Source organism: Pinus tabuliformis, chromosome Q (genome assembly GCF_031772625.1).
Source record: "Pinus tabuliformis cultivar Carrire ecotype Pingquan chromosome Q, CPIR1, whole genome shotgun sequence".
In the NCBI taxonomy this organism is placed as follows: domain Eukaryota; kingdom Viridiplantae; phylum Streptophyta; class Pinopsida; order Pinales; family Pinaceae; genus Pinus; species Pinus tabuliformis.
Window position 1 is genome coordinate 1361112679 of NC_142296.1, and position 72089 is coordinate 1361184767.

Consider the following 72089-nt stretch of genomic DNA (forward strand, 5'->3'; position numbering starts at 1 on the left):
GATAAGCAAAAGAACCCAGAGAAAAAACCAAAGAAACGATGATTGTTCATGGTTGCTGAGATAAATCTAAGGGATCCACCTCGATTGACATCTTGCCACCACCAGGAGCAATGTCTACGTCATATGTGAGGCCAATATGATCTTCTATCCTCTTCACGCATCAATCCAAAGTCATGTACAATTGCAACTCATCTAGCATGAGAAGAATTTCCTCCTTTGCCTCATTCCTGTCCAATAAAACTCTACCCAATAATGTCTTCATGTGACAGTATAAATCAATATTGTGCAGATATTAGTTTCATTCCCTAGGTGTGACCTATATTGGGTATCTAGACTACAACTTCCTCTATGATATCATTGTCAAGTAGACATCCTCGATCTATCTCAGTGTCACACTTTGCCCCAATGAACTCAACTTGAATTTTTTATGGCATTTAATTGTGGTAGTTCTTGGGAAAGGATTTTGCTCTCTGATAAGCACTAGATGCTCCTCTAGCTTCATAGTACCTAACCTTGTGTTGTCACCTTGCTCACAAACACTACATGGTCGACCTCCAAAATCAATGATAGAGACCATAGTGAGAGTGGCTAATAGCAGGGTGGCAAGGACACAAAGGTAGCAATAATTAGTTCCAGAGAAAATAAAGAGGACCCCTAAAACAAAACGACAAATGCTCAAGAGGCAAGGCAACAAGTTGTAAAAATTGTTTGAGGATGAGAGGGAGACAAAAGGGCAAAATTAGAGGGAAAGGGGAAATCCAAATAGAGTACTCAACACACACCTATACTCGATGCAACTAAAGAAGGAAACAACAAACTAAAATAGAAATTGAGATAGAGGGGTCTAAAGGTTGCATTAAAGATGTTGACCGCGCTGAATACCAATACGCTTTAGAGTTAAACTCCCAAAAAGTCATATAGCTTGGAGAAAATCATGGATGTCTACAAGCGTTGATCTTCCATAATTCGCTTTGGATGATGCTTAGCCTAGAGGGGTTGTCATCATAATGAAATTATAATCCAAGCATGGAGAGTCGTCGCCACCTTGTGGCTTTTAATCATCTTGTGGGGGGGGGGACGGTTATCATGTCGACCTCCACCTATCGCCTCGCTTCCCACCCCATACCAGGGGCAATCAAAGCCAACCTTTTTTCTAATAATCATTTGGCTTTTATAATGAGACCTTTTGCCATTATAGTAGCACGATTGCCATGCCAACCTCAACCTATCATCTCACTTCCCATCCCATACGAGGAGCAATCAATGCAAACCCTTTTTCTAATAATCATTTGGCTTTTATAATGAAACCTAAATATTTCAATTCATTCTCCAAATCAACGTGATTGAATGGGAATAGAGTTGAAGGAAATGTATCTTCATCAAAACTACCCTATAAAGGATTGAGGATTTACATCTGTATATCTTCATACCAGTTACAGTGCAATAAAAATGTATAATTTTCATGCGCTCTACTACATTCTTTCTTGACACATACAAAAAAAAATCAAAATACCATCTACACATAAAAAGTGAAAATTAATTTTGAGTTTTATTATTTTTAACTATATAATTTTGAATGTGATTTGATATCAAAGTGGAGAATGTACATAACTTCTACAAAATTTTAGTTTTAATTATATAATTTTGGTTGTGATTTGATATCAAAATGAAAAATGTATATAATTTCAAAATTCTAATTCTTATGTATGGGTTTCTAAGTACTCACATATTAGACATTCCTTTGTAGTTTTGCTCTGTGCCTATGCTAATTATCTTTATGATAATGTTCCAAATTCTCCCTTCACTTTTTGTCATTTCAACATCTTTAAGATTCAGCCTTCAAATGTATTTTTAACCATGTAATTTAAAATGTGATTTCATAACAAAATAAGTATTTGTATGCTTGTAAATTTGTTATGTTATGTGTCTCTTATAATGGTCGAGCCTGCTTGGGCATCCATAACAAAATAGGTATTTGTATGCTTGTAAATTTGTTATGTTATGTGTCTCTTATAAATTTGTTGTGTGTATTATTTGTTATTTGTATTCTCCACTTTTGTCATTTCAACATCTTTTAGTCTTCAAATGTATTTTTAACCATGTAATTTAAAAAGTGATTTCATAGCAAATATATTGTTAACTATGTAATTTAGAATGTGATTTGATAACATAAGTATTTGTATGCTTGTAAATTTGTTATTTTGTGTCTCTTATAAATTTGTTCTGTAGTATTTGTTGTGTGTATTCCTCAATACTCAATTTGTTCTGTAGTTCTGTAGTATTTGTTGTGTGTATTCCTCAATACTCAAATATATCTTGTTGTAAATTTGCAAACTATTGTAAATTTGTTATGTTATGTGTGTCTGATACATTTGATATGTGTATTTTGTTATGTCGTGTCTTATAAATATAAATTTGAGATGTGTGTATTATTTGTTGTGTATTCCTCAATATTCAAATATATCTCGTTGTCATGTGTATTTTGTTATGTCGTGTCTTATAAATATAGATTTAAATTTGAGATGTGTGTATTAATTGTTGTGTATTCCTCAATATTCAAATATATCTCGTTGTCAATCTGCAAACTATCCTTTAATTTTGTAGCTTCGGTATTTTCACAAATTTAATTTTGGCTGTCTTTAATTTTTTAAAATATGCTTTGAGGATGTAGTATTTAATTTTTAAGTAAGTAAATTCTGAATATGCTTTGATGGAAAAGTAAAGAATTTGCATATTTTCCTATCAAAATTTAATAATGGCCATCAGTTGTGAACACTGCAGAAAAGTTACACATTGACTTAGGCTGGGCTCAAAAGAATATAATTTGTTCTTTCATTATAAATCCGTGTAATAGAAGCATTTGAATTTGTTCGTTTATTACAGATCTGTCTAATAGAAGAATGTAGACCTAACACTAAATTTTAATTGCTTGTTTTCCAATTCATAGCTTGATTTTCATGGTACCATTTATATTCAATTTGTTATTAACGTAAAAAAAATTATAAAAAATTGCAATGAGATCCATTAAACAATCAAGAAACCAAACTTTATCATCAGATTTATTCAATTTCTCAAATTGTGAAGCATCTAAACTTTCAACAGAAGTTTGGTTGCTTGCTTAATCATTCCTTTCATTGTATTGTCACAAGCACGCCCTTCTAAGTTGCCATTTGACGGCATAGACAAACACATTCTCAATATGAATATCTCCAGTATCCATCTGTTTGTCCACGGGAGTTTGGTCTAACAACCATCAAAGAGGCATTCAAGCTTGCATTACTGCAGAGGCCTTGGTTCAAGGCACCTCAAATGAGTTCAGATGAACCCAGATGTACGACCTAGGTCATGATTCTATGGCAGAGAAAATCTCACATAGGGCAATAATATCTAAACCCAGCATGTTGTCGTTACGAACCAATGTCATAGATCCTTTCAGTTCTTTCTAGTGATCTTTTGTTTGCATTTGTTCACCTGCCAAGACAGAGTGAGGTGTAAGTGGCCAGTGCAGACCCACCAAGACATGGTATATACCAAATATAGAATTCAATTTGAATCCCGGGATTTTACCGTACAAAAGAATACCCCAATAAGTAGTGCAAAGAACTACTGAGTGTGATTCAAACTTAGGTTAAACCATTACTCAACTTTTCTAGAATTTTAGTTTGTCGCCTTCCACTTAGGTTATGAGATAGGAGTTGCCATGCCTCTATTCTACTTGCTTCTCTTGCCAAACCCCTGCACCAAATTCTCAATTCTGCACCAAGGGATTTTGTGCCCTCAAAAAACTGAGATTCAAATCATACTCAATGGTTTATGCCCAACCCGATATTTCCAATATTTTATGTTGTCACCTTCAACAATGGGGACAAGTTTTAGGTATAGTAATGGCGACTCTGCCCTACTGGTTGACCTCTTTTTGCCAGTCCTCTAATGACTTCCTCAAACATTTGCACCTACTTCTCAAATCCTGCACAAAGCGAGCGACTCATTGCCATCTTCTCAGTAAATTCTTCATCTCCCTGGCTTTTGACTCCTACAAGAATTGCAATAAAATCTTTGCAACAACTTCACAATTCCTGCACAGAGGAAGGACCCCATTACCATCTTCAGTGGACTCTCTCTCACTGATGAATGGTAATAGTAGTACCCAAAGTGTCGGAAAACTCCAAACTTGATGCGGTAAAATCCCAAAAATTCCGATGGTATATAAACATCACTTCCCCTTTGAAAACCAAAGGAAGCACGATGCTACTAAAGGCCTACTGTACTTTTCAGTATTGACAGAGAACTCTACCAAAGTAGTCCTCGTAAGAATGTTTTCGTGTGCTGCATCCGCTTTTCATCTTCCTAAAACAAATAGGAATTTAACCCCCAAGTTTCAATCTAACAAAAATGGTTCACCTCACTAGTACCATAATCCTCGTGGTATCAAGTTTTTCTGTCAATTTCAAGACCTCAAAATTAGGGGCTAGCCCAATATATAGATGACCTTTTCCCTGTAGTCTACATACTAGTGAACTGGAGAATGCAAATTAGGCACTGTGGAGCACACGATCTGGCCCCATGATTAAAAACTTCCCTGCCCTTGTAAGACTATTTCATCATGGCATCAAGTTCCTCTGTCAGAACATCAAATTTCAAGACCTCAACATGAGTAGCCTTCGCTCATTGTCAACGGACTTTCCCTGTAGTCTACAGACGTGTAATTTGGAGTAGTCTAGTTCGGTACTGGAACACAGCAAATCCCATACAAACTTTTACGCATTATCTGAACAGGGGTTCTACTCCGCACAAAGCAAATACCATACAAAAGGAAACTCGAAAGGAGGAAGAAATGCATGTAATCATCTATCCAACAAGGTCTAAATATGTTAGATCTTTTATGCAATGTACATGACTAATTTCACTCGCGATTCAACTAGAATACAACACAGAAACAAGTCACCATGATAGGTGGCCTCCATATCCAATCAAGTGATTCTAAAATCACAGAGACTGGAGGACTTCTTTCACTGTAACTCCTATAATTCTAATTAAGAATCAGCTTTTGTCTATGTCACATCCACACCATCATCTTAGACCTGGACCAACCGAGTGGCAAGGAAGACCAGCCTCTAGGGACCAGATCCTTCCAGGGTTGGCTAAGAGTTGGACCCTAACAGTCAACCCTTCTCAGGTAAGGACCTCAAAAGCCTTACTAGTTGGAAACCTTATCTGAGCAAAGCTAGCTCGGGTAAGATCAGGCCCAGTATCAACAATCAAACAAGAATGAGAATAATTCCAACACTAAACAACCTTACCATATTGGACAGAATGCCTCTGGCAATAATAATCTTGTTCATATAATTGGCACAAACATCAAAGATAGCTAATTGATTTTATTTGCACATTTCACACGGATATTATCCAGCCCATTATAGTAGCACAAACGAGTTCAAGAATGCTACATGGACAATAATCCAAACTACAGAGAAACCTTTCATGCACCATGCAGCTATTATAGCATGTGACAAGTTTCTTAGATCCTGCCAATAAAGTTTATCCCAAATGCAAAATCAAATACATATGATGCTCCAACCCAATGTCCAACATTGCTACTTTAATCTACAGCTGCAAAACTCACCATTCCAAACAACTGAGGCGAATATGTTTTGCATATGACAATACATCGAGGATTATTTAATAATAACAAAGTCATCCTTCAAAGTTATCCTTTGTGGAGTATCAAATAACAAAAGTTATATCTTTGCACACAGATTGTTCCGAGGACAAAATAATGAAAAACGCCATCTTTGTTCATGATTTTGACACCCTGTTGTCTCGTAACGGAGAAACTAGAACTGAATTGGGCCATTGAGAAGAATTACATGACCCGAGTAAGAAACTACTCATAGCAGGTTAGCTGTACCAAATAATGATATGATCGTAGTTATGGCTGAACCCACCTCTTCTAATGTTTATCGTGGGTTATTTTTTTTTTACAGAAATGGTCTTGGTCATAATCCAGGCTAATTAAATTTCTAGATTAACAAGCATCGGTCACTATATTAGTGCATGAAAAGTTTGGAGACAGCCCAAAACAAGCAAAACGGTATGGACTCCCGAACTTCCATCTGCCAACTAACTTAAATCAAAACACATTAGAGGCATATTTTAACCTGTATCAGAACGAGCATTCGCATCTAGTAACGTATGAACCTTCCCGTTTGAATCACAGGTCTCACTCTGCCTTTGTTCATTTCTTTCAGTAGAATTCGAATTGATTCCCCTAGATATATCATGAAAATGGCCATTGCCTTCAGGTTTTACCGACTGCAATGATATCTTAGTTGAACCATTTTCTTCAGTAATCGTCGTCATATCTTCCCCATGCGACTTCAGTTGCTCCTGTAACACAGAATAGTTATGTCAACACAAACGTTGTTGCTGCAATGGATACAACATCATTCTTGGGATCATCGTGTAGAAAATTAATTAAAGCTGAATGAAACAGCGAAGTATATATATAATACCATTATGGAAGCATTCTCTGCGGTTAGTTTTTTGCATTCCTCTGCCATTCGGTTTAGTTCATTTCTAAGTGCCATGTTTTCTACAGTCAAGGTCTCAACTTTTGTTGCCAATTCTTCACACTCAGCCTGCTCCACATATGTTAACATGGTCAATCAAGTTTATTGTGTCTGAAAGTCTGAAAGCAAAATAAGGCCCTTCTAATAAGTGCTCCAATCTTCAAATAACAAAAAGGCTTTACACGCATCAAAGCAGAAAATCCCTTTGACTGAAGATACATCATAAATGGGCAATCATTGCTCATCGTACCTGTTTCCGCAACCTTGAACGTCTAGCTGACTCCCTATTAGATTGCTTTCGCCTCTGTCGTTTCAGCTCCCTCTCATCCTGTAAATCGTCTTACTTAGGCATACAAATATTGCTACAGAAATTAACTTATGTCACGACATTTTTCAAATAGGTGGACCACATCGTTAGATATAAACCTGGATCCATAGCTCGGGAGGAACACCATCACGACCAGACGGCATAAGTTGAGCAGTTGCTGGAACTATTGCTGTTGAAATACCAGCTGTACTACCCCTTCCTTTTACAGTTGTTATAGCTCCAGGTGGAGTGGCATTCCAATAGTCCATACCAATATTCAAATTAGTGATAGGCCCACTGGTTGCTGGTTTTCCTGTCACTGAGCCCAGTGGAACTGCAGCAACAGCTTGACTAATGGGATTACCCATTGCATGCCCGCCAGAAGTCACATAGGGTTCTCCAGCCTGAGTATTATATGATTGAATATTGGTACTCTGAGCATTGGCTCCTGCAATTGCCAATAAAATAAATAATACTTTGTTCCTTTTGAGATCCAATAATCCATTCAAATAAGGGCCCAAAAATGGAAAGTAAAAAATATTTATAATTTAAAAAATAGGTATACCATCTACTATCATTTGATCAAAACTTCTCTTTCTCGCCACTTGTGACTCCTGGAAAACGTTCAGAAAGCATAATAAAATCAGTTAAAATAAATCTCACGGGGAAAACTGTGTTGGTATGCTTAACCAGGGACAGATACCCATCCCAAAATCAGAGAAATCTTGGCAAATATTAAAAAGGGAAAGAAAAGGGCTTGGCCTAACAGTTTGAGTGTTATCTTCCTCGCTTCCTTCGCTTGAACCGTCACTGCCACTGTCCCCACTGTGACCAATAGTCAAATTAGATAAATATTAAAACAAAAATAGCAAATAAAGAATCATGCCTTTGTTCCTACAAAAGTCTCTACACTCTGTTTGTCCAGATTCTCCAAAATATTGTATAGTAGATCACAGCCTTATAAACACAGATGGCAAAAATCCATACCTTTGTGACATGGCCTCATTTGCAGATCCCGATGTTGCCTTGCCACCTTCTCCTCCTTTGCCAGTAATCATTCCAAGGCTTCCTAAACTTCCTTTTGATCTCTTCATTGTATTCCGCTCTTTGCCTTCCGAGGACTTCGCTTCTGCTTCAGCATTTGGAAGTGCTAAAGTCTGTATTCATTCAGAAAAAGGATTTCAGTTCAAACTCTTCAACAGGTGGATAAGTCATTAGCGGCATAGTCTAGACAACTCATAAAATACTCACTGTCTAGAACAGGTAATGTAGTTACCGTTGTAACTTCAGCATTGCCAGGTGATGGCATTCCATAGTGGCCATACGGAAGTGCACCCTGTAGTGACAGCAATTTTTGAAATGATGCCATAAATTCCACACAACTGTGCCTATAAAACTAAGAATATGACCACTGTATATACAGATAACCAATGATGGGTATCAGAGGATAATTGGATTGGGAAAGAGTGGCTGTGTACACAAACTCAGACTCTGAATTTTTGCACAACCCAAAATATGACAGAAAGATGTAACTTCAGTTCCTGCATTTCAATGTACGTAGCATATATAAAAGAAAAAAACTGAAGGACAAGTGGGGAAAAGTAAATTCAGAAGGGGAAATTACCGGAGGCATGGAAGGATGTGCATAGATTCCTCCATGTGGATACATTGCAGGATATGGTAGTGGAGTCCCATAAGGTGGCATCAACGGCTGAAAAACAAGATACAATCAAATTAATTTTCAACACATTACATTCAATGCTTACTGGGAAAATATATATCTAACTACCAAATTTAACTACCTGTCCACCCCACATGTATGGATGTGGAGTTGGTGCAGATCCCACTGTTGAAGCAAAAAAGGCAGGAGGAGGTGGGGTAGCACCTGGACCATAATATGCCTGAAAAACAGGCACAGCTTAGATGACTTGTGTAATGCTTTTATTTTCTATCAGCCAGATACAGTTCGTAAGGATAAACAATTGCAAACCTGGAAAGCAGCTGCCCAATCTGGATAAACAGGTGTTGTCGGTGTCTCCTGCAAATACAAAAAGAACAGCATGAGACCCCAACTTTCTAGCAGCGTAGAGGATGGATAAATGATCCCTCCAGATAATGGCACCTGGGAGGCACACCTGGGAGGAGGAAGATGGTTTGGCAGCAGGCTTAGTTGGCGTTGCTTCTTCCCCAGTTCCCATTGTTTATATAAAATAAACCTGAATCCAACTTTGAGTCAGGATAACCAAGAAGAACAAAATATGCTTGTGTTTTCACTGGAAGCCCGCCATATCATACCAGCTGGAAAAAGTCCAAAGTTGTATTTCCATTAGATATTTTAGCAAAAGGTAATCAACTAGCAGAATAGCTTATTGCTGAAGCAACAATAAAAGGCAGAATCAATGGGAAAATATGATTTCCATTGAACATTTTGAGTTCACAAGAAGTATTTAAAATACCAAGTTTTTTATGTTTGACACTTGTGCTATCATGTTTCAGTGTTCACATTTTGAGTTCACAAGAAGTATTTAAAATACCAAGTTTTTTATGTTTGACACTTGTGCTATCATGTTTCAGTGTTCACATTCAATACATCCATTTCTTCTGGTTATTTGGTGACTTCCGAAAGATAGTTTCTATTATCACAAGGACATCCTACAACTTTTCTCCAAGTTTGTCATTAAGTTAGAATAGGTTCTAGAGTATGACGTGGGTGCTCGTTGGAGTTCGGGTATGTATGTGACAACTTTGGTCTGCATGATATAGGGATTGTCCCCTACTTCAGCAATTAGTCTACCACTTGGAATTTTGATACTTTAGATGAGCAAAGTCTGCCATTAAAGGACATAATATAATGGCTCAAGCAGCTCCTTTGATCCATATACCAGCAGTCCAGGTAGCAAAGGAGACAAATTTACCAGGATATTGATGGATACATCACATTTGTTTTTTATAAATGTATCAGCATGGCTAGATACAGAATAAATAGAAATACATACAAGTTATACATAATGCAACTCAAGAGCTTGCATTTTTGTTCATATTGAGCCATCTAGGTAAACACTAGAGCACAATACAAAATGAGTGTCTGCTCGTTTGAAAAGTCATCAATCACTGTACATATCATAAAATAGATTCATGTTTTCATCTTCATGATTATATTGTTATTACAGGGGCAGGAAAATTGGACAGTGAAGCAAACTTAAACCGCGATCCAAAATCTGCATTGTTGCAGGAATGTGTCATTTTACCCCTTCTACCAAATGGAATGTGAGATATTGCCTTCAAGGACATGTCCAAGCCTCGTAACTCTGAGTCCACATTCTACATCCTGTAACCCAGTTTTCTAGATGACAAAGAAGAAAGATTGTAATGGACAGATACAATCACCTGGGGCCTTGTTTCAAATTTGCTACCAATCTATGACACTTCAACAAATGCACGATCATCAGTACTCCAATGCCTTCGAACTGATCATAAACTAGCAACCTGCGTGACAGCAGCATAATTCCTTTGACATTTCAACAACTGCCAGAAATCATTATTACCCAATTCCTTTGAACTGATCAGAACTAGAATCCTACGTGATGGAAGCATAATTGTTAAATTTTGAAGACAATCCACGGTGCCAGTATAATAGTACCACAATTTAATTGGCCCTGTCTTCTTGTGCTCAACAGAATTCACCTCCACATTATAACACCACCCAACCGCACCCCCACCGCATCAGGTAGAAAATACAAATGGAGAAGATTCCTAGCCGACCTCCAATGCTCTTAGGATTTGTACACTTTCAGGAGGTCATATATCCAACTACAACTTCCTTATCTTGATTGGTGCTTTTCTTCCAGTAAATGACAAAAAAGTACAAAGGATTTGAGCAAACATCAATAAATATGATGGAATCATCATCTCATTCCTCTATTTGGTGACTCTTTCATAAATTTGATTATAGAATCTTTACTCCAGGTCCTGCTTTTTTTTCATTTGAAATATCCCTCACGTGTCTCAACATCCAGAATGATGGATCACATTAGTAGCTCAAAAAAAACAGAAAATATTCCGCCCTAGCCTACCAATCATCTACAAGAATCAACCTCTTAGTTGTTGGGCTCTGTCACTTTTGGGATTGTCTCCACACAAGCCTAAATATCACCGATCACTGTGCAAGTGAAGACTGATTTCACTTCCATGGGCCTGCTAGACAATAAGCCTCTTCCAAATCCATAATAATAATTTTACTAGGAATTTGTATGCAACTTCAAGGACTGCAATTTCTTGAATTATCAGTTCATGACTTGGAATATGTGATGGTTTCAAATGAACTTCGCTGTTTCTCTCACTCATTATAGACTCTTCTTACCCAACAAATTTTCCCCGTCCTTTTGAACATTACGTTAAGACAGCACACAACAGATGCAGCCCAGAATATGTAATTATATTTAGCCTCCATAATTAAACGTAATTCTTTGCAAACCCTTTGGTTATCCATGATGAACTGAAAAATGTTAGCTGGCCCCACTTATTTGATTGTAGCAGTGATGATAGTGGCAATAAATTCAACATCTTTCATCTCCCTAGTGAAATCTATAGCAATCAAAACAATAACTCCTTGTGGGCACACGACAATGACATTAGTCATTGGCTCATTCCTTGCATCCTTCCATCTATCCAAAATTGTCAATGACATGTTCCTTGCATGCTTCCATCCATCCGTATTAGAAATGTAATGTTTATTCTGTTGAAATATGTAACTAGGTTCGATCTTCATAATGACATGTAATCATGCTTTTATGTATTTGATGTAAAGAGAAATATAAATTTATTATTGTTATTCTTGGAGCATGGATTTCATGCTCAAGGAAAATTCATCTTTAGGTCAAGCACCCAATGAGTGCTTCTAGGGCTTGTCAGTGAGTCTACAAGTCAATTGAGTCATTTTCATGTATATTGTAAAGAAAATTTATTAAGTCAAAAACTTGATTCAAAGACCCTCCAAGACCTTGTCATGGTGCTACAACAAGTCAGCCTTCAATAGATGACAAGTCGGCCAACCAAGAAGAACAAGTTGGCTTCTAGACAGAGGGCTATTCGACCACCATAGAAGACTATAAATAGAAGCACTCGGCCTCATTCAAAAGACATCCATGAAGCACACAAGAATTTCAATCAACAAGATAGGAAGACCTAGAGAAGAGCAAGGAAAAGGAAGAGAAACAAGCAAAAGAAAAACGAAATTTATGTTCTGTTTTGGGCTACATCTCATCACACATGCGAGATCTAGGGCATCACTTTGTGGCAGTAAGGACGAGTTGTAGAAGAAGCCAAATTTTGTGTGACAAGAAGTCAATTTTGCAAGCCGAGTAATCAAGGAAGAGAAGGCTGCCCTAGCGAAGAAGAAAAGAAGCTAAAGTCACCATAATTCCCTCACACGTGCCACCTAGGGTTTCTGCAGCAACCGAAAATTGCAGTCAGTTGCAGGTCTGAAATCTTGGTCAAGGGAGAAGTTGTTGTTGTCATAAGGCAAGTTTGACTTGGATTGACTCCATGAGAAGTAAGTTCTTCAAAGAGGAGTTTTGACTTGGTCTTGGAGGGGTCTTGGTCAAGGGTCATAGGTTTTGGAATTCGTCATTTGAAGTTCTATAAGAAGAGAAGAGTTCTTGTGGGTTTTCCTCTCAAAAAGAGAGGTTTTGGCCTTGGCTGATAGCCTATATCTTGTGGCCTCTTGTCTCATTGTTCTTTATGGTTTGGTAGTTATTTGATAATAAATACATAATATTAATAAGTGAAAAAAGAAGTTAATCAAGTGAAGTAAAAAATACATCACAAGCAGTTACCAAAGTAAGAGAAATCATCTATTCTAGTTGCCCCTAGATTTCTCAACATATTCGTTGCTGGAGACAATTAGTGAATCTAACTATTCAATGTCTGAACCACATGTGTGGCATTCATGCAGAGTAATACGAGCAACTTATAGTCTTAGTGAAAAACCAACTACTTGTATATATAAAGTTGCTAAATCAACCAGTGTGACATAATAAATAAATCATACTAATTCATAATTAAGTGACTTTACCTATTCTCCAATATAACTCGTGGTGCCCAATGACCCACATTCATCATATTTATTTTTCATATCTCCATTCGTGTCCTCTCTTGGACTAGTTTCTTAGCTCTATGTAGCTTCGATTACTTAAATTTAGGAGCTGCCACCACAACTCCCACTTTGTATTACACGGATGATACTCTTTTTAGTCCCATTGACCGACATTCATGGCCATTCATTGGACACAAATAAAATTATTTTATTTTGTTATGGAGCCAAAATGTTGAAAATATTTTTATATCCAATGCTCATTTCCTTTTGGCACTTCATTAATGTCCCTGGCCATCTCCTATAATAAGGAAATTGCACCAAACTAAAAGTGGCACATTTGCAGAGATACAACAAGCCACAAATTGATTGACCTCCTCACAATCTATACGTCAAAATATTGTTTCAAGAGACCCAAGCAAACCTTTTTCATGATAAAATTAGCATATTATAACCATCATATAATATAGATATGTTGTACTATACAAAAGAAAGAGACTTAAGGTACTTAAAAGTTAAGTCACATACCATACCATAAGGTGAAAAATGAGAGGCACGAAATTAGTGTCTACAAGTTAACATCCTAGTCCACAAAATCCACATAGACTTCAACCATGCGCAAATCACAAATCATGGAGGACCAAAATTGCAAAAGCACTGAGGGTAAGGCTCACAAGTGCACTAGTATGTTGTGTAGCAACAAAGACATAGAGGTGACATCATGATAATGAATCATGCTGCATGCACGAAGCACATAAAGGTAAGTTGACTAAGGTTGCACACATGAATAGTACAAAAGAGGTGCCACTAGAAAATACACATACAAAAAGTGAGTGACATAAGGCAAAACTGTTACAACTTGTTAAGCTACATAGAGAGCCAGCAAAAATACATACAAGAGTTGATTAGTTTCATGAATTTCAAGGAGGTAGAAAGAGCAATCATATCCCTGAATAATTGTAACTCTAATTTTGTGTACTCTAGAATTGAAATTATTTGTCTTCCCATACAAGGTTTATTTTCTTATCTCGACATCGAAAGATTTTTTCAAAGCAAAAAAAAATTATTAAATTTGGTGTATTAGATAGTTACGTAATTGTATGTTATTGATTTTCCACAGCACTAGAGTCTAGGTTAGAATCTTGGAATCTCTGACACTACCAATCCAAATGCCACAACAAACTACTTTGCACAGGGAAATATAAACAGCAGTAAATCAACTAGTGCACAAAATAGACAACTTTTTATTTACAATTTTCAACAACCCAACTTCATTATATTAACAAATTGTAATACAATTGTCTAGGACTCCCGTACTAGGGATAATGGCCCTCAGACATCCACTTATACAAGATTACAAACTAGGGCTCGTTGTCAACAACTATGACAACCAAACCACCCTGAACAAGATACATTGATTATCTAGTTGATGTAGTGCACCATCACAGCTGCCTTCGTCATACCTTGAACACAACTGCTCGGTCGTTTGGCTCCTGATCTGTAGCATCACCTCTTTGCCTCTATCAATGATCCAGGTCTTTTAGGTCACTAAACACGGCTCCAATCAGCCCTCTAGTTGATCATTCATCCATCAATGAATCAACACCTCGGGTCTTCACATCTGCCCACTTGTTGCTCCTTGGTCCTTCAAGTCAACACACTTTGGGACTTCCTACCCACTAGCCTGCTCCTTAGTCCTTCAAGGACAACTCTTAGGGACTTTCTTCCCAGTATTGTCTTCATGTGCTGCCCAATGAAAACAAACTTAGGGCATGGAGGGTTGCCCGCTTCTACTGAAGATGTCCTCTTACAAACAATTCAAGGCTTGTCAACTAGCACTTCTAGTTTCCCTTCTTCATTTCAAGGATCAACTTCTTTGGCTCAACACATTACCCTTCTAGTAGCCTTTGTAGTCTTTCACAAGATGCTTCACTTAGGGGTTCTAATTTTGCCTCTCTGAGCAACTCATTAGTCCTTCAATGTATGCACTAAAAGCATGAAATTCCTTATGAATGGCTTTTGCTATTTTTCCCCGCAGTGTTCAAAGCGAGGAAACATCAGTGGATCAAAATACCAGGATGGCTATGGTTATAACAATCGTTGAATGATGGACTGTGGTTTAAACACCCCATCCATAGAAAACCTTTCCAGAACACCAACGATAACGCCTCCGCCAGCAAACTGCTCCATTGATCCACCCATTCCCAAGCAACAGTAGGGGCAGACAACTGAGCTCCAAGCATTCGAGGGGAGGAGTCTTGTTCTCCTTTACCAAGATCGCAACGCAATGCAATCGTAACCTCTTATAACTAGATTACTTCATGATCTAACAATTTTCACGCTCGAGCTTCCCAGAACAGGTTGAACTCTGTTTCTTCTCAATGTGATTTACAATTGATCTAGGCAACCATTAACACGACGACCAAGGCGGACAAAAGAGGAAGGGTGGTAGAAGGCTTAATCGTCGATAATCTCGATCGCGTATGTCGCTGTAAACAGAACCCAAAAGCATTCGAATCCAAAGCAGCTACATGAGGCACGATGTTTGAAAATGTTTGAAAAGAAGAACAACATTCTAACAATGAGGGTTTTCCCAGATGAGGGTTTGGGTTTGGGTTTGAGGGAGGCACGGTCCGAAGCTGGGTGGAGGAATTAGGAGTTTGGCACTACAACAGTGAAGGGGTTGGAACTTAACATATACATGCATTCAAACATGACAACGAGACAAGAAATTGCAGAACCTGTGGAAACAAATGATCTAGGACAAGTGAAAATTGCCTCATCAACCAAAGTTGGGAAGTGGATATGGGTCAATGCCAAATAGTATCGAGGCATTTTTAAAACAAAGACTAGTCCGTCTAAAATGGGAGCAGACAAGGAAAAAACAATCAGAACCCAAAAGCATTCGAATCCAAAGCAGCTACATGAGGCACGATGTTTGAAAATGTTTGAAAAGAAGAACAACATTCTAACAATGAGGGTTTTCCCAGATGAGGGTTTGGGTTTGGGTTTGAGGGAGGCACGGTCCGAAGCTGGGTGGAGGAATTAGGAGTTTGGCACTACAACAGTGAAGGGGTTGGAACTTAACATATACATGCATTCAAACATGACAACGAGACAAGAAATTGCAGAACCTGTGGAAACAAATGATCTAGGACAAGTGAAAATTGCCTCATCAACCAAAGTTGGGAAGTGGATATGGGTCAATGCCAAATAGTATCGAGGCATTTTTAAAACAAAGACTAGTCCGTCTAAAATGGGAGCAGACAAGGAAAAAACAATCTCAAAGGGAAAGTACTCGGGCCCTTCGCAATAAGCAATATTCAAACAAGTCCCCTTTGCAAGCCCAAAAGAAAAGTCAATGATGATTCTGCCTTCTAGTCCCACATCCACACCTCTCACCTGATCATCTAATCTCTACGTGAAAGAATTGTTAAGTGCAAAAAAAGAGGTGGGAAGTTTAGAAGCTAAAGAGCAAGAAAGAGATCATACAATTCATGTAATAACAGTCTAGAACCAGTCTTTAGAAGAAAGCAATAAAATTTTGAAGGAGAAAGTGGCATCGCTACAGAAAACTCTCCTGATAGGGAAGACAAAATGGCAACACATGAAGGCGAATGTGCAAAACATGAAGAAATTTGTAGTGGAGAGTACAAAGGTGGTGAATGCGAAACCATCCCAAGATAAAGGGAAAGAGGTTGCCCAAATAGACAACCATGAAGAGATAGCAAGAGAAGAAAGGAAAGGAGGTTCCACAAAAGTTCAAAAACCTTGGCTCAAGTTATTAGCAGTTCTACTAATATGGAAGGAGAAGCAAAAATTCAAGTTGGCAACATGCAAGATAGAGAAAGCAAGGAAAGGCAAGATAGAGCAGCAAACATAATTATTAAAGGGGTGAAAGACTATGGGAAAAATGAATCTACTCTTGACCTTGCAAGGGACTTCTTGAAAGACAAGCTGTTATGGCAAGGACAAATATGCCAAGCATGGAGGGTAGGAAAGTTTAACAGTGAGAGAGCCAAGCCCATAAAATTCATCATGCCTAGCTTGTGTGATAAATATATCATTCTAAGAAAGAAGCATCTTGAGGGGTTCTCTCTTTTTTCTAGAAGATGATTTAACTGTAAGACAACAAGAGGAAGGGGGGGAGGAAATGTCAAAGGTTAGGGCAGCAAGAGATGAGGGCAAGAGAGCATGGATTTATAAGGGTAAAGTTGTGTTAGCACGATTTGGGCCTCCTTCCAAAACAGCGCAACAAGATGATAATAAAGAAGAGGCAACAAACTCTTTAGCAGGAAATCAGGAAGCAAGGTCAGTATGGGCAAGCAAAAACAAAGACTCAAATGTGAGTCTTGCATGTCAAAACAAATAGCAATCAAGTCATACCCATGTTTTCGTCAGATTAGTTTGTTGAAAATGCGTTAGGGCCTATTGCGGAAGATAGAGACATAATTAGCATGAAGGGTGCAAGACACCTTTGTTTGAAGGGTATTGTAAGATGGCAGTGTGGAACATGGCAGCACGAAATGGCAAAGGACACAGGGGTATCATGGTATTAGCGAGAGAAAAAGCAGGTTGTTTCATTCAGCTAGAAAAAGATCAAAAAATGGAAATCACATCAGAATTGCAACATGCTATATTTTTCGTCACAAGTTCCAAAATCTACAAAAGTAGAGGGCTTGACCACAAAGATCCCTTTGCAACCTTCAAGGACGATATTGCAACATATTCTCAACTAGGTGGGTGATTTCAATGCTAGGACTGCAAGTGAGCAAGCTAGCTTTCTTTGTTGTAAAGAAGATTGCGACCCTATCTAGCTTATAGAAGAGAGTAATCATCAGTGGGAAAGAATTTCAGAGGACAAGGATTGCAATCTCTTTGTTGAACAATTGCTCACTCTATGTGGGGCTTTCGATTTAGTCATTTGCAATGGTTTGACTAGATGGGAAAACTCCTATGATTTCCCTTGCAATACTTACAATGGAGCAAGTGTAGTAGACTATGTAATTTGCTCACATAGTTTGTGTGAGAAAATGGAGGAAGTTTTGATTGGAGATCAGCTTTGGGACTTAAAATCAGATCACAAACCAATTTATTTAAGTTTCTCTTGGACCAAAAAGAAGCATTTAGGGTCAAAAACCTAGAGTGTTCAACAAAATCTCCCAAAGGGCAGAGTTCTTGACTCCAAAAAATTGTAATACCTTCAAAATAGCGTTACAGAGGCTCTTCGAGAAGGAGAAAATCCCATTTTATGACCTTCATAGTCACGAATTAACACATTTAATTCAAAGCGCACTTGCAGAGTGCAAAAGAGCAAAAAATAAGAAGTCTAAAACAAATTGCTTTTCGATTAATGCTTTGGTTTGACAAGGAATGCAAAAAGGCAAGGAGAATGTGGAAAGAGTCAAACAAGGATAACATAAAGCTCAAAGCTTACAAGCAGATATTAAGAAAGAAAAAGGTTGATTTGATGGTTTCGAGAGAACTAATCTTCCTTGGGAAAAATAACCCCAAATTATTTTAGAAGGAACTCCAACCGAGAAAGATGCAAACTGAAAACAATATTATAGCTTCTAAATGGTTTGACTATGCAATACAACTTTATGAGCAGGATCTCAAGGTTGACCCTCCTCCTTTGGTCAACACTGATACAAAATTCTTCACGGTGCAAGAGGTAGAGATGGGTATCAAGAAGTTGGGTGTTGGAAAAACAAAAGACTTATTTGAACTCCAAGCAGAGTATCTAAAGTGGGGCTTAAAAATTCTTGCACCTCACGTTACAAAAATTTTCAACAGCATCATACAACAAGGGTTCCCCACAGATTGGACAACTAGTCTGGCAATACCTCTTTTCAAGAGTGGTGACGTCAATAATCCCTCCAATTATAAGACCATAATGATAAACCCCTTGTTTGCAAAGTTATTTGGAAGCATGTTAGAAAATAAAATCAACAAATGGGCAGAAGAAAGAGATAAATATGCTAAAGGGCAAGCAAGTTTTAGACCTAAACATTCCACAATTGATCATGGTATAACTTTAAGGCACATCATTGAAAAAGTTTGGGAGAAAAAGGAAGAAGTCTTTTGTTGCTTTGTTGATTTCAAAAAAGCCTTTGACATGGTTCCTAGGGATAAGCTTTGGCACAGAATGGAGGAACTTGGGGTTCCCAGGCATTTGAGAGCAGTTGTGCATAGGTTTTATGAAGAGGTGAAAGTTAAAATTAGAACTTCAGCAGGCATTTTTGAAAGTTTTAGAAGCAATATCGGGGTCAAACAAGGTTGCCCATTGTCTCCTACCCTCTTTGGTTTATATATTGACAAGCTTGAAGAGTGGCTAAATTCGCAAGGGGGTGACAGTATCCATTTGGGCAAGTTTGTTATAAGGCTTCTTTTGTACACAAATGACCTTATTCTGATTGCTAAATTTGCTCTTGGTTTGCAAGACCAATTCCTCGAGCATTTTTGTATAAGAGTGGAGATGCAAGTCAATATTAGCAGAGCGAAAGTAGTGGTTTTCTCTAACAAAAGGAAACATAACCAGCATAGGTTCTACTTTGAACGCAGCATTCTGGAAGAAGTTGCGGATTACAAATACCTCGGAATTGGCTTCAACAGAAATCTACATTGGGATGGATGTAGAAAGAAAAGAACTTTGGGGGAGTTGGAAAGCATTTTATGTGAGGCAGAGTTATCAAACTGGAAAGGCAGAGTTATGGAACTGAAAAACCAGTCTAACTCTTTTTGGGATTTTAGTGATTCTAGTGATTCTCTACGATTGTGAACTATGGGCCAGCTGTACATCCGACATGCAGTGGAAACAAATTGAGAAAATTTAGAAGTGTTTGATTACAAACAAATTCAAAATTAAAAGTGCAGTTCCTTGTGCTATCTTGTTAAGTGAAACAGCAGTTGCTCCTATTGAAGCAATTGCTATGGTGCGGGTCATAAGGTATTTTAAAAAATTGAGCAAATGGAAGAGGGCAAATGGCCTAAGGTTGTGTTTAATGACATATTGAGCAAAATAAAGAAGACTTAGATGCTGCAAAATATCAAATGGTTTAGTAAATGGCGTATTTGATTGAGCATGTGTCCCACAACCAGTGAAGAGATAAAAGATTTTGTTATGGATAAGTTTCACAAACGTACTTGGGAGAAAGAGCTAGGGAGAAAGAAAAAATATTATATTCAAGAGTTTAATCCCACTCATAATCATCAACAAAAAGCGTACATAGGGGCCACTATTTCTTAGAGAGCCAAAATTCTTATTGCTCAATTAAGGACTAATTCTCATCAACTCCATTGTGAAACAAGACACTAGAAAAGGCCAAACGAAGTGTGGGAGGAAAGAGTATGTATTTTTTGCTCTTCCGAAAAAGTGGAAACAGAATAGCATTTCATTTTAGAATGTGAGGCCTTCAAAGACAGCAGGGAAAGTTATGCAGATATTTTGGCAACTGGCTCTTGGAATAATCTATTCAGTGAGGGGTTTGTCAAGAAGCTCAGAGTGTTTATTGTGAAACTTCACAGCAAAAGGGTTGAATACAAGAGCCATATAAAGAAGCAATCTGTCCCATAAGCTATCTTTAGCCTTGTGGACGTTAAAATAACTTCTTCTTCTTCTAAGGGATCCCAAGATCTACTTATTGCCCTCCTTACAGCATTAAGATGACCTTCAAATCTTTGTCCAACCTAGACTCTATCCTCTAGCAACAAATCAAACTTATACACATCAACAATATACCTCTTTCTCAATGTTCTAAGTTTGTACCTTATGCTATAGATTTCGGCCTGGTTAGGGTTGATACTAGTCCACATTAGCTCCTTTTCCTGCTCCCAAAACTCTTTCTCCAGCTGCAGCTTCCTTCCTCCTTGGCTCCTCTTCCCTTCGCTCGCTGCTAGGGTTATTTCCAGCCCACGGTTAGGCCTTTTATCTCTCACAAAACAAGTTGTTCACCTCAAGAAAGACTATGGTCCAACCAAAGGTTTGTCCACACAATCTTTCACACAAAAAATAGCCCAAAACTAGTCCAAATAAGATCAACCCTGCTCCTGATCCACTCAACCCTCAAGACCGTCACAAGAAGCACTAAATCACATCCTCCTCTCCTTCGCTTGAGCTGCTCCTGATCTACAGCCCATTTCAAATGTGTACCTTATGAATTGTTGCACACAAATGAATGAAATGATCCTCCATTCAACCTCTATTTATATGTTTTGTTAGAGTGTGCACAACTAGCCCTTGGGGGCTTACTTCATGTTGAGCCTACATGAAATACCTTTGCAAAAGCCACATAAAACATATCAAAATTAATATCTCCACTTTGACAAAGGATCTCATGGTGCTTGAAGTTGCCTCTTACTCCTTTAAGGGTGCTCTTCCATCTCCATGTGCCAAGTCATCAAATCTCCTCATGGTTTTGACTCCACACCTTTTGATACAAAACCCCCACCTTGGATTTTAAGCCCACAAAGCATTTTTGTGGTGCCCATTCCTCCAAAACTTTGAACCCTAGGGTTTGGGGTACCTCCCAAACTACCAATCTCAACACTCCCTCTTAGTGAGGGAGGTACTTCCAACACTAGGAAGTCTCCATCATCATCACCAAAGACACTAGTTCATCACTGCAGCATACTCTGTAGAATGAACCACGTTATCTTGGTAGTGTCTCTGCCTCATCTCATTTGAACCTAAATACCTCAACACTTCCATAGGTTGCTCCCTCTAAAGCTAGACTCCCTTTGAGTCTACACGATCTCCACTAAATCAACCTGTTACTCACCTCGTGTCCTACAAGATCAGTCTGAGTTGTGGTTTAACACCATCCATCATCACCGCAACCCAGTCTTGTAACCACTCATCCTCCTGGGTCAAACACAACTCATGCACATCCCTCCGATCTCGGATATGCAACATCATGATCCAATGAAGAAGCTAGCCTGCCAACATCATGTCCATCACATGAAGCAATCTCATCTATGCCAAAGCAATCCTCGAGTTGTCCCAATGATCCATGACAAGTCAAAGGAAGTCCATGATCAGCGATCCACCCTACAATAAATTGTTGTTCACTAGGTTCCCCACCAATCCACCAAAACTCTCAATCTATCTCACTGCCAAGCCAATCAAGACCACATTTCCATGTCTTCAATTGAACCGTCTACTCCATGATCTAGACAATCTCAGCTCCCTCTAAGTTGCTTCACTATGCACACTCTAATTCACAGGCCCTTCAAAGTAGCTTTGATACCATGTTAATTTTCCATGACACTGGAATCTAGGTTGGGATCTTAGAATCTATGACATTACCAATCCAAATGCCATAACAAACTACTTAATAAACAACAATAAATCAACTAGTGCACAAAATAGACAACTTTTTATTTACAATTTTCAACAACCCAATTTCGTTATATTAACAAATTGTAATACAATTATCTAGGCCTCCTGTACCAGGGATAATGGCCCTCATACATACATTGATACAAGAATACAAACTAGGGCTTGTTGTCAGCAACTATGACAAACCCAATTTCGTTATATTAACAAATTGTAATACAATTATCTAGGGCTCCTGTACCAGGGATAATGGCCCTCATACATCCATTGATACAAGAATACAAACTAGGACTTGTTGTCAACAAATATGACAATCAAACTGCCCTGAACAAGATACACTGATTGTCTAGCTGATGTAGTGCACCATCACAGCTACCTTGGCTGTACCCTAAACACATTTGCCCGGTCTTTTGGCTCTTGATATGCAGCAACACCTCTCCGCCTCTATCAATTATCCAGGTCCTTTAGGCCACTAAACACGGCTCCAATCTTCCCTCTAGCTGATCATTCGTCCATCAATGACTCAACACATCGGGACTTCTTGCCCACTAGTTGCTCCTTAATCCTTCACGAAGTCAACACATTTTGGGACTTCTTCCCCACTAGCTGCTCCTTAGTCCTTTAAGGCACAACTCTTAGGAACTTTCTTCCCACTATTGCCTTCTTGTGTTGCTCGATGAAGACAAACTTGGGGCATGGAGGGTTGCCCACTTCTATTGAAGATGTTCTTCTCTTGCACGCAATCTAGAACTTGTTAACTAGCACTTCTAGTTGCCCTTCTTCACTTCAAGGATCAGCTTCTTTGGCTCAACACATATGCCCTTCTAGTAGCCCTTGTAGTCCTTCACCAAATGTGCTTAACTTAGGGCTTCTAATTCTGCCTCTCCTAGCAACTCATTAGTCCTTCAATGTCTAAACTTAGGGCTCCCAAGATCATCTACTTGTTGCCCTCCTTACATCCTTAAGATGACCTTCAAATATTTGTCCAACCAGAACTTTATCCTCTAGCAACAAATCAAACTTATACACATCAACAACATACTTCTTTCTCACTGTTCTAGGTTTGTACCTTTTGTTATAGATTATGGCCTGGTTATGGTTGATATTAGTCCACGGTAGCTCCTTTTCCTGCACCGAAAACCCTTACTTCAACTGCAGCTTCCTTCCTCCTTGGCTCGTATTCCCTTCATTCACTGCTAGGGCTATTTCTAGCCCAAGGTTAGGCCTTTCAGCCCTTACAAAACAAGTCGTCCACCTCAGAAAAGTTTATGGCCCAAACAGAGGTATGTCCACAAAATTTTTCACACAAAACACAACCCAGAACTAGTCCAAATCAACTTGGCCCTGCTCCTGATCCACTCAGCCTTCAAGACAGTGACAAGAAGCACTAAATCACGTCCTCCTCTCCTTCACTTGAGCTGCTCCTGATCTACGACCTATTTCAGATGTGTATCTTATAAATTGTTGCACACAAATGAATGAAATGATCCTCCATTCAACCTCTATTTATATGTTTTGCTAGGGTGTGCACAACTAGCCCTTAGGGGCTTACTTCATGTTGAGCCTACATGAAATAACTTTGCAAAACCCACATAAAACATATAAAAATTAATATCTTCACTTTGACAAGGGATCTCATGGTGCTTTAATTTGCCCCTTGCTCCTTTCAGGTGTTCTTCCATCTCCATGTGCCAAGTCATCATATCTCCTCATGGTTTTGGCCCCCACACCTTTGGGTACAAAACCCCCACCTTGGGTTCTAAGCCCACAAAGCATTTTTGTGTTGCCCATTCCTCCAAAACCCTGAACCCGAGGTTTTGGAGTACCTCCCAAGCTACCAATCTCAACATATGCCACAATAATAGAGTTTGATGGTGTGATCATAGCAATAGCATTGTAAGTTATGAAAAATGTTTGAAAGCACTCTTATGTTCATGAAATTTGGCACAAAGAAATGGCCATTTGTGTTTTTTGTGTCATTTCATTCTAAGTAGGTTTGAGATGGATAATGGCCTATGTGACATAGAGAAAATAGAAGTAAGATGTAGTGCATGCTCATTTAGAAAACGACATATAGAAGTTATTGATGTGGACGCAAAGCATTGAAGCTTCTACCTGTTGAAGTTTGTGGTTTGTCAATAACGCCATCTTTAAGCAAGAGAAACGCTTTTACAAAGTGTAAGACAAAAGTAGAAGATGAATGTTGAATCTGTCACAATAGTTTGAGGATCAGCCATGGAAAACACATATTGTAGGTGTGGGCAAGGCTCTTTATAGATTACAGCAAGCTTCAAAGCCTTCGTTCATGATTTTGTGTCACTTTTGTACCTAGGCATGGAAGAGGATAGCTTCTTGAAGTTGAAATCGACTTCTACCTCTATGGTATAATAGGCTTAAATTTTCAACCAAAAATGGCACTCATTCAATAAAAGCCTCAGTGGTGGATAAGGAGGAGGATAAGGTGTTTAAATGTATCAGCGATGTCAGATACATGTCATGTAATCATCTTGAATTTCGCATTTCCTAACAACTTCAAGATATAAACTTTGGAATGCATTTGATAGGCACAATGGAGACATTTTCCACGTGTAGTCCAGATATATTTGTAATCTTGGATAAAATTTCATTTCCAATATGACCATTAAGGGAGGTTGTTAGAATTAGGATGTCACAATGGTCATATAATGAAGTTACATTGTAATTTACATAATAAAGTAACTATTGATGTTTTGGGTAGCAAGAGGAGCATTTGCACATATGGGCCAAGTGGGCTAAGTGATGGGGCTTTGCACCCATAGACCGACGGTATTCTGATAATCCATGGTTCTATCCCATAGCATTGCACTCTTTGGAAAAGTACAAGGGTGAGTGATTCATTCTTGTAGTTGGAAAGATAGCATCTCACAGAGGAGAAAGCCGAGTAGATATCTGTCTTAGGCAGGCCAAGTAAGGTTGTTGAGTATGTTGAAGCTGTGACAGCAAAAAGGAGAAGCTGAGTAGGCTTTGAAAGGCAGCAAACGGCTGAATTTTCACTTGTTTGGACGGCAGAGATGGGCAGAGTTTGCCCCTGTTTGGACAGCAGAGAAGAGCTGAGTTTGCCCCTGTTTGGACAGCAGAAAAGAGCTGAGTTTGTCATTGTTTGGACAGCAAAGAAGGATTGAGTTACAGCAATATTTGGACAGCCTGGAGGGTTGAGTTTTCCCTTGACTTCCAATGTTGGACAGCTACAAGAGCAGCCAACAATGAGCAGACTGTGGCAAGTACAGTGCGCAGAATATGGCATGGAAACCAACGAAGGTTTCAGCAGTAAAGAGAAGGGTTTTCCTGTGTAAGTTTTTCCTTGTATTTGGCATTTACTGAGCATTGTAAAAGGGTCGTTTTCCCTTGTACGAGATCCCAAGATTCTTGTTGAAGAACTAATGAAAATTCTGCTTTTGGGGGCTGAAATTGTGTGTTTAGTGTGCATGATGTGATTGTTGGTTTTATAAGTTCCATTGTGCAAAATGTGTTTTTGGTTAGGCACATTAGTGTGTTTCAGTTCATTAACTGTGTAAAGTTAATAGGATGTTACCTTATCTGGTGTGCGCTAAGCCCAATGCCCAAATTCTAACATGGTATCAAACCTTGGTCTGTGGAAACGGTAGTTGGATCTGAGATTTGCGCAGGTAACAGCTCTGAAAGGAAGCTGTAGAAACTGTTGCAGGTAGCAGCAGTGTTTTGAAGGACCATGCCAAGAGAGTCGGCCAAGTTTGGCAGACTGCTTGTATGGGTCATGAAGGCCAAGATTAGCAGGCCTACTGAGACATGGAGCAGATCGTTCACATGAAGAGTTGTGGATAGCTGCAGCCTAGTGCCACTGTTTGGACAGCAGAGAATGGTTGAATTTTCCCTTGATCAAACAACAGAGAAGGGCTGATTTACAGCAATGTTTGGACAGCCTGGAGGGCTGAGTTTTCCCTTGACTTACAGTGATTGGACAGCTACAGGAGCAGCCAACAGTGTGCAAACTGTGGCATGGAGACTAAGAGAGGTTTCAGCAGTAAAGACAAGCGTTTTGTGTGTAAGTTTTCCCTTGTATTTGGCATTTTACTGAGCATTGTAAAAGGGTCATTTTCCCTTATATGGGAGCCCTAGATTCTTGTTGAAGAACTTATGAGAATTCTGCTTTTTGAGGCTGAAATTTTGTGTTTACTGGGCATGATCTGATTGCTGGTTTTATAAGTCCCTCTGTGCAAATTTTGTTTCTGGTTTGGGGCATCAGTGTGTTTCGGTTCATTAGCTGTATAAAGTTAATAGGATGCTGTTACCAGACATGTATATGTGTGTGTGTGTGTGCACTGAGCCTAGTGCCCAAAATCTAACAGTAACTTGAGGTACTTGAATTGTGTCATAATTAATGCTAAGCCATTAATAGATTATGTGATGTTTAGTTGATAAGCTGGTTGTACAGGTTTCTGCTGCAAAAAATTATTTCCCTTGTATGTATTAACATTCAAGTCAAATTGAATGAGAATTAAAAATTTCCCTCTGATAGTGATAGCCTGCCTTGCATTTATTGTCTACATATTTCTATAGTCTTTTTGACATCGCCATTGTCAATTGTATTATCCACCTTAAAAGGCCTTGAAGTGGAGTGTCCCTTTGGTTACTTTGCAAATTGCAATGTTCCCTGAAAGGATGGAAGGACAACATCACAACAAACATTGAGGTCCCCAACATAGGGTGTTGATTTTCCAGTAGCTTGGGAGGTACTCCAAGCCCTAGGGTTAGGGGATTGGAAGGCAAAGTGGCACAAGAGTCACTTGTGGGCTTGGAACCCAAGGTTGGGGTTTTGCACCAAATCGTGTTTTGGGCATTTCCATGAGCACACATTTCTACATGTGAAAGGAGAATTCAACACTTTAAGAATCATTGAATTCTGAGTTGTAGAAATGGAGATATGAATTTTTAAATTTTATTTTGGGGTTGACACCATAAGTGTCAAGGTCGGCCCAAGTTATGTTAGGCTTATGACAGTTGGACAGCCCCTAAAATGTGACGTTTTGGAGCCCTTCTTTATGGTATTGATAGAAGGTGATATGAGGGTAATAAAGGCATCCATTTGTGCATCACACACAAGGAGGAGAGCTCATTGAAGGAGGATAATCTTCTGTGGTAGCCGCAGCAAGAAGAGACTAGGGCAGCGAGGAGTTCAGGACTGTTTTAAGGGCTAAAACAAGGCACCGAGATGCTGGAAGGAGACTGAGGTTACTTGCTGGGTAGGCCAAGTTGGAGACCTCTATTACAAATCTGTTTGGGCACTGTTTTGTGGACAGGATACTTGTATGGTGCTGGCCGTAAGCTACAGGAGTACTGTGTGCTAGGCTGCAGGCCATAGCACTACAGTTAGGGCTTGCGTAGGGTGAATTGATGGCTCAAATATGCCCAGAACAGCAGTGTGCTAGGGGAGGTGTCTCATGAAGGTGTGCCAGTCTTTGAGGACTGTTGAGTGGATATTTTAGGGCTGTTACAGTGTGCCAAAGTGCCCCAACCAGAACAGTCAAGGGCAGCAAATTACAAACAGATTTGGAGCAGCATTAGTGATGTGTGTTGGGTAATAATTTGTGACTGGTTTTGGATCAGATTGTTAGGCAGCCTGTGGGAGCCAATTTGGAGGTTTGATTGAGTTATCGAAATTCTTCATCGGTGCAGATCTTGCAGTGTAGTATTGGGCATCATTGGGCTGGTAGAGGGCAGCGTGTTGATAGCCCAAAGTAACCCTAGACAAGCTATCTTGAAGTGACGAAGAGGAGCTGAAAGTTGGGTGAAAATTGGTGCTGAAGTGCAGCACCTTGATGGACAAAGGTGAATACTAGCCTGGTAGTTTGGAGCTTGGGAATTGGCCAACCTAGAGAGCAGAATTGATGAGCCTGTGTACATGCAGCAGAAGTGACTTGCAGCAGTGTTAGGTAGCAGCCCTCTGGGAGTCTCTATGTGTTGTCCTTTGAAGGACTAAGGGGCAGCTAGTGAGCAGTAGAGAAGCGAAGGACCGGCAGGACAAGATACGACACAAAAGCTGCAGCGAAGTTTGTCATTGTATCTTGTTTACAATAGACTGTTGTATTATTCAGATTTGATTTTATATAACGTAGATTGGGTTAAACATTATTGTACAATATTTGTTAAAAATTGTGTATACTTGTGCATATGTGATTTACTGCTTTATATTTTCCACTATGCAAAGTAGTTCTGGTTGAGATTCTTGGTTTGGTAACGTCAGTGATTTTAAGACTCTAACCTAGACCCAAGATCATGGAAATTCAACATAGGGAACCCTATCCCAACTATTAAATATACAAATTTACAATTAAATTTAAATATAAAAAATAATAGAGAATTTTTTCTATATAATTAATCACACCTTTATAGAGTTAAAGCAACTTTTGTTGAGATTCACAAGACAGAATAGAACAAAACAAACACAACCCCTAACTCTACAATAGAGTTTATAAAACATTAGGTTGGCCCTACTCTTAATAGAAATCAGCCAAGAGGGATGCAACCCTAGAGAAAACAAACCAAGTACGGGTGTGTTAGAAAGAGAAGAAACTCATTAACAAAAGAGAGCGAACACTTCGAGTGTATCCTTTGGAAAATCACTCAAATAAAAGATGAACAAGAATCACATGACAATAAACTACAATGAGACTTGTGCTATATATACACTACTCAAGATATAGGATGTTTTCCCCAAGAGAGGTTATGAGCCCATGTGTATCAGGTCAACCTTGGCCTAACCTAGAAACATAATAATGATTACAATATAAGGTCATTTGTTGCCAAAAGTGAAGTTTATGTCATTTTCTACATCCCCCTTAAGCTAAGTTGGGTGCATGAAGAAAGCTGACGAAGACAAATAAGAGTGATGTATAAATAGTAAATACCCACCTCAATATAAGCTTGATCCTAGTTGAAATATATATGAGCAATTGTATAGATAGGCAACTCAATATAGGGTCAATCATTATTGAAATACAAATGAGAGTGAGTGCATAAATACCCACCTCACTATAGGGTTGATCGTGGCTAAAACACAAAGGAGTGGGTGCATAGATACCCAACTCAATATAAGGTCAATCGTGACCTAAATAAAAATGAGTGTATAGGTACCCAATTCAATATACGGTCAGTTGTGGCAAAAAGTGAAGCTTATGCCATTTTCAGCATCCCCCTTAAGCTAAGTTGGGGGCATGAAGGAAAGTGATGAAGACAAATAAGTGTGGATGCATAAATACCCTCCTCAATATAAGGTCGTTCCTAGTTGAAATACAAATGACTGGGCGCATAGATAAGCAACTCAATATAGGGTCTATCATTATTGAAATATAAACAAGTAGGTATATAAATAGTAAATATGCATCTCATTATAGGTTCAATCATGGCTAAAGCACAAATGAGAATGGATGTATAGATACCAAACTCAATATAAGGTCAAACATGACCTTGAAAATATGAGTGTATAGGTGTCCAGGTTCAATTCTCACAAGTGACATGTTGAACTCATGACTTTGAGCCTTGTTTGTTGTGCGGCCTTGAAACCTATAGAATATATTACCCTTGCCTCCAAGCTAGAGGGTGGGGAGCTTTGTTGCAAGGAAAAAATAGTCAAGCATGGCCAAAATATAAATGAAAGGGGGTGTATAGATCCCCAACTCAATACAAGGTCGGTCATGGCCAAAATACAAATGAGAGTAGGTGAAAAGATTCCCAACTCAATATAAAGGTTAATCATGGCTAAAATGAAAATTACAACCCTAAGTTCAACATCACTACTCAATTTGAACAAGAAGGCTTAGAGACGAGACATTACATCGCAAGATTCCTTAACTTTGAACAAGGCCCACATGAAAAATAAATTATATATAATGCCCTATTGAACACCATATCGTCTACATAAATACAATTCCACATGTGAAGAAAGATGGCCTCTGGCAGAGGTTTCGTGAAGATGTTGACAAGAACATTTATTGTAAGTACAAAGATTAGCACAAGTTGTCTCTAAAAATGGCACTACCAAATGTAGTGCATCTTGAATGGATCAACATAATAATGTGAAAGAGATATCCACTACAACATGTGATCTATTGAAGGTACAAAGATTCGCAGATGTTATACATGAAAATGGAGTTCTCAAATGTAGTTTTGAAAATGCACCACCATCATAATGTGAAAGAGTGGTCCATTGAAACATGATGGTCAATTAAAGGTACAACAATTAGCTTGAATTGTTCGAGAGTAGGGATCTACTAAGCATAGTGCATCCATAATGGACCAACAACATAATGTGAAAGAGAAGGATCCACTGAAATATGTTGATAGAGTAAAGGTACAAAGATTGGCACAAGCTCTCATTCAAATTAGATCCTCAAAATGTAGTGTATCTAAAATGGAACATCATAATGTGAAAGAGAGAGATCCATTAAAACAAGATGAGAATAATCTATAAACAAATCATTTATAAGTAGTGGAAATAGCTTGGCAAATTGTGACAAAGAACTTTAACAATATTACTAATGCTCATTTTATTTCCATTGTGTTGTTGTCGATAATTAGTGATGAAGGTATGTCCATATGCAAAGTGTGGAACCATATGTGCATTGTAAGATGAGCCCAAGTTCTACAACAGCAAAAATAAGATCTCTACAAAATCTTTAAAATTTCAACTTGAGAGGCCTAAGAGAGAATTAGCAACAACAACAAAAAAACTGCAATGCACCACCTCTTGTTGCAATATAAATGAAATAAGATAGTGTTGGCCTTCAAGGAGAATATCACAGAAACCCCTAGAAAAACTACACTAGCCTTGAACAAAGGATCAAACCCTAGAAAAATGCACTAGACTTTGAGGAGGGTTTAAACCATGGGAGAAATATGGAAGCCTTGAATGAGTGTTGAAACCCTAGGGAAAAAAATGCTCCAAAGCCCTACTTTTCTAATTGCAAAGAATCCTTGCAGGTGCCACTAACCAAAAATATTCAAATCAAATGAAAGTGAGCCCTCAATGGAGGGTTTGAACACTAGGAAACACTAACGAGAGGCTATCCAAAAACCCTAATTCTATTTCCCTTTGGTTATGCCACTAGCCCAAAAACTTTAGATCAACAATTGAATTGAGTAAGGTTCCAACTTGCTCTAACAACATGTTGAAATTCACAAGAGATTCAAAACCCTAATTCTACAATAAAGATACAGTGAACTAGCACCAAGGAAGCCCCATGATTGAAGAGAAATCGACCAAGATGGACACAACAACCCTAGAGAGAGGAATAACCATGTACAAGTGTAGTAGAAAGAGAAAGAAACCATGATCAAAAAGAGAGCAAAACACTTAAGGGTGTCCTTGAGAATTACATGATAAACTTCAAATGAGAGTTGTGCATATATACACTAGAAATGGTTGTTTTCTCTAAGAGGTGTTATGATTATTGAAATAATAAAGAATCAAAACTATCATGACAAAAAATAATTAAATGGAGCAAGCTAAATTAACCTCTAATTGGTACTATCTAGAGGGTGTATAACAATCAACACGATATAGTGCATTGTTAAGGCACTCCTTATGTGAAGGTCATTGGTTCAAAACCCCATGGGTCTAGCTAACCAAAAAACAAAAACTCTACTTGATCCTCTGCCTCTATGTGCTACAGAAAATTATCAACATTAACCATGGGAATGTGCAATCAACGTACCCTAATTCAAATCTAACTACTATTCTAACTTTTCCAATGGAAGAAATGGAAAAGGATTGACTCCAAAGTTTTAACTGAAAGAATTTTTTTTCAACCTACCATGGACTTGGAATATTGTGGAAATTTTCTCTTGTCTACATTTTTCTATGTTTGATGGATTATTGTTAACAAAAAAACCAACATCCCTAATGTACTTAAACTAGTATATTATAAGTGAAACCAACAAAATTTGGAGTTTAGCGGGGTTATACACAGAAGTGAAAGCAATGTGAGGGTGGTGAGACCTTTCCTTGTTTGGAAGTAAAAGAAAATCGTTTTTTATTGTTTTTATTTGTGTTTTTACAAGGAAACAAGGCAACCACCCAACCAATTTCTACGAGCATCATAATGCAACAATGGTAAATTGATAAGGGGAGAGCAGTTCAAGGTAAGTATATTGTAACATCTTTTTCTTTTAGTTAAAAAACAACAATTTATCGGGACACTCAAACCTTTCACATCTAAGCCACGAGATAACTCTATGTCAATATTGAATAATACCACAAAAATGCACTTCCAATTTGGTAGGATGAACCATAATACTTTTTGTTACAATCTTTATATAAACATTTATAATTCCTCCATTGCTTTGCATAACCATTTTCTCTTCCACAACAAGCCTCTTCCATGATAGAGAACTTGGGTCTAAATTGCTTATATAAATTGGTTTCTCCAAAGGGCTTCCCCAATGTTAGAAGACAAAGCCATAATGATCGCAAAAGCTAAAATTTAAAATCTCTACTTGGAAAAACAAATGCAATGCACAAACTTGATCTAGTTAAAAAATGAAAATGCACATCCTATATTGATTGAAAAAACAACCAATTTTGATGACCCTAAACTATAATGACCTAAGAAGCCAAAAAATACATCTAAAAACTTTAAAACCTACTTAAAATGGTCATCCTAGTCACTAGAAGGTTCCTTGTTGTTGTGTGCTCCAATAATGATAATTGTTGTGAAAAACACCCTCCAGATCCTTGCGGCACCCTAGACTTGTTGAGAGATCTGGAGCATAGCAATTAAGTGATTTCTCTTCTATTTGTAACTGCTTGTGAGTGCTTTTTACTTCTTTAGATTAAGATCTTCTACTATTTAGGTTATTAGTGTTCTTCTTCATCAAACAGCTAGTAATGCATAAACCATAAAGAGACAAGAGACACAGAATATAGGCTATGCTTGGTGCTTCACTTCCTTCAACTTTTGGTTCCACTACCAAACCTGCATTGGGATCAACCCCCTCAATTTCATGGCATTAATATCAAAATCAAGATCAAGCTCAAAACTCTCCAAGCTCACAATGGTGCTCACAAAAACTCCAAATGAGAGGTGTGAGGCAAATGGTAAGGGAGGGTTGCTTTTATAGGTTAAGAGGGGTTGCTTTTAGACTGAAACATCCCCTAGTTTCCTTAGAAACCACTCAAAACCACTAACCACAGGTACCATCGTGGATCTTCATCTAATTGATCCAGTTTTTTATGAAATCAACTAGTCCATGTTAACTAGTATTGGTTAGGTACCAAATTGATTAATTTAGCACCTAACTAGTACCAATCAAACCAAGAACCAGGTTCTTCTACCAGTTTGAAGTGAGCAGGGAGCTTATTGGCTCAATTGGTACCTAATCCATCCCAACTGAACCATGAAGCGAGTTTTTCTTCCAATTTGAAGTAGGCAGGTAGCTAACTAGTCAATTTGGTTGTTGCCTATTCAAACCGACTAGTTTTTAAAATTGTGGTCACAAAACCCCAACTGCCTTTTGTTAATTGAAGGGTTTCCTATGTGGCATATGTTTCAAGAAGGTACGTACAATAAGTATTCAATCCCAATTTCTTGATGGAACTTGCTACTAAGAGGACCTTAAATGTGGCCCATGGCTATATCACAAAACCCTAGTCATCTTCTTTTAATGGAAGAGAACTTTTATGTTGCACAAGTTTTAAGAAAGTGGGTGTAATGAGCATGTGAGTATAGGTATCTTATACAACTAGAAGATTCAGCGAAATTTAAAGGAAATGACAATAACTTATATTAAAAAATATAATTCGAAAAAGAAAAGTGAGGAAATTTTCAAAAATTGAAACAAAACATAATTGATTAATTTCGTAACTTAGCCTATTTTGTCATTTTGAGCCTCTAGTAGTGGTTGTGTGTTCAACCCTTCCAAATTTGCCCATACACTTACATCCATCTTTAAATATACATAGATCTGGTTCATGACCTATGCATGACCTTATATATGACCTATGCATGATGATATATATATATATATATATATATATATATATATATATATATATATATCAAGTGCCATGGTATGTTTTGTAAAAGTGACCAGCAACCTCATCCCACTATACAAGTTTGTTAAAGAAAATTGCATACTTGTAGATATACAAATCACCAATAATTTCATAGAACAAGATGTTCATATCTTTTTTAATTCCTTGTTCCAACTCTAGCTTGATCACTACTCCCAAAGAGTGGTCAGTACTTAGGAGCCTTTGCATTTTTTAAAAGGTAAACACTATATAATGTTTATGTGAATGAGCTAGGTTGGTTCAGCTAACATCAAACAAAGTCTTCGATATTTTGAGTTCGATATTGTTTATGATCCTATATTCCTATATCAATCAATAAGATAAGTTTTTTAATGTCCAACAAATGACCAAAAATAATTCAATGGGATTGCTCAATACATACACGCTAATATAAAGTGGGATTACAATGGCCACTGCTATCCAAGAAAAAATTAAAGCTACTCTATATGATATAGGCACAACTATCACAATGCCAAAGAGAAAAATATCACTCTAGAGTATAAGGAAAAGGAGAAGAGACTCAATGCTCTGAGAGTCTATCGTTAGATAAAGGGAGAGAGGGTCAAGGTCAAATGTGAAGCTCTCTTACCATCCATGGTCAAAGGAAAGAATCTCACTATGGAAATCTAACTAAAGGAACTAGATTCAACCTAGAGGATATCTCTCTATCTAGAAGAGTTGACCCTCTACCAAAAGCTAGTGAAAGGTGGCCACCTATTGGTTATGTGTAAGTTGTCTCTAGATCACATACAACCACCCCTTCTAGGCCTCATTGCCAAGGGTTGTCCTTACCCCTAATGTTTGACAAATTTGAGCATCGAAATGGCATTGCACTCTATCCACCTCTTTGTGCCTCTATGCATTGGGAGCATCGAGAAGAAAGATGTAATCCTCTAAGTAGTGCCCAAAAGAAGTGTCGAGACAAAGGATATGAGATCTAAATCTAAGTGCCTCTCCCAAATATAACATCGAGCACGTGTTGATCTAGAAACAACTCCCCCAAGTTGTGCCTTTGGTACAAAAAGATAAGAAAAACTTGTATACCCTTCCTAAATTTTTTTAAGCTTCAAGATGTGTAGCTAGTAGAGGTTGTGACTAAAATGAAACAAGCTTGAGTTGGAATCAGCGTCCATCGCCACTTAAAGTCCACTTACATCTTGAAACAACTACATTTTACCTACAAGCTCCTTGTTTCACATTAGATCTTTAGCTTGTGTTGTTTAAAGCCTTTTTGGCATTGAGCTTATGACTTGTGAAATTTGTGGAGTGTTGCTAAGCCTTAATTTTCCATCTACTAGTCCCTCTTTTATCTTCACCTCAAGTCTTTTGTTGAAGTTTACAAACTTTGACACACCTCCTCGAAAGTTACTCTCATTGTGACACTTTTCATGTCACTTAAACTTAGAACTTGCTAGTCCCAGCAACATTCACTAATTTTTGGCAACCTTCCATCTTTGTAATATGGCATGCATCATCGAAGCTTTTAACTTTTTAATACTTATGACAAGGTGAAAATATCCTAGACTTTGAACCTTTTAAGCCTGTGTCATTTGATCAACTGCCTCTATCTTTTGATTTTCTGTATCAACCTATGGCACAACGTTTGCAAGTTCTGAAATTCAAAGTTACCACAACATGTTGCACAATGATGTACCTTTGGGTATCAATAAAGGTCCAATAAGACCATAAGAGCCACAAAGCAAAAGAAACAAGTTTGGAACTTTCGATAATGTGCATCAGATCACATGTAAATGAAAGATTGAAAACTCCAATCCTTATGATAGGGAGCAAAAGGATTGAATTTGCAAATGTTGCATTTTGCATGTTACGTAAACTTTCAAAAAATCTCAACCTCACAAGAAAGTAAAACTTCAATATCAAGTAAGTTGCAACAAGGAAAAGGGCTTATCATGATAAGTTGTAAATGAAAGCGACATGTCACAAACATCATAACAACTGAAAGATTCAACTCACGCAACAAGACACATAAGAAAGACTAAAAGATTCAACTCACACAACAACACACATAAGACGAATCAATAGCAATGCGCCACATCACAACGCTGCAACTTTTGAAAATATCCAACTCCATGACATGGCGCACCATGACAAATTTACAAGCGTCACACATCATAGAAGTCTTCGGGGTTTGAAAATCTTAACCTTTGTGACATGGAGCAACATAAAATATTAGAAAGTGCACCACAATTCAATCAAACAAAAGTGCACAAACGGATTAAGAGTACACCATAGTGAAAGAGACACAAGTTTTGGAAGCTTTCAACCCTTACAACAAATTGTAGCATTGAAACGTTTGCAACGAGCAATTAAGTTTCAAAAAAAAAAAAATAGACAAAAAAATAATCAAACATCATTGTTGCACGTACAAATTAACCTAAAGATAAAATAGTCAAACATCATTGTTGCACGTACAAATTAACCTAAAGATAAAATTGATTATAAAAGGCTACATTTCACTCATTGCAAATAACCAAAGGTGAAAGCAAAGGGAAAAATAATTTTTTCTCAAATATTTTAACTTTCATCTCCATTGTCACACTATTAGAGGATTAGCCATGTATCAAGGAAAAGGAGAAGGAAAGGCTCTAAGCTCCACGTCACCAAGCACAACACTCACTCATCACCAACTTTCAGTTTAACCATGGAGAAATTTTTGTTACTTGCCCAACCTAAATTTTAGCATTGGTTTTGCCATCCTTAGGTGATTTCTCCTTTTATTCAACCAGCCTAGCATGCCCTCACCTATTTTGAGGTGTTCTTTCAAATTAAACAAATAAGAATGCCCTAGACACGTATTACTAGACACATGCTTTAGTTAGGACTCCAACCCTCAAACCCAAAGATCCATGTCATTTTTATTACATGATTAGGAGTCTACATTTTTTTTCTTTTTGCGCCAACATCAAGATTTATCAATCCAACATTTTTTTCCCATCACCAATATGTTGCACTCATGAAACTATGCAATTAGCCACCCAACCAATAGTGAGATTTGGTTGATTAACCCACAAGAGGATCCAGAATCTAATTAAGAAGCATTACATTTAAAAAATTTAAAGAAGAGATGAGAAGAAGAATCAATGGAGCAAAGTAATTCTCATTAACATGTACAAAAGAAATCATACAAAGATGAATGAACAAATATGATTACAATAATTGAATGCAATATAACTCATGCACCTATGCCAAGTTTAACTACATGAAAAGCATGAGAGAGCATGCATGCCCTAATTAGCAAAGTGAAGTGCACTTTCATGAGGGAGTTAACTTCCTTTACTAGTCAAGTTTACCCAACTGGCTCATGCATTTTTACTCCGAGAGGGTCTAACCCCTGGCTCATGCATTTTTACTCCGAGAGGGTCTAACCCCTCCTTGAAAGCGCTTATTCCTAAAAGATGGAAATTATCTCCTAAAATCAAGGAATAAAGCACTCTTGCTCCTAGAAAAGAGGAATTTACTTAAGATGAAAAGTGGAATTAACTAATGGTGGTTTATGGGCCTATGGTTTTCGCAAGCCATAGTATTACATATGATGAAGCTCAAGAGCACTCTACGAGAGATAATTACGCATGTGAGAGAACATGAAGCATGTACGCCAACAACCCCCCCCAAAAAAACCCTAACTTACTGGGCATTGTCTAACTATTCTACAATTTGGCTTTTTTGGCCCAAATCCAACTATATAATTGTGGGCAAGATCATGATCTTTGGTTCTTTACAATGTGTTTTTGACTACATAAATGAATTAAACACCCTCAAAATCCCTTCGAGCATCTAGATTGTGCAAATTACACAACTCAAACTTGTTATTCTAACAAATATTTGTTGGTTTTAAGGCAAAATTGACTGGAAAATATGCCCAAAAAAACTTCAAAACATAGAAGAGTTAGACTACAGCGAAAAAAATTAGGTCCTAACAATATGAAGCCATGTTAGGCACCCTAGTACAAAAAGACACAGAAAAACTCTAAAAAGTGAGGAAAGAGGGAAAACCTAGTGGGAAGACCCCCCTCCCTGGCCAAAAAAACAAAAGAGGATAGTGCAAAGTAGACTAAGTAGCGTGCTCTGAAGCAAATACCTTTTTTGCTCCCAAATGAGCTCATAACTCTGTGAACTTATGCAAGATGAAGGATTTGAAAAATACATAGATATTTGCAATGATTTGATGAAGTGAATGTAGCAACACTACTTATCTCTACACATAGATGTTAGACATCTGTGTTCACATACTCCCCCCCACTATCTATACGCAAGCTTGATTTCCTTTCTTGACTACTCCGTGAGAGCTCTGAGGTCTCTAAAACACTCAAAAACCTTTAATTTTTGCCTAAGGAAGTATAGCCAAGTGTACCTTGACTAGTCATCAACAAAGGTCAAAACATAATTAACCTTGCTTATGGATGGGTCAGGAAATTTACTTGTGATATCATTATGAACAAGCTTAAGAACTGATGAGGATCTCCATGCTTTTCGTTTTCAAATTTTTCTTTTAGATGGTTGCCAAGCATGCATCCCTGAAATACACCATTTGAATACTAATTGTCATACGTTCCTTGTTGAGTCGTTGCAAATGCATCCATGACATACACCATCAAAACATGCATTGTTTGGCAATCTTGTCCCATGCCTTGCTTGCTATGCTGTTGCAAATAGCGATAGTTGAGGTTACTAAATCTTTCATGCCACAACTTGCTTACTTCAACACAATGTGTTTGAAGTACAATAGAAGGAGATTTTGGCATAAAATTAGAAAAGACATACAACCTAAACTAGTGATCTACTTTCCCAACCACAACCTTTGTTCCATTAGACATATCTATAATGACTATTGAATGAGGTGTAAACACCACTCACGTTCCAATACATGAATGAGTGATCTGATATATGGCAAAATGGTTGATAGACAAGTAAGGTACATGTTGTACATTCTAAAAATGCACATGATCTAAATCAATGGTTGCTTTCCCACATACCTAAATCAGTGTAATATATCCCATTAAAATGATAGGACTGGTGCACGGCTCCACAGAAGTAAATATTGCCCCTCATGAAGCCATATGGTTGGATGCTCCTAAATCAAGAACCCATATAGATGATGAGGAAGAGACAAGAACAAGTACATGACCTGTTTCCTTGCCTTTGCATTTAACATCCTGTGGCTTTTCAAATTTCTGAGCTTTCTTCTTGACATTATCAAGTATATTGTTATTATGCCTCTCAAGAAGATGGGTTAGTCGATCAATCAACTTCTTCATGCATGCATGTTTTTCATGATTGGGTTTCTTGCAAAAAGCACATACCAACTTCTTCTTCTCAAAGTTCGAGGACTCTTGTGTAGATTTTGTATTGCACTCCTCCTGATCTTCATATTTCTTGCCCTTGAATTGTTGTTTAAGTTTGTTGTTAATCTTGCTTCCCTCATTTGCAGCAAGGGCATCCACCTTTGTTATCTTCAAGGAACCCATTTGAACAATTTTATCTTTCTCATGGTTGAGAGGCACCAAAATCATCCAATGAAGACATCTTCCAAGTAGCTCATAGTGCAGATTTTGTTGCATGGAAGGTAGAAACAAGAATTGAGTATTCAAAACATAGTTTAGATAGAATTGAGAGTATGTATTGCTCTTCCTTCTTGTCTATGCCACATAATTTGAGCTAAAGCAATAGTGGTTTAACATTGGTGAATAAAATCCTAAATAGCATTGAACTTGCCTATGCTCAGACTGATGAACTCATTCTCCAACGAATGTCATTACCAGTGATCCTACTTCCCGAAGTGTCCTTTCAACGTGGTCCAAACTTCATCGAGTGTTTTTGCAGATTCAATGTGGAATAAGAGGTCAAAAGAAATAGAGACACATAGAAATCCATACGCTTCATCCATTCAATTAAACCATTTTGCCTTTTCAACAATAAATTTGGTTCAATCCCAATTCCCATTGTGATTCTCTATAGGCCTTTACTCTGTAAGAGAATTACCACTTGTAATTTCATTCATAGTAGATGAATGGTGTGAGAATATTATTGAGGTTGATCCATCCTAGCTGGTGCACCCAAATTTGTGTTCCACTTGCAAACCTTATACTACTCTCCTAGATTCAATCAAGCTATGATACCATGTGAGATTCAATTAATCAAACTGCTAGGGGATCTAGAATCTAATTATGAAGCAATACAACTAAAATTTTAGAGAACAGAAAAGAAGAAGAATTAATGGAGAAAAGTGATTCCCATTAACATGTGGAAAGAAATCATACAAATATGGATGAATGAATATGGTTACAATAAAATGCAATTGAATGCAATGTATAAGAAATACTCATGAAATTATGCTAAGTTTAACTACATGCAAATCTTGAGAGACAATGCATGCCCTAATTAGCAAGTGAACTACACTTTCATGAGGAAGTTATCTTAGCTTGTACTAGCCAAGTTTACTCAATTAGCTCATAAGCCATAAGCTCTCACTCCTAGAAAGCACGGTCTAACCCCTCCACAAAGTCGCACGTATCCCTAGAAAATAAGTATGATCCCTTAGAATCAAGGAATGAAGTACTCTTGCTCCTAGAAAATAGGAATTTACATAGGATAAAGGTGGAATTTACCAATGGAGGTTTTGAGCCTATGGTATTACATATGAAGCACAAGTGCACTCGAAGAAAGTGACAATGATGGATGAGAGGGAAAATGATACATGTACACCAACATCGATGTGACAAACCTCTAATCAGTTGTAAGTTCTATCACTTGTGATTGATACCCAATATGGGAAGATAGTATCACCTTTGCTCTCATGTTTTCGCCAAGCTACTTTCACATGACCAAAAACCAAGCTCACCCAACAAAACACATTAAATTAATTGGTGAAACCATTGTGGCACCTTTGGAAATTTTCAAATCTTTGCTTAGTTGTGTAATTCCTCATATAAAGAAATGCTCAAGGTTTTGATGAAGAAGCCAACCAGGAAATAGACATGGATTATGTAATGATGTTTTTTCTTGACCATGCTATAGTGCATTATTTTTGACATGGATGAGTTACATGACTCAAAGATGGCTTATAGAAGAACACATAAATAGGAGGAGGTAATTCATGAGATCAATCTAAAAAGGAAGCATTAGAACCAAAGAAGGAGAAGATCATACGGACAATTTATGGGTTGAGATATATCAAATGTTCGGAGACAAGACAAACCCTAAATTACCACAAGGAGAGGAGAATCTAGATGTTGGGGTATATCAAACTATTAATAGATATGGTCAAAACAAAGTCATAGCCAAACTAGCTATGATGCTTTGCAGCAAGTTCATATCATGGCTAATAACCAACATAGACATTGAAAATAGATTGATCAAAAACACAAAGGGAAAAGCTATTGCATCATTCCAATCAACGAGCCTAGATGTAGGCTATAAGTTTCTTGGTCCAAAGGTTGATCTTACAAATGAATGGGTTCTCCATGTCACCCTCAATCATCATCACCTCCTGAAAAGTCGATGGTTTCCTAAAAGAGATTACAATCATGACGAACAAGTGTATACCCAACAAAAAACCTTAGAACACCTCACAAGCTAGTAGTGACCTTGATCAATAGACTTCATGGGGAAACCTTATAACACCTCACAAGCTAACAGTGGCCTTGATCAATAGACTTTATGTGCAAACCTAAGAACACCTCACAAGCTAGCAATGACATCGATCAATAGACTTTCAAGGAAAGAGGGTGCAACCAAGGCTAGAATAATTTTCAATTGGGTCTCTATTCTATGGACTACATTTAAGTTAGGCCATTTCCAAAACCAAGTCAAGCCAATACCCCCGACTTTCTCCATTAAATCTAGCCAATTCCCTTGATTTTCTACATGTCCTACCAGCTACATGTAGTGTGTATCTCACTAACAACTTTCCAAGGATGAGATGGCAATGGTAGCTCAGCAAAAAAACCAATCCATGTGTATCACCAAAGTTTATGGGAGCATAAATATAGCATTTAGTATATGACAACATGTAAGCATTTCATGGTTACTCTGTATAGGTTGATTTTTTGTGAGCATGCACAGTGTATGATGAAAAGGCCATTCAAATGATTGGTACTATTAATGATCGATACATAACAAAAAAGGGAACTTATATGAGAATATTTGGAACCCAACATCCTCACCTACTAGCCAAGTTCATAGAAAGTTCTCACCAAATAAGTTGGTCCTTTAAGAGATGGCATATCAAACCTACTTGCACAAAGTGGGAGTTATCCTTGCTCAGAATAAGAAAGCTCCATGACCACCCTTTCCACTATGCACAAGTGCATACAATTTAGAGAATTCCAAGTTGTTGGGGAAACAGATGAAGTAACAGTCATCTTCAATTTTAACTTAGAAAAATTCTAAAGGCATGACCCTCGTGATGTAGCATCTTGCCACTACTTAGAGCACAAATACAAATGGCCTTACACAAATGAAGTGTTGTAGGAGGAAGAGCTTTACAAGAGAGCCTCATTACTCAAAAATCTAGCAATAAGAATGGGTGGCAAAGATAAATGAGCCAAAGACAAGAGGAACATGTAAGAAGACAAAGTTAAGGTTGAGCAAGAAGAAAGCAAAACAAGAATAAGAGAAAGCAAAAAAAGGCCAAAGCAAAAGCAAACGTAAAAGGAAAGAAGAGGCTTTGAAACCACAAGAAACACAAAAGAAAGAAGAAGCTTTCAAAGCAAAAGAACCATAAAAGAAACTAAGAGAGGCTGAAGAAAAAAGGGTAAGAGGTGAGCAAGAAGCAAAAGCTAAGGTAGAGCAAACAAGAATAAGAAAGGAGAAACAAACAACAAGGTCTATGGGAGAAGGATCATCTAATTCAAAGACACCAATCAAGCCCACAAGGCAATCCATCACTAGAGGTCACTTCCCACTCCCTAAAATGAACTTAAGTCATTTTACCTTGTCAAAGTCAAAATCAATCACAACATTCGATTCATATGTAACAGGAAGAAGGAAAAAATAAGACAAACATGGATAAGATAACAAAAATATATTAATGTCCAACAAATGACCACAAAAGTAGATCAATGGGACTATTGAGTACAATGATGTCGATACAAGCACAAGTAACAAAAGGTCTCTTATATAAAGAACAAAAAAAATAAAGTGGAAACATAATGTCCATATGCAAAAACATGGAAAACCCTTGACTCCATGTGAGGGCGACCATAAAAAGGGGCCAAGGACTAGGTCATCATCTACTAAATCTCTCTCTCCTAACACTCTAGGTTGAATGAAGAAAACCCAAAATAAAAGGGCGCCCTGAGGGAGAAATGGGGGGTAGATCTGGGCTCTTTGTTGCACTATTACTAAGAGGAACACCCTGTTACTAGTGTCCAAATAAACTTGAATAAGAGATATGGTCCAGCGATATCTCTAAGGTCTCTAGGAACAAGAACAGTCCCTTGGGTCCATGCCAATCTAGGGTTTGAGGCAATGTTGCTCTAAATCTATCTCTTGGTGTCCCTAACTAACAAGAGCACTAGAAAGAAGAATGTAAATGGTTAGACATCTTTGGTCTCGTTACCAAAAGAAACTGGAGAGGGTATGGATCCCCTTGAATCTCTCACGGATCTCATAATAAAGGGGGCAACAAAAGATGAAATGATCCTCGGTCACAATCTTTCAAAAGATGGCACAACTGGCAAATCATGTTTGATCAGTTAATCGAGTGGTAAATCTTGATCTGCAGTCTATGAGAGCCAACTCTAAATTGTCCCAAGGGGATTTATATGACATGTATACAATGGTGAACCATGTAATGAAGCTAAACAATGAGTCCATCCATCATCACCATGAAGTGTTCAACATAGAAAGCCATCTTCAAACATAACCCACCCTAAGGATTTATACAAGTGACCTGTAGATATTCTCTCAAATGATTTTATCCATCTCTAGTTTAATTTATAAGAGGTGGTCGGGTGCACACAACGAATATCTAAATGGAGGATGTTCGTCCATCTTAATAACCACTGAAGAAAGGAGATCTACGTCTACGATGTACCAACACCAACATCAAGCCAAAGGATTAACTATTGCAATGGATTCTGATGAACAACAGGCCAAGTATGGATATTGATCACAACCCTTCATTGTATCAACAAAGCTCCAAACACAAGGTAGAAGAGAGATGAGACCAAACATTGTCTCAAATCAAAAGGGGCAAGCCCCAAACTCTACAAGAATGATGGGTTGAGTGACTATCTACTTTCATCAAATGATGTGGTGAAGGGGCCATATAGCACCATGGGTCGAAATAGAGTGTCCATGAGTAACATCTTAGCCAATAAGTCATGGAAATGATGTCGGAAATATTGTCTCTCAAGAAGGGCTAAGGACCCATAGCGGTTGTTGATTCGGGACTGAAGCACATGCCACAAAATGAAGCGAGGCTCTATGAATAGTACCCCCATATAAGTATATGAGGTGGTGATCTCAACCTACTCTCCTTTGAGGAAGAAATGGTGATTAGACAGGATATTCTTGGATGCATTTAAGATCATGATCTTGGTTTTACCTAAGTTGATCATCAACTGATGAAGATCCCAAAAAAGGGCCAAGTTACCTAATTGTCTTTACAATCCATTCACAGATGAAACTAGCAAGACCACATCACCCGCAAACATCATGATAGAAATCAAGACCTAGTGAAGAAGGCAGCCATCATCGTCCTGGATATGCTCATGCAAGGACTCCAAGTCATCAATGTAGATCCTCAATAGTGTGGAGTACTAGTGGTAACCCTATTTTACCCCAATAGTATTTGGGATAAAATTTGATAGCCCCTATGCTATGCATAGGCAACCCAATACTAACTCATATAAATGCATGATGGCTGACAAAAGAGTCTCTAAGATGCCAATGTCTTTGTGTCTATGGTCAAAGTCAAAAGTTTTCCGAAAGTCTACAAAAAAACTATAAACTTTCAAAGAGCAATGTCAGACTTCCTCAAAAATGGCCCTCAATGTGAAGATGTGATCAATACTCTAGTGCTCAAGTTGGAATCCAACCTGTCCTGTAGGTTTAAGTTGCCTCCACTTGAACTCCCTAGAGAGTTGCAAGCTAAGGGATGTAGCAATAAGCTTAGAATATGTGTGGCCCATCATGATCAACCTGTAATTAAAGTTGAAGATGGTTCAAGACCCGAAGTTAATAGTTACAATAGAGACTCTTGTGCTTATAATTATACATAAAGATCCATCGGCTACAACTTCTACAAGCGTTGTTTGTGCAAACATAACCAAGTCTAATGTTCTCAAGTTGGTTGGAGGGAAAAAGGATTATAAAAGGGAAAATAAGTTCTCTAGTGGAACAAATATCATAAAAATATGATAAGCAAAAGCCTACATTGGCAAGAAACCAAAGACTTGTGTTTTTAAACTACAGAGCTCGATCTAAGTTGTCTCTCAAGATAAGGGATGTAGCAATGAGCTTAGAATATGTGTGACCCATCATGATCAACCTGTAATTAAAGTTGAAGATGGTTCAAGACCCGAAGTTAATAGTTACAATAGACTCTTGTGCTTACAATTATACATAAAGATCCATCGGCTACAACTTCTACAAGCGTTGCTTGTGCAAACATAACGAAGTCTAATGTTCTCAAGTTCGTTGGAGGGAAAAAGGATTATAAAAGGGAAAATAAGTTCTCTGGAGGAACAAATATCATAAAAATATGATAAACAAAAGCCTACATTGGCAAGAAACCAAAGACTTGTGTTTTTAAACTACAGAGCTTGATCTAAGTTGTCTCTCTATTGAGATAGATTTTTTCTCCTAACACAATTGATAGAAAATGGGTGGCAATATTATTAACCCCACAATAAATACAATGTTGTCGACTTAGCCATAAACCACATGTAGAGGCTCCTTAAATTATTCCTCATGTAGACATTCATCTTAGATGGCTAATGAGTTGCATTTATGCACCCACCAATGTTGCCAAGAGAGTAAAAAATCATTTTTGGACAAAAAATGACCACTCAAAAGCTCATCAATTCATCCATGGAAACTTCAACATGTTGGGCTCTTGGGAACAAAAAGAAGACTTGCTAACTATAAGGTGCGCTACTATGGAAGAAAGGGAAGCTTGATCCTATGTGAAGAGTAATTTTGGCATCTATGTACCAAATATACATAATATAAAGGAATCCCACAAACTGTGTCATCCCTAGTCAATGTTTCTAGAAAAGGAAGAGTGCTTAAGGAAACACTCAACAAAACTACTTCATTAAGGTCATTTTTATATGCTCAAGCTTAATGTTTGATACCTGAAGACTCTTCTCTTCTATAAATTTCCTTGCCCTATCGCCAACACCATTTTGCCCATGGACTTGAAGGCACCGCCTTGTTTCCTAAAAAATTCACTTTTCGTTCTATCTCATTGAATCTCCCCCCCCCACTCTACTGGAATTGGTCACCCCTGAGTGAGCGATCTTGGCTGGGCCTGCCCCGGAATTGCCTACCCCCTTTGTGTTACTCCCTGTGTGTCATTTTCCATTGTTATTTAACACTCTATGGGTCCTCCAGTCTACCAAAATACGCTCTTTGCCAACTCGAAATGAACTCCAACAACGGCAAAGCCTTTGCTTGTACTCGGCCCCATTGTCACAATAACAGTCATATTCAAAAGTCTCTACAATAGAACATTCTCGTGACCAACATGAAACTCCAGGACCTATGGAAAACTATTACTCGATTGTTGAAGGATCTTCAAGATTTAAAGAGCAAATTGGCTAGCTAAGATGAGGTGTTGGACGCTCTCCATCAACATATTGAAGGCCTACAGGATTAGCTCACAGCCAAAAACTATCAGACCTCTGAATCCAGTGTTAATAGCAGATATGTTGTAATCCCCCTCCCTGACCTTAATCAAGATCCAGCTGAGGACACTCAACTTGTTGTTTAATGGTTTCTCAATGTAAATTTTTCCTTTTGTTGGGTTGCTTCTACAAGATGTACACATGTCGTCCTACTATCATTTTCTTCTTCTTTAGTGATTTTTTTTATGTAAGCAGACATGTAACTTACTACTTGGGTATTTGTCGCAACCAGGTGTCGATTTTTAATATAAATTTCTCATTTCTATGAAAAAAAGGATACTTGAAGAATCCAACATGTATGATTTAGCACATTTGGAACTGATTCTTGTTGAAAAATGTGTAACTAGGTTCGGTCTTCAATAGTATGAAATGTATTCTTGTATATATAAAATGAAAAAGAAATTATTATTATTATTATTATTATTATTAGAGCATGGTTTTCATGCTCAAGTTCTTTTATTTTATAGGTCAAGCACCCATTGAGTGCTTCTAGGGTTTGTCCTAGTTATAAGAGTCATTGTCATATATGGAAGATCCTATGGGCACATTGTAATTGTAAAAGAATAGTTATTTTGTCTTGATCAAGTCGGCCTACATGAGCTGTCAAGTCGTCCTAAGTGAAGAGACATGTCCACTCTTGAAGGAAACCTCTATATAAGAGGAACTAGGTTCGGTCTTCAATAGTATGAAATGTATTCTTGTATATATAAAATGAAAAAGAAATTATTATTATTATTATTATTAGAGCATGGTTTTCATGCTCAAGTTCTTTTATTTTATAGGTCAAGCACCCATTGAGTGCTTCTAGGGTTTGTCCTAGTTATAAGAGTCATTGTCATATATGGAAGATCCTATGGGCACATTGTAATTGTAAAGGAAAAATTATTTTGTCCTGATCAAGTCGGCCTACATGAGCTGTCAAGTCGGCCTAAGTGAAGAGACATGTCCACTCTTGAAGGAAGCCTATATATAAGAGGAACTTGTCCTCCATTTGGATCATTCACTCAATCATCTCTCATACGAAGAAGGAAGTAGTAGAAGGACAAAGAAGAAGTCGAAGTGTTTGGGAATCTCTACTTTCTTCTGGGAATGCGAAGTTAGGGTTTATGCACTGGGCCAGTCTAGAAGTTCGATTTTGGAAGCAGGAAGAGCAAGAAGGCAAGCAAAGGTCTCTTAGGGTTTCCTACTAGCCATAAGACTCAAATCAAGGTAAGAAAGGTCAAGGGAAGAGCAGCAAGAGGGAGATCGAAGTCTCCTAGTGAAGCAACAGCAATTACTGGGACAAAATTTCGGATTTACTGGGGATGTTGAAGATATTGCAGCAAGAGGTCGAGGAAGACTTGATCTTGGAGGGTACTTGTCTGAGTCTAGGTCATGGTATTCGTCAATTGAAAGATATAAAAGATAAGAAGAGATTTTACGGGTTTTCCCCTCAAGAGGAGGGGTTTTGGGCCTAGCTTGGAGCCTACATATTGTGTCATTGTTCTTGTTGTTTTGCTAGTTGTTTGATGTATTGCATATTGAACTAACAAAGGTCAAAGCTAATAAGTAAAAAGCTAACACAAGCAGTTATCAAGTTAAGAGAATTAACATATACATTGCCCTACTGAATTCTCAACATGGTATCAGAGCTTTGGTTATCTAAGGGCATTATGAAGATCTCCTCTACAATGAAGAAGGTCATCAAAAGGATTGCAAGCCATCTCAAGAAAAGCATCAAAGAGGTATGGAGTCTCATATTCTCTTCAAAGAAGGAATCAATCATAGAAAAAGATGAAGGACTCTTCTCTGCTCTCTCTGGAACATTTCAAGACAAAGACATCTGGGTAATTGATAGTGGTGCATCAAGGCACATGACTAGTCACTCTCACCAATTGAAGACCTTATCAAAAGGAAAATTCGCTTACTCTGTGGAACTTGGAGACAACAAGAGCTATCCTGTGAAAGGCATTGGATCATCATCCATAAAGCTAGAAGAAATGTATTCTTGTATATATAAAATGAAAAAGAAATTATTATTATTATTAGAGCATGGATTTCATGCTCAAGTTCTTTTATTTTATAGGTCAAGCACCCATTGAGTGCTCTAAGGTTTGTCCTAGGTATAAGAGGCATTGCCATATATGGAAGAGCCTATGGGCACATTGTTATTGTAAAAGAAAATTTATTTTGTCCTGAAAATGTCAAAATACCTCCAAGATCAAGTCAGCCTACATGAGTTGTCAAGTCGGCCTAAGTGAAGAGACATGTCCACCCTTGAAGGAAGCCTATATATAAGAGGAACGTGTCCTCCATTTGGATCATTCACTCAATCATCTCTCATATGAAGGAGGAAATTTATTGTCTTGAAAATGTCAAAATACCTCCAAGATCAAGTCAGCCTACATGCGCTGTCAAGTCGGCCTAAGTGAAGAGACATGTCCACCCTTGAAGGAAGCCTATATATAAGAGGAACTTGTCCTCCATTTGGATCATTCACTCACTCATCTCTCATACGAAGAAGGAAGCAACAGAAGGACGAAGAAGGAAGTACGAAGAAGAAGTCGAAGTGTTTGGGTCTCTCTACTTTCTTTTGGAATGCGAAGTTAGGGTTTATGCACTGCACAAGTCTAGAAGTTCGATTTTGGAAGCAGGAAGAGCAAGAAGGCAAGTGAAGGTTTCTTAGGGTTTCCTACTAGCCCTAAGACTTAAATCAAGGCAAGCAAGGTCAAGGGAAGAGAAGCAAGAGTGAGATTGAAGTCCTCTAGTGAAGCAGCAGCAATTGTAGAAGTTGTTGGGGCATGATTTCGGATTTACTGGGGAGGTTGAAGATATTGCAGCAAGAGATCGAGGAAGACTTGATCTTGGAGGGTACTTCTCTGAGTCTAGGCCATGGTATTTGTCAATTGAAAGATCTAAAAGATAAGAAGAGATTTTACGGGTTTTCCCTGCAAGAGGAGGGGTTTGGGCCCTGGCGTGGAGCCTACATACTGTGTCATTGTTCTTAATGTTTTGGTAGTTGTTTGATGTATTGCATATTGAACTAACGAAGATCAAACCTCATAAGTAAAAAGCTAACACAAACAGTGATCAATTTAAGAGAATTAATATATACATTGCCCTACTGAATTGTCAACAATTCTTTGCCAAGAGGTAGCTCAGGTTGAAAAGTCTATTGAAAGGATGTTATAGTCAAAACCACTTCTCTCAATGATTATAACAAATGGTGGTTATTAGAAGGCATGACCAAAAGGCAATGGCCATTGTAGTGGTTGCAATTAACAAAAACCTCAAAGTCATGCCTTTTAATGAAAAGCTTCAAGCTTAGGAAGAATTTAAGAAAATCTTAAACAAGTGGCCAAATTTGTATAAGTCAAAAATCTAACAAAGCCCATATTCAAGCCTAATTTCATTAGCTAAAATTCGGTGACAAGCTTGCTAAGCAATTTGCAAGGTTTTGGCGACCACTGCTTGACAACCCAAATTATTGCCATCAAAACATATTATGGTTGCACCACAATTCAAGAAAAAATCACTTATTTTTTGCAAATCAATACAAGATGGTCTTTCAAGCTTAGGAGATGATAAAACATCACAAGGGAGGCAATGTCTCAAAATGTTGTTCCAACAAAGCTTATATTCAATGCAAACTATCCAATGGGACATAAGTCTCAACTTGGATGAACAAATAAAAACCATTAAGACAAATGACAAGTCTATGTCATGAAGGGTATTCTACAAATTCTACAAGGTTACTTTGTGCTAAACAAACCTCGATTCAATTAAAGTTCGTTGAAGGGCTTGAACACACCAATCATTAGGGAAATCTATTCTTCAAGATAATATTAGCATTATTCCATACATAAACAATAAACAATCACAAGGTCATTCCAAGATAGGTATCAATTACTCTCATCAATGAATACTACAAAATGGTATCCTGAAAATTGGATATCAGAATTAGGCATAGTTGAATGATTTGTTTATAAAAGATATTCCCTAAACATCATAGCTACATGAGAAGGAATGAAAGAGGTTAAGGTAATCAACCTTGGAAAATGCTTATCAAGTGCAACAACGTTGAAGGATTACCACATGGCTAGCCATAGTGAAAGCCTCCTAAGTTGCAAAACCTCTTGATTCTACCAACAATAGTGAATTTTTTGTTGATCTTGTATTTGAGACCATTTGGATAGCCTGGGAGCTCTATAAACCATCCCTAAAATAGAATGATAATCAATTCAAGTCAAGCATTTCCTTCAATGAGAATTCATTAATGTCAACTTTAATCTTAGTGCAAAAACACAAACCTTAAGATGACATTTGTGGGCAGCATATTTTGGTTAGGCATACAAAATAGGGAATAAATGCACTTTGTGACTCAAAGACAAAGCAACCAAAATGTTGCAGCTATCAATATGTTTTGCAACAATTTGATTATTAATTGAAGTTTGACACATTTTCATGCTTACAAAGACCATTGTAATTGATTTTCATTCAGAGAATTATGTTGCAATAATGAATGAAATGTTGTTGGACTAATGTCATAGAATGTCACACATCTATGTAATGTATGCATACAAGTGAATTCAATGGCAACGCTAATATTTGTGGCATCTCACGCAATATTTCATCAAATGGATGACATTTTTTGGTTGATTCATGCATGCATTATTCATTTCTTTGCTTAATTGTTATATATTTCTCCTCGTCTTCATTTAAGAAGGTTTCATGAGCCTTTTTTGTCGTCCAAGAATCTATAGAATTTTATTTTTGATCACTGGGATTCTAGTACACATTAACATGATAGTGACATTATTTGGAACTATATAGTATAGAATGTTATAATAGTACTAGAAGAGCATTAACTTAGGAATGGATTGTGCTCCAAGTATTTTTTTAATTCAACTAGTATCATAAAGTTGCTACAAGTGTTGACTCCTATATTTTTAAAGGGAGATAGGCACAACAATTTTCACTCATATGTTCCATTATACATGGACCTTGTCTAAGTGGATAGTCATAACACCTTTCCCTCATGTTATAGAAAAGGATGAGTGGGAAGAATGATTACCAAACAAAATTCATTACAATGTTAAGTATTATTTAATTAAGATGTTTCCAATGCCTCTGATGTTGTCACAATAAATCTCAAGGCCTAAGTGATCAAGGAGAAATTCAACAAAGCCCCAATTAACTGTAAGTTTGTGTGAAGAAGCTCCAACAAAAAAGATCAAGTTAAGAGAGGTGGGGGAACTTCCTCTATCAGACAATGCAATTTAAAAATCCCAACTTCCAAAGCTAGCTGAGACAAAGGAAGACCAGGACTCTCTAGAGAATTTGCCATAAAAAAGGTAGCAAGGTCAAAAACACTACTTTGCCTCATCTTTTCAAGTTCTAGACTATGGATTAGTGGATTAAATCATGTTTTCTTCAAAGTTAATATTTTGTATAGCCTTCATACATTTTCTCTTCTTACTAGGAAAAAAGGAGAGACTTATCACAACCAATATTTTCTATAGTCTTCATACATTTTCTCTTCTTACTAGAAAAAAAGGAGAGACTTATCACAACCAAATGAACTAACTACCATTGATGTTATACACATACTTTTCACGAAAAAAACATTAAGATATAAATGAATTAACTCGAGGCAAGCAAATAATCACTAACGTGAGAATGGCCATGTGGCTAAAGAACAAACATAGCCAAGAAAGATCAAACTTTTCCATTATAGATGTCTTGAAGAATTTTGGAATACCCTTTTTCTACCAAATCACAAAGAGCCAAGTAGTTTTAATTCTAGATTCTACGAATTCTTACACCAGTTACATTATACATCAATTGGTAATCACTAAGTACTTTTGCCATTATATTCAAAATATTACCAACTATAATAGGTGAACAAAAGGATACTTAGAAGCCATTTTCAAGTAAGCTAATTGTTGAAAGAGTTGAAAAGATTAATAGAGACACGTTGGCTTCTCCAGCAAAAAAAAAGATCATCTTTACAAGAATAAATTTTACCATAACAACTGCAGCATCATGCAAAGTCCAAATTTTATATGCAATGTAGTTAGCAATTTCACACAAATGCATGACGTTTATTATATACTATTATAACTCACTTTCTAATGCACGGATCTACAAAACAAAAAAACTGAAAGATTTAAAAAAAAAATATTAACTAATGTACTGCAATACGTCTGTAATTCCAAAGGGAAAAAATTATAGCATTCAAATCATAGTTCACCTCAAGAATCTTTATCATATTATGGAAAAAGTCACTAACCGTTTCCAAACAGATAATAGATAACTACAGCAGACAATGTCACGAAATTGTAGAAAAATATGTTACAGTGAGCATCTATTCAAAAGCATAAACCAACAAGGATACAAAGAGTAGCAGCCGTTGCTAACAAAAACTACTGGCAACCACCAGCCTGTGAATATATCCCAAGAATGTACAAATAATAAGAAGTCAATCATCAAACTTTCAAAATTACAAGGTCAGCTGCAAAAGAAACATGATATGGTCTCAGGTATAGATAGCTTTGGAAAGATGCTTACAGGCATCACTTTACTGTGCCGTTCTCTAATCAAACACTCTGATGCTTCAGAAAACAATTTCTACCCTCTATATGTAGATAGTTCAGCTACAAACAGAAAGAATTAGAACTGCAACAACCCGGTGAGCAGATACCAAAGTGGTTGCTACTAGTATAGTAATGCCAATACTTAATTGTTTGGTAGACATGAAGATCTATTCCAGATTTCTCTTATATTACTTTGAAACAGTTTCCAGACAGTCAATATCAGTACTTACACAGAAACATATACGTATAAATTTTAAAAGGGGCAACCAGTCCAAGAAAGGACCAATAAAATTAGGCATAAACAAGAACATGATAAGAAACAAGAGCCTGTAGGGCAAGAAGCAGGCAAAAATTCTTCCTAAAGATTTTCAACAGATGCAACTAGATATCAAACATGCTCGAGTAACCATACAAACTTCCTGTTGAGTCAGTCTCTAGGATGAACAATTCAGCAGATTTAACAAGTTTGGTCAAATATTTGAAAAGCAGCATTCCAAGATGATATCTTTATTTCTTTTCTCTTTCTTTTTTTGTTTTGTCCGATTTTGAGCGGGCTATCTGAGGTATCAAAACAGAACCCCGTGTTTATTATGCACCCATGCTCTCACCATGGTTTGATTTCTATTATATAACCTAGCAGAGATGCTGTTTGCATACACGATATAAACCCCAAAGCCTTGGACCCGATGTAACGCAAGATTCACTCCCAGCACGAGATCAGTGTACAATGGCGTTCGCCTTTATGACTTTAATGGCGACGCAGTAAACGTTTGTCAACTGACCAAAAGCCCATGGAGAAGAAATTTAAGGAACGAACACAAGGAGGAAGTAAATGAGCATCTCAGAACTTTCCATATCATGGAACACTAGTCATTCTTGCACTGATCTCAAGCACATCACAAATATAAGCCCACTATAGACTAGCTGCCAGGGGAAAGAATAAACAAAAAGGGCAACCCTTTGAAATGACACGGATTATAGGCTGCAGTTTAAGCGAAAAGTACAGGGAACTTGTTATAGTGACAAATACAAGATACTGTTTGGAAAGGGAGACTGAGAACTGATAACATCAAAATTTTGGACGTCATGAACAACTTAACAAAATTCTCTGTTACACAGTTTTCAGATATGCGAAAAGAAACTAAAAATCTGAAACCCATAACTATGGAAAATCAAACAACCCATTTACCAAAATGCAACAAGAAACAATTTTAGGAGCTCCTAACTGAAGAAACGCAACACTGACAAAACAAAACCCGAAGTTTATCCAGCACTTACCTTAACATAAGCTGCAGTAAAAATCCTTCATTTTCAGTGCGTCCTTTGTACAAGCTTGTTGAACCTGGTCTGTGGTCAAAAAGCAAAATATACAGAACAAGAGACAAAGAGGGTTATTGCCCTGCAACGTTAGAACAAGGTAAGTCTCATGAGATCTGTGAAGTGGAGAGTTAGGGGGGTTGGACAGAAGAGAACTCCTGATGGGTTACGCCTTGAACTCACAATTTGACAGAACCCACAATCCTAGGAGCCAACCGGTAGTGCTTGACACACACAAGGCAGTTGGAGTGAGGGGAATCAACTATACAGTGAACGAATAAATGAAGCAACAAAGGCGTCTCTGTGTCTAATGGAATTGATGGATTTGGATGAATGAACGACTGGGTCTGAGAATGCTCAGGTGGGTCGCTGAGTAAGCCAGGCAGATGACTAAGCAGCAGAGATGCAGAAATCGCTGAAAATGAAAACCCAAGACCACTCAGCACAGAAGCCCAAATAAGGGAACCTATAGGGGTAGCTTAGAAAGGGGGGGGCGGGACAGTAGGATACGAGAGAATTTTAAGATCAAAAATCTTCTTAAAATTTGGGGGAGTTGGGCACTCAAATGCAAGCAATGCCCACGTTTGCAGAACGAAAGAGAGAGAGCACTTTACATCAAATGACAAATACGCGGAATCTCCAGGTCACAATACCCAATCACCTCTTAAAATTATATTTCCCGATGCCCATTCGCGGCCTGCTACCGACCCACCTTCTTGGTTTTCTTGATCGCCACAGAAGAAATCCAGAGAGGCAAGACTGCAGTGCTGTTCTCCTATACACCCACCTACGTGTCCGTATATACGCCCCGTCTCGTACTCGTCACATACATACGTGGTCCCTCCCCGCGTACGTACGTATGAGCGTGGAGTATTGGGTGGAGGTTAGGGTTTGCAAAAGATGCAGGGGACACGTGTCGGTTATGACAGCTGATGTTGACTTGACCACGTGCTATGTCTGCCGCGTGGCTGTGGGCCCACCGCTGACAACCTCCTGCGTGGCCGCCGATAAAGAAGACGCTACAAAACGTGGTTTCTTGGTTATTTTAATATTTTCTATATTTTTCTGCGGGCTGTGTGATGATTAATAAATTAAAGTGAGTTGGAATGAGACTTTGACGTCCGTGGAAGGGGTGCAAATTTATTTATTTTTTAATGAATGCTGTTCGTAAGTGGGGGAGGTGGGGTTTCTGCAATGTGGTGAAGGGCATCTGGCAAACTTGAGTAAGGGGGAAGGTGCCAATGGGGTCATGGCTTATTGGTGAGGTTGATGGATGGTTTAAGTTGTTTATCAAAATTTTATTTTTTATTTTTGTTGGTGTCTGCGTAAATAAAAATAAATATAAAAAAGAAGAAAGAAAGAAATTATTTTAATGTTTACGAGATTAAAAATTTACTATATATAATTTAATTTAAAACAAAAAAAAATTATATATAAAATATAATTTTAAATATTGATATTATAGAGATGTTATAAATTAGTGAGATTGATAGATGGTTAAATTATGTATCAAAATTTTATTTTTGTTAGTATTTGTGTCCTGTTAGATTTTAGTCCTGATGATGGACCCTCTTTGGGGTTTGAAACGTCGACAGAATGAACACAAAACTGTGGATAATCCGGATCATACCACTGCAGTATTTGTGTCATTTAAATCATATATAAAAAAATATGTAATTCAACAATAATTTGATATTATTGAGATGTTGTAAATATATGATTCAAGTTAAGAAGAATAAGATATATAAAATATATGTTAAAGAATTGTAATATGTTAAATTTTATAAATATTATTAAAAATCATTGTAATATTTTAGTGTAAATAGAAATTTATTTACCAAAAAGATTGAAGTGTTTATGTTTATTAAGTTATTGTTTAATAACATAGTAATATTTATGTAATATTTGTAAAATATTTTTCAAAACAACTTACTAAATAATAAGAAGATGTATAAAGCCCACGGGGCTTTGAATTGACGGTGAATAGGTGCGTTGTTAAGGCACTCCTTGCGATAGGTCACCGTTCAAATCCCCCGTGGGTGTTTAGGTTAGTCTTAACTAGAAAAAAAAAATAAGAAGATGTATAAAAATATATATTGTGCAATTTATTTATTTATTTAATATATATATATATATGTTAAATTTTATAAATATTGTAAAAAAGTGTGATAACATTTTATTATAAATTTATTTATTAAAATGATTAATGTGTTTATGTCTATTAAGTTATTGTTTAACAATATAGTAAAACATATTTATTATAATCATAATTTAAATTCAATGTTGATAAACACTATCTCATGAAGACATAATGAATTGGATTAAAAATAGTAAAACATATTTGTTATAATCATAATTTAAATTCAAATGTTGATAAACACTATCTCAGTGAAGAAATAATGAATTGAATTAAAAATATTGATAAACACCATCCCAATATAATAAATTAAATTAATTGATTTCCAATATATATTTATATTAATTTCATAGTGATATAAATGATTAATTTATTGATTTTCAATGTATAATTAAAAATATTAGATTTATAATAATGAATGATCAATTTATTATTCCTACTATATATTAATGTGATTAATTTACTATTTTTACTATATATTAATGCTAATTTAATGTAAAGATATTTAAGATATAAATGATTGTGTTAATGTTGTCTTTTAAATAAGAATTTGGAATGAATTCATTAAAATTAATAAATTTTCAATATTTTTTAAATAATAATATTTTGATTTTGAATTAATATTATAAAATAATTATATAATTTAACAAATAATTAATATTTTAATTTAAATTATAATTAAAATAATCAAAATTTTCATATTCTAATTAATTATAACTATTCTAACTTAAGATGTAAAGAAAAACAAAAAACAAAAAAAATAATATGCAACAAATTATATATCAATATAATAATAACACTTGTTATTATTATTATTATAAACATTGCATATAAAATAATTACAAATCAAAGTTTAAAGTATTTATAATATGACAAACTGAAAATATAAACGAAAGAATGCAAACCGTTTATTTTATTGTATGATATATATCTATATATATATATATATATATATATATACAGGGTAATTAAGTATACTCACTGGAATGAGTATAACATCGGCAGCGCCTAACGAGCCATATATAGGGTATTAAATGCCCTTGAAGATGCACGGGACATAGCCCGTTAACACACGAATTGCCTTTTTTTATTTAGTGGCGAATTTCGCAATTCGTGTGTTAACGGGTTATGTCCCGTGCATCTTCAAGGGCATTTAATACCCTATATATGGCTCGTTAGGCGCTGCCGTATAACATCAACCAATATATGTTAAAAAAACTTATAATATAATAAATTCTAAATATAGTTTGGAGGGTATAGATGATTTATTTCAATATATGTTGTATTTCTATATTTTATTATAAGGCAATTAAGTATATTAAGGAATAAAAATTTACTTATGAGATGAGTTTAAAATTTGAATGGCATATTGAGAATAATGGAAGTAAATTTGCATTTTGCGGAAAGAATATATTTTATTATTAATTTAAAAAATAAGATTTACATTTACATAATAATATATTAAGGGGAATGGGTTTAATCTCAAGTATTATATGTTAAAAATATATATATATATAATATGACAAATTGTAAGTGTAATTTAAAAAAAGTACAGATCATTTATTTCAATGTGTTCTATCTTTCCTTGATCGGGGTGTGAGACAATAAATTGTCCTTTTTAGGATTGTCGTCATGTGTTAAAGGATCGTTGAAAGGGTTGGACGGCGACTAGACCTTTGTCCTCGCATGCGTGATTAGGTAAGTGGCGTGGCTGCGCGCATGGGTCGTGTTAATGGTGATGAGACGAGTCGTAGGGCTCTTAATATCCAGGTGGGTAGGGATTAGCGTCCCATGCATACATTTGTCTTGTGTTGGGGTTTGGCTCCAGGAGGTAAGCATAGGTTCTTGGCTATCAATTTCTAGTTTACAAGGAAGGTCAAGCGGTTCTCCTCTCGGGACATGACTGGTCCTCTCTGGTTCATGGTGTTTGCAATCGGGTATGTTCTTCTCCTTTTCTCCCCTCCTCGACTGCGACCTGCTCATTATTATAATGTCTCTCAAAATTTTAATGATAATCTCTGCCATTCGACTCTTGTGAGAAATGGAACTCGTTGTCTGGAGAATGGGAAAGTTTATGTGGTTTCGCCATCTATAATGTTTGTTGTTTGTATGTTGGTATTTGTTTTCTTTGGCATTCTACTGTCTCGAATGGGAATGTATGGACTATTTCTGGTTTGTAGTCTTATGTTGGAGGAATGTATGTTCGTCGGTGCTGGTTATATCATTGGATTCTTGGCCCTGAGCATGGGAATGAGCTTCAATTCCTTGCATTTTATCTATTACATCAATGGTGTGGACCTCAATGTCATTGGGCTTGGGGATTCTATCTGTGGAACCTTTCTCTTGAGGCGACAGACTAATTTCAGAATTTCTCTGTCTATTGACTTACTTGAGCATGGGGTGCTGGTATACAATCTTGAGCGCCGAAGGTGGTCGTCCTATTTGACCCTTAGTTTGTATGAAAGGCTTGAGCCTAACGTTGTTTGCCTCTTGCTTTTATTTCATGTTACTGTGTCAGGTTCTCATAATTTCAGTAATCACCCTATGCGCGAGAAGTTGGTCTGGTGCTGGATTGTGGCTCGTTCTGTTTGATTGTCAGTTTGTGGTTTGGTTTTTTGGTTGATAATTCAAATGGCTCACCCATCCCTTGGTGCTAACTTGTCCGAAAATGGGGGTTGAGGTTGTAGTCGTTTGTCGAGGAACTGAGGCGGCAGGGGTTCATCCTCTACTTGGCAACAAAGAAGAAGTGGTCGTAAGACTGATGCTCAAATTCTCAGTGAAGCGGCCCAAGCTTACAACACAAGCACCCCAACCTGGGTTAAATAAATGATCTCGACATGGGAAGTAGAATTAAATCAACGGACAGAAGTTAAAGTGCAGATAGAAGACTGCTGTGTCCTTGTTCCTGACCTGGGACATACTCGAGGTCGCACCACCCAATATAAACAAATTGTCCATCTCTACTGGCTGATGAAAAGTATTGTGGCCAAAGCTATCATGACCTCTCTTGCAGGCTTTGTCAAATCTGATCCAGGTTTTCAGGAAATTCATAAAGAATTTCATCTTATCCAATTTCAAATCCAACAGCAAAATGTTCATCTTTGTCACATTGAGCAACACATTATGTGTCTTCCTCAGTCTGAATTACCAGGCTCTAGTGCTAAGGACCCAGCTCTTGTGGAGTCCTCTAATGAGTAGTTGTTAGTTTGGACATGACAGCTCCTAATTTTGTTTAGATTTTTTATGTATATGCAAGCTAGTAGTACTATAGTTATTTAGGTGATACATGGTTTCCAAACATTTAGTCATATAAGGCTTTCTTTGATAGACTTAAATTATTCCAGTTTTAGATGGCATATAATCTGTTTTCCCAATGGGCAAGTTGAAGCCACTAAACGTCTTTTATGGATGTAACCTGCTTTCTAAAAACAAATGAATAAAAAAGTATTATCAAACTCACAAAAAAATGTATATTGTATCTCTATAGCTCATTACAAGAAAATTAAGTACATTAAAAAAGAATAATCTACTTACTAAATGAATTTAAAACTCTAATGACATATTGTGAATTCAAATGAATTTGCATTTTTAAAATTCTCTCATTAAAAAAAGTACCTTATTGTGAATCTAAAAAATAAGATCCACATTTTACAAATAAAAGATACTAAAGAGACTAATTTGTAAATGTTTACTTTTATTGTAAAATATTACTATTTGATAAAAGTTATAACTTTCAAAAATATCTTTTCAATAAAGCAGTGCTTATTGATAATTATTTGTTCTAGTTATATTTAGGATTTGTCTTTAACCTTATCTATAAATACAAGTACAAGCATTAACACTAACATAAATCTAAGTGGTCCATAGAAAGTAAAAATATCATTTAGGATACTTTAACTTTTTAATGAGAAAATTAACAACATTTTACTTTTACTCATTTAAGAGATTTAACTTTTAATAAAAACATTAACAACATTTTACTTTTACTCATTTAAGAGATTTAACTTTTAATAAAAACATTAACAATATTTTACTTTTACTCATTTAAACAGCTTCTTTAAAAATTGAAATAAACTTAACACTAAAAACATCAAATAAATATACAAGTACAAGCATTAACACTAACATAAATCTAAGTGGTCCATGGAAAATAAACATATCATTTAGGAGACTTTAACCTTTTAATGAGAACATTAACAACATTTTACTTTTACTCGTTTAAAAGATTTAACTTTTAATAAAAAATTAACCATATTTTACTTTTACTAGTTTAAAAAGCTTCTTTGAAAATTGAAATAAACTTAACACTAAAAACATCAAATAAATAATGTTTGAATTTTATTTTTGATATATAATTAATTTTATTAATAAAATGAGATCTTTTAATGTTTATTTATTTATTAATTTAAAAAATCAAATAAAATAAAAAAATATTATTTTTATTAATAAATGAGTTTTTTTTATGTTTATTTATTTATTAATGAATTAAATCTAAAAATATACTATTTTTAAAAATAAAGTAATATAGTTTATTTGCGGTAGCTCAAGTGGTAGTGATCATGGAAATGAAAAGTCTTAAGTCCAAATCTTATGCTACTCTTCCGAGAGATAAATAAAAAACACTAATATAAATTAGTTATAATAAGCTCTTACTATTTACATCATAATTTATAAAGCAAAATTTAATGTTAAACCATTTTAATTAAAAATAATCAACATTGTCAAACTTGGTCAAACCAATACCCTCTACACTCTTGAGATCATAAAAAAATTGTAAGATATTTAACTTTGTTGAGCATGATGCATCTTGCTCATGAAAGTCACAAGATTAACTATAGTTTGGTTAGTTTTCTAAAGCATAGAAGAGACCCTGTGTTGATATTTTATTTTAACCACACGGACATTACTTTAGTTAGCCTATGCCCAAGAAATGGCTAGACTTGTAAAAGTTAAAGGAGCTAATGATAATTTAATGTTCTTCCTTTTTAAATTATTCCTAGTTAATTAATAATAGAGATTCTTGAGATTTTTATGCACAACTTTTTTGATGATTGGCCAACTCCATAGACAATATAAGTTCGAGAAGATTCTATGCACAATTCTTCTTTGGTGTAGACGTGGCCTTATGGGGTTTGGTTGAGTAAAAAAAATGTAGCAAATACTTTTAACTTTTATGAGGTGTTTGCATAGGTGTAAACAATTTTGTATGTTGTGTGGAGAGAATGAATCTTGATTGTATTTTAATGTATATAAACATTATTTTAATATGAGGAGAGATTACATTTTTTTTTGTGTGTTATGATAATATATTGAAGATGCAGTTTTTTGAAAAGTTGCTTTAAGACGTTGTATTTTAATTCATTTTTTTTGTTGGATGTTGTCCATCATATGATGGAGAGGTCATTGGACTCCTTCTTTATGAAATAACTTGGATAATGCATCTAATATGATGGAAGCTAATAAACCTCCTAGAAAAATCCCTAGTGCTATCACTTCAAGCTTTATTGTTATCCCTCCTTTAGTTATTACAAAAAAAATTGATTATGCTACAAGGATGAGGGCATTTACTTACTCTCCTTGTTTAGTGGTGATGAGCTTGTCCCTTGGAATAGAAAAAGTAGACATGATTCTAACTCTTATTGTACTAAAGTTGTTGCATATATTCAAGATCATGAAGAGGGTAATTAAAACTTATGAACATTGATGTTTCACATGCCCACTTTGAGGGTGAAGGCTAAACATATGTCAAAAGGTGAAATGAAGAAATGGTAAGTAGGATAAAGCATGAGCTATCTCTTCATGATTTTTCTTAAATTTAGTTTATGTTTATAAATTTCAGGATATATGTGGCCTACGGTTGCAGTACATCTTACTTCGATAATTATGCTAGAGTCAGTTGATCCAAGTGGCTCCAAAAGCACTCAAAATTCAGAAGTGGCTTTGGAAAAGCTCAAAAATGATTGAAGTGAAACAAGGACGAGATCGTAGTGAGCATTATGTTCATTGTCCTGATTCCAACGGTGTGAATGACACTCAAATCTGAGTTCATATGCTCAAGATATAATCAGTCAAAGTTCTGGTCAAACTAGGCCAAGTGGCAGTCACTAACGAGGCAACAATTTGGCAAAGGGGTAGCGCACGGAATCTGGTGGTCGAAAAGGGTGAATTTTTCGCCTCTTTAATTTTTCCAGTGACCCTAAAAATCCGACAGAAAAAATGTGTTTATATATATATATATATATATATATATATATATATATATATATATATATATATATATATAGATATATATATATATATATGAGGGTCGGTTGACCAGCGGTCAAACCTGGCTAACCGAACCCAACGCATTATATACAATAAATGTTTATTGGGAAGCGAACATACCAAAATGACACCATATATGGGCCGGCGGGGTTTGAACCTGCACCCGGCCGAGAGTCTGGCCCACCCACTATTGCGGCCCAACAAAGTGTAACAGTTATACAAACAATGAACCATATGACCGCACACCGCAACGGTTATAACAAATCACTCCACATTTAAAATTGAAAACTTGTCAACCAATGAACCATAACGAGGGAGGCCTGCGGGTTTGACCCCGGGACCTCTGCCCTTGTAACCAACTCGCCAACCAATGTGTCAGGCGAGCACTGTTGGTAAGTTCGCCAAAAATTTGTATAAAGAACTCCAAAATTTTGTCATTCAGGCAAGAGATCGAAGGCCGAGTGGAACCAGGAGCCGAGGAAAAACTGCGCCCAGGTCGAACATGTTTTTTAAGGAGAGAATATTCCAGGGGAATATTCCACAAAGTATTCTCATGCAAAATCTTGGTGGAATCTGAAAGATTCTCTGAAGGGTGATTTTTCAAAATGACATAATCATGTCAACTTTATATTAAAAAGAACCAGAATTTCAGAGGGAACGCAATGGTGTGGTTCGTTTCCTCATCTGAGTAGTATAATTTCAGGCGGTCAATAGTGAGGAATCTTTGTAGAATCTCCAGAAATCTAAAATATTCCCTTGGACGTTGATTTTTGACAGAGGCATAATGATGCCGACTTTATAATCATTTTTCACAAAATTTCGCAAGGAGCGCAGTGGTGTGCTCATAATTTTCATTCGAGCAACGAATTTTTTGGCCATCTCTAGGAAGGAATCTTCGAGATTCCCAAGGGTCCAAATTTTGACAATGTGAGAAAGGGGCCATGTTTATAGTCGTTTGACACAATTTCGCGTCACAAATTCAAGGGTGCAATCCATTTCGTCAGTTGAGCTTTGCATATTCCAGCCATCCCCAAAAGTGGAGGTATATGATGCAGTGATGCCATGTTTTTCTTTTGATTTGCTGAGATGATGATTTTGTTGTTGAGATCCTTGATTCTATCATGTTTAAGGATACTTATCTGCCACGTCATGTGAGAATTTATTAGCTTGTCATGTTGAAGGAGGGACCATTTGAGTGAGAGTTCCTATAGGAGAACATCTCGTGGAGATACATGCCACTCTGGTTGAGGGAATTTATCCTTGTAATGACAAATAATGTACCATGCACTCATCATCATCTTACAACATTTGATGAAGCGGCCTCCCCACTCTTGACATCGGGCCTGGAGACGTAACCCACATTGGGTGAACTCCGTTATCAATGTGTTTGTGTTCTTTGATTTGATGGTTGTCATTATGTTTCATCTTCTTTAAAGCATGCACATGTGGCTTTTCATACTCTTTCATATGCAATTCTACTAACATCACAGAAGTAAAAGATCTTGGTTAATTCTGGTAGCTGAAGAGATTCAGATCAAGTTTGGTATCAAAGCGGTCTTCTTGCTGATGTGAATTGCAAGTGTGAATGATTGAACGTGCAATAAGAAGGGAAATGGAAAACAACATAGATCTCTACGAGGACCTCCTAAGGATGGAACACATGGTAGACATAATGTATGCAAATTATGAGGAGAAGTTGGCAAGAGAGGAATAGGAGAAAGAAAGAGCAGAGAACGATGCTCCATCTACCCCCTCGAGTGAACAATCTTCTTATTCCTCATCTTCTCATCATTCAAATGAGGAGATCAATCAGAGCCTTCAAGCAGAGAATGTTGAATTGAGGAGACTTCTATCAGAATAAAAAGAGGAGAAGCATAGAGTGCAACTTCAATTACGAGCCACAGAAGAGGCCTTGAAGAAATTGAAGTGCAACGAAGGCTTAGCGAAGCCATCATCACCTGCTGCAGAATCAATAGCTGAGGTAAACAATGTTGATCATTCTTTAGTTTCATTTTTGCATGATATTATTTTTGTTGAAAATATGGAGGTACCCATTTCAGGAACCGAAATGAGACTCCTTACCAAGTTGGGGTATAAAGGAGGAGGACTTGGTGTTAATGGCCAAGGAATGACTCAGCCATTGGAGGTTGTACAAAGACCTCAATTTGCAGGTTGGGGATACACTGAAGGAGAGTGCTCAAATGTGTCATAAGCTTCCAAGGAATTGTCGAAGCCATTAGAGAAAGAGGATGATGGGAACACATCATAATTTTCCCATGACAGTGCACATTGCAGAGGAAGAGTTAAGGCAAGCTCTCATTGTGAGGGTTGCACCAAAGATAGTCGAGAGAGGTATAAACATTCTCAATATTATAAATTTCATTTTAATTACAAGCATATTGTTAATGATGAGCATAAATCATGGCGTAGAAAACCATGTAGTTTTTGTGGTTTGCATAACCATGTGGTTGTTGAGTGTTGGAAGAGAATGTCTGCAATAAAGAGGATGAGGCATGAAAGGCCTTCTCCACATTAGGGAAGGAAGGAGATTGATTAGGTATGGAGGAAGAAGGCTTTTTGCAATCATTGCAATCGAGGTGGACATCAAAGAGCCACGTGTTGGAGGCTCCATACAGAGCAGTGTCTCAAGGATAAAGTAGTTGTACGAGAACCAGTTAGGAAGGTTTTTTAACAAGCGAATCAGTTCCAGGATGATGACCCATTCACTTTGATGAGTCAAAGATGGTTTTACTATATATAGTAGCTGGTCATGGCCGCATTTTGTAAATCATGTGTTGCGACATAATTGTAAAAGTGATGATGTGTTTTTCATTGCTTATTAAATCAACGATGATGTTTTGGCCTTTTATTGATAACTTGGGTCTTGATTTCTATTATGATGTAAACTTGACCAAAGAGTGTGTGATATAAACTCTTGGCAAGTATGGGGATGCTTATGTTAGATTGGTCATGTAATTAAGCATATGGTTTGCAAAAATTGCACTACATGTTTGCAGAAGATGCAAGTGTCAGCTCATTACATATGGCTCTAAAAAACAAGGGTGAAGGAGAAGGAAGGGTGACGTGTCATGACACTTATAGTGCAGACAATATAACACAGCCGTTGCATATTATGTTCATGTTTTTGGAGGACCAAAAGCTCCTTAGTGGGGAGGAATGATCCAAGTAGCTCCAGAAATGCTCAGAATTTAGAAGTGGCTTTGGAGAAGCTCAAAAATCAAAGTCATTGGGTTGAAGTAAAACTAGGACCATATCGTAGTGTTCGTCATCCTGATTCCAACGGTGTGAATGACACTCAAATCCGAGTTCGTATGCTCAAGATTTAGTCGGTTAAAGTTTTAGTCAAACTAGGCGTAGTGGCAGTCACTAATGAGGAAACAATTTGGCAAAGGGGTGGCGCACAGAATCTGACGATCAGAAAGGTCAAATCTGTCACCTCTTTAATTTTGCTAATGACCCTAAAAATCTGGTGGAAAAAATTCGACCAATTTGTGTTAAAAAATAAAAAATATATATATTAGGGTCAGTTGATCGGTTCTCAAACCCGGCCAACCAAACCCAACATATTATATACAATAAATGTTTATTGGCCAACGACCATACCAAAATGGCACCATATATGGGTCGGCGAGGTTTGAACCCGCGTCAGACGGGAGGCCAGCCAGCTCGCCCATTGCAGCGGCCCAACAAACCATAACAGTTATATAAACAATGAACCATATGATTGCACACCGCGACGATTATAACAAACCACTCTACATTTAAAATTGAAAAAATGCCAACCAACGAACTATAATGGGAGGCCCACGGGTTTGCCCCTGGGACCTCCGCCCTCCTAACAAACTGCCAACTAGTGTGCCAGGCAGGCACCATTGGTATGTTTGCCGAAAATTTGTATAAAAAACCCAAAAAATTTGTCATTCAAGCAATAGATCGGAGGCCGACAATCAGAGCACCGAGCGGAACCAAGATTTGAGGTAGAATTGTGCCCAGGTAAGGCACGCTTTTCGAGGTGAGAATATTCCAGGGAATATTCCACATAATTTTCTCATGCACAATCATGTCAACTTTATACTCAAAAGAACTAGAATTTCGCAGGGAATGCGATGGTATGGTTTTTTTCCTCATCTGAGTAATAGAATTTTAGGTGGTCAACAGTGAGGAATCTTTGCAGAATCTCAAGGAATCTAAAAGATTCCCTTGGAAGTTGATTTTTGACAGAGGCAGAATGATGCCAACTTTATAGTCATTTTTCACAGAATTTCACAATGAGTGCAGTGGTGTGTTCATAATTTTCATCTGAGCAATGGATTTTTTGGCCATCTCCAAGAAGTAATTTTTGGGGGAATCTTCGAGATTTCCGAGGGTCCAAATTTCGACATTGTCAGAAAGGGGCCAAGTTTATAGTCATTTGACATGATTTCACGCCACGAATTCAATAGTGCAGTCCATTTCGTCAGCTGAGCTTTTCATTTTCTGGCCATCCCCAAAAGTGGAGGTATATGATGTATTGATGCCATGCTTTTCTTTTGATTTGCTGAGATTATGATTTTGTTGTTGAGATCCTTGATTCCATCATGTGTAAGGATACTTGTCTGCTACTTCATGTAGGAATTTATTAGCTTGTCATGTTGAAGGAGGGCCCATATGAGTGAGAGTTCCTATAGGAGAACGTCTCATGGAGAGACATGTCACTCTGGTTGAGGGAATTTATCCTTGTAATGACAAATAATGTACCATGTACTCATCATTATATTGTAGCATTTAATGAAGCGACCTCCCCACTCTTGACACTGAGCCCGTAGATGTAACCCACATTGGGTGAACTTCGTTATCAATGTGTTTGTGTTCTTTGATCGGATGGTTGTCGTTATGTTTCATCTTCTTTAAAGCATGCACATGTGGCTTTTCATACTCTTTCATATGCAATTCTACTAACATCACAAAAGTAAAAGATCTTGGTTAATTCTGGTAGCTGAAGATATCCGGATCAAGTTTGGTATCAGAGCGGTCTTCTTGCTAATGTAAATTACAAGTGTGAATGATTGAACATGCAACAAGAAGGGAAATGGAGAACAACAAATATCTCTACAAGGACCTCCTCAAGATGGCACGCATGGTAGAAATAACAGGAGAAAGAAAGAGCAGAGAACAATGTTCCATCCACCCCCTTGAGTGAACAATCTTCATCTTCTTCATCTTCTCATCATTGAAATGAGGAGATCAATCAGAGCCTTCAAGCAAAGAATGTTGAATTTAGGAGACTTATACAAGAAGAAAAAGAGGAGAAGCATAGAGTGTAACTTCAGTTATGAACCATTAAAGAGGCCTTGAAAAAATTGAAGTGCAACGAAGGCTTAGCGAAGCCATCATCGCCTGCTGCAGAATCGATAGTTGAGGTAAACAATGTTGATCATTCTTTAGTTTCATTTTCGCATGAATTTTATTTTTGTTAGAAATTTGGAGGTACCCATTTCAAGAACCGACATGAGACTCCTTAAAAAGTTGGGGTACAAAGGAGGAGTACTTGGTGTTAATGGCAAAGGAATGACTCATCCATTGGAGGTTATATAAAGACCTTGATTTCTCGGTTGGGGATACACTAAAGGAGAGTACTCAAAGGTATCAGAAGCTTCCAAGGAATTCTCGAAGCCACAAGAGAAAGAGGATGATGGGAACAAATCACAATCCTCCCATGATAGTGCACATTGTAGAGGAAGAGTAAGGCAAGCTCTCGTCACCAGGGTTGCACTAGAGACAGTCGCGAGAGGTATAAATAGTCTCAATGTTCTAAAGTTCATTTTAATTACAAGTGTATTGTTAATGATGAGCAAGAATCGTGGCGCAGAAAACCATGTATTTTTTTTGGTTTGCATAACCATGTGGTTGTTGAGCATTGGAAGAGAATGACAACAATAAAGAGGATGAGGGGTGAAAGGCCTTCCTTCTCCACATTTGGGAAGGAAGAAGGTTAAGCAGGTCTAGAGGAAGAAGACTTTCTGCAATCATTTCAACCAAGGTTGATCCAAATTGGATCATTATACTGTTTTTCATCCATCTCGATGCATTTGGAGTGGAAAAAGTGGAGGAATCAACTCACGGGACTGTTTTTACCGGCGAGACCCAGTTTGGCGAAACGAGGTTTGAAACCTTTCAAGAGCGTTTTGAGGCATCAAATGACGCTTTTTGGGGGTAAAAATTTGCCTATTAAGTGCATCACCTCTTCATGCTATTATACACACAAAGATATTTCCAACGACGCAAGAATCACGTCAATCGAAGTCTGTATGCAAAAGTTATGCCACTCAGAAGTCGACCTTCCTGTTTTCACACCTTTAGTTTGGGAGGATGTCGCATTAGCCCCCATTATTCATGGAAAAGGTTCTAGCCACATGTTTGTGATGTAAAGACTCTAGAAGAGTCTATTTTGTAACTATAGTTAAGATTTGATGTAGTCAAACTTAACGACTAGCATGCTATCGGATTGTGTTATAATCGGGCCACTAGGAGGAAGACACATTCCATTCTTTCGAGAGCATTTTGTTTCATAGTTGAGCAAAGATAGCTAGGAGAGACAGGAGGTAGAGCACACAAAGAGTATCTGTGCACTATAGCAGCCTATGGGCCACAAACATTACTTCTTTGTATCTACAATCATATTTCCATACAGAGAAAGAGAGCGAAGCAGCCTCACCTTCCAGTTGGGTTTTCTCCCGAAAGGGTTTCCCATAGAGCATATCTTCTGTATTGCGTGTGTGTGAGCTTAATTTATTGTTGTTTACTTTTCTTCTTGATTTACTTTTACACGCACACACGAATTACAGTTAATTTTACAGATCTAGAAATTAAATAAAACTATAATAGTGTAGAATCTTAGATTTTTTATATAATATTATCATATTTGTTGTGACGAACTGCCTAGTGGAATATCCACTGCATTTTACGGATCAGAGGTGGACATTAAAGAGCCACATGTTGGAGGCTCCATCCAGAGCAGTGTCTCAAGGACAAAGCACCCGTATGAGAACCATTTGGGAAGGTTGTTCAACAAGCGAATAAGCTCCAGGATGATGATCCATTCACTTTGATGAGTGAGATATGGTTTTACTATATATAGTAGCTTGTCATGACCGCATTTTGTAAATCATGTGTTGCGATATAATTGTAAAAGTGATGATGTGTTTTCCATCGCTTATGAAAACAACAATGATGTTTTGGCCTTTTATTGATAATTGGGGTATTGATTTCTATTATGATGTAAACTTGAACAAAGAGTGTGTGTTAAAAACTCTTGGCAAGTATGGGGATGCTTGTGTTATATTGGTCATGTAATTGAGCATGTAGTTTTCAAAGATTATACTACAGGTTTGCAAAGGATGCAGGTGTCGGCTCATCACTTATGGCTTCGAATAACAAGGGTGAAGGAGAAGGAAGGGTGACTTGTCAGGACACTTGTAGTGCAAACAATGTAACAAGACAATTGCAGATTATATTCATGCTTTTGGAGGACCAAAAGCTCCTCAGTGGGGAGGAATGATCTAGGTGGCTCCAGAAATGCTCAGAATTTAGAAGTGGCTTTGGAAAAGCTCAAAAATAAATTTCATCGAATTGAAGTGAAACTAGGACCAGATCACAGTGTTTGTTGTCCTAATTGCAACGGCTTGAACGACACTCAAATCTGAGTTTGTATGCTCAAGATATAGCTGGTCAAAGTTCTGGTCAAACTAGGGCAAGTGGCAGTGACTAACGAGGGAACAGTTGGCAAAGGGGCAGCGCATGGAATCCAACAGTTAGAAAGGGAGAATTTGTCGCCTCTTTAGTTTTGTCGTGACCCAAAAAATCTGAAGGAAAAGATTTGATCAATTTGTGTTTATATATATATATATATGGGTCGGTTGATAAACGGTTAAACCCGACCAACCGAAACCAACGCATTATATACAGTAAATGTTTATTGGCCAACGACCATACGAAAATGGCACCATATATGGGCCGACAGGGTTTGAAGTCGCGCTGGCCGGGAGGTCGGCACGCCCATTGCGGTGACCCAACAAACTGCAATAGTTATACAAACAACGAACCATATGACCACACACTGCAACAGTTATAACAAACCACTCCGCATTTAAAATTAAAAACGTGCCAACCAACGAACTGTAATGGGGGAGGCCCGCGGGTTTGACCCTAGGAACTCTGCGCTCCTAACCAACCCGCCAACCAGTGTGCCAGGCAAGCACCATTGGTAAGTCCGTCGAACATTTGTATAAAGAACCCCAAAAATTTGTCATTCGGGCAAGAGATCAAGGCCGAGAACCAGAGTGCTGAGCGAAACCACGAGCCAAGGCAGAACTGGACCAAGGAAGGGCACTCTTTTTTAGGAGAGAATATTCCATGGGAATATTCCACATAATATTCTCATGCAAAATCTTGGAGAAATCTGAAAGATTCCCTTGAGGATGATTTTTCACAGTGATAGAGTCATATCAACTTTATACTCAAAAGAACCAA

The 72089-nt window shown here is 37.2% G+C and overlaps 1 protein-coding gene across 2 annotated transcripts; it reads right to left on the reverse strand.

Annotated features, from left to right (window-relative positions):
• Window positions 1-5647: 5647 nt before the first annotated feature.
• LOC149224978 (bZIP transcription factor 16-like) lies at window positions 5648-55892 on the reverse strand. Of its 2 annotated transcripts, none has more exons than XM_089386378.1 (13): window positions 55118-55892; window positions 9012-9092; window positions 8867-8914; window positions 8679-8777; window positions 8501-8587; window positions 8153-8212; window positions 7864-8033; window positions 7644-7701; window positions 7442-7490; window positions 6996-7324; window positions 6820-6897; window positions 6513-6638; window positions 5648-6387 (listed from the first exon to the last, which is right to left on the reverse strand). In XM_089386378.1, exons 2-13 carry the CDS (start codon window positions 9072-9074, stop codon window positions 6154-6156), a joined length of 1401 nt encoding a protein of 466 aa, XP_089242504.1. In that variant the 5' UTR covers window positions 9075-9092; window positions 55118-55892; the 3' UTR covers window positions 5648-6153. The 2 variants fall into 2 exon arrangements, with proteins under 2 accessions (XP_089242504.1, XP_089242503.1); XM_089386377.1 differs by having other exon boundaries at window positions 9012-9174; window positions 55118-55891.
• Between the last annotated feature and the right edge of the window lie 16197 nt (window positions 55893-72089).

Bases quoted from the DNA above. Each gene is read 5' to 3' on its own strand.
- LOC149224978 (XM_089386378.1), bottom strand. From the start codon at position 9,074: ATGGGAACTGGGGAAGAAGCAACGCCAACTAAGCCTGCTGCCAAACCA. The intron at 8,778-8,866 runs GTTTGCAATTGT...CCTGTTTTTCAG, and splicing joins ATTGGGCAGCTGCTTTCCAG to GCATATTATGGTCCAGGTGC. The intron at 7,702-7,863 runs GTATGGATTTTT...TATTGGTCACAG, and splicing joins AATGAGGCCATGTCACAAAG to TGGGGACAGTGGCAGTGACG.